The 52218-nt window shown below is 45.9% G+C and overlaps 3 protein-coding genes across 8 annotated transcripts; all 3 read right to left on the bottom strand.

Moving 5' to 3' along the window:
* Window positions 1–4220: 4220 nt before the first annotated feature.
* On the bottom strand, window positions 4221–14883 carry RPF2 (ribosome production factor 2 homolog). Its single transcript, XM_068160537.1, has 10 exons — window positions 14781–14883; window positions 14141–14273; window positions 12886–12923; window positions 12069–12108; window positions 11468–11549; window positions 11298–11374; window positions 9174–9273; window positions 6412–6514; window positions 4895–5039; window positions 4221–4608 (listed from the first exon to the last, which is right to left on the bottom strand). The coding sequence occupies exons 1-10, from the start codon at window positions 14801–14803 to the stop codon at window positions 4429–4431; spliced, it is 921 nt and encodes a 306-aa protein (XP_068016638.1). The 5' UTR covers window positions 14804–14883; the 3' UTR covers window positions 4221–4428.
* A 4-nt stretch (window positions 14884–14887) lies between these two features.
* On the bottom strand, window positions 14888–22923 carry GTF3C6 (general transcription factor IIIC subunit 6). 6 transcript variants are annotated; one of them, XM_068160542.1, is made up of 7 exons: window positions 22747–22923; window positions 20761–20841; window positions 19182–19245; window positions 18330–18374; window positions 18081–18194; window positions 16617–16759; window positions 14888–15015 (listed from the first exon to the last, which is right to left on the bottom strand). In XM_068160542.1, the coding sequence occupies exons 1-7, from the start codon at window positions 22825–22827 to the stop codon at window positions 14983–14985; spliced, it is 561 nt and encodes a 186-aa protein (XP_068016643.1). In that variant the 5' UTR covers window positions 22828–22923; the 3' UTR covers window positions 14888–14982. The 6 variants fall into 6 exon arrangements, with proteins under 6 accessions (XP_068016643.1, XP_068016644.1, XP_068016642.1 ...); XM_068160543.1 differs by lacking the exon at window positions 14888–15015 and adding an exon at window positions 15036–15071; XM_068160541.1 differs by lacking the exon at window positions 14888–15015 and adding an exon at window positions 15088–15915.
* Window positions 22924–33474: 10551 nt separating this feature from the next.
* AMD1 (adenosylmethionine decarboxylase 1) lies at window positions 33475–48647 on the bottom strand. Its single transcript, XM_068160536.1, has 9 exons — window positions 48067–48647; window positions 40428–40514; window positions 39301–39427; window positions 38815–38917; window positions 37976–38018; window positions 37738–37882; window positions 36677–36769; window positions 36443–36598; window positions 33475–35650 (listed from the first exon to the last, which is right to left on the bottom strand). Exons 1-9 carry the CDS (start codon window positions 48195–48197, stop codon window positions 35510–35512), a joined length of 1026 nt encoding a protein of 341 aa, XP_068016637.1. The 5' UTR covers window positions 48198–48647; the 3' UTR covers window positions 33475–35509.
* Between the last annotated feature and the right edge of the window lie 3571 nt (window positions 48648–52218).

Genomic DNA, 52218 nt, shown 5'->3' with positions numbered 1-52218 from the left:
CATTCCCAGCCTTTTTCTTCCTCCCCAGCACAGCACTGCACCACCCAGCTGTGCTGGGAGCCAGATCAGGGAACTGGCTCAGCCTCAAGATAAAAAGCTCCCAGTTTTCTTCCCCTACAGATGATCCTTGTGCTCCCTTCCAACCCTGACTGATACTATGATGATACTCTTTGCCTGTCAAAGCCAGTTCAACTCCCTGGCCTGGCTGCCTGTCCCACAAACTGCTGCACCTTCAGAACTCTGTAGGTCAGCACTGCTGCTGAGCTCCCCACACGGTGTTCTCTGGGAAGTGTTGAGTTTGTTTGGGGTTTTGTTAAGAAATGTCATTATGTGTGACCTGCTGCCTTTGAGAAACTGAAAAGCTAATGGCAGGAAGGGTGGGTATCCTTCTCTCTCTGGAAGGAAAGTGAGAAGGAAATAGTCAACAGTTACTAGCTCTCTGTATTCTGCTTAACCCTGCAGAGATGGGCATCTGGAACAGAAATCCCTTGTTCAGCAACCACAGAGCACACTTGAGCTGAACAGCTATTTGCCTACAATACCCTGGAAGCCCTTGGGTATCTTGGGAATGTTCAGAGAAGGAAAAGGAAAAAAAAGAAAAGGAAAAATGATAAAAAGGGGGAAAAAAAAGTCACCAACTCCTCTGTGCAAAGTCAGTCAACAGGAGCTGAAGTCTCTCACCTCTTATGAATTAGAAGCTTATTACTGCTCATTGGTGTGTCTCTAACACAGTTCTGCTTTAGCCTCCTTATCTCCCTGCCACCCTGCTTATCCTTGATAGCATCTGGAATAAGCAATGGGCAGACTTTCTGCCCCTGGCTGGGGGAATCCAGCAGCCAGTGCATCTGTGATGTCTTCCCTTTGAGCTCCTTTCTAACTCTCTCCAGCTGCAACCAAGCCAGTGGAGAAGGAGGAGGAAAAGCCTCACAGTCAAACCCAGAAAGCACTTAGTGAAAACAAATAAGGTTGCTAAGGAACCATAAAGATAAACTCAAACACACAGAATCCAGGAAACAGAAAGGAGTTCATTTGCTCTTTTCAAGCCCTGCTCTCAGTGCTCAGTCTGTCTCATTACACTAGCACAGAGCTGAGGCTCAGGACTCATCCCCAAAAATGTTGGAATCCCAAGAACCTAGCACAATGCCCCACCCACCAGTATCCACCTTTCCTCCTCCTTTTTAGGTTACACCACAGATAAAAAGAGCCAAGGAAGCTTACAGTGCAGGTAAATTCTGTGTCTATCCTTAGTTACCTACAAGTGACCCAGGTAACAGCAGCCCAGATGCCAGCAGCACAGCTGGGCAACATCAGCAAACAAACCAAGGGTCCACAGAAGGCACAACCTGTACCCTCCCAGCCTCTGCCATCCTGCCAGCTAGGCTGAGAACAGCACAGGCTTGGCTGCTGCTCTGCAACTCTGCCTCTGCTTTACCGCACAGGCACAGCCCTAGGAGCCCTGCTCTGCCCACGGGGATTTTCTAAGCTCAACCCATAAACAAAGCTATCTCCAGAGCACTGGGAGATAAGAAGATGAAAGCCAGAGGGAAGGGGTGAAACATGCCAGCAATGCTTTGCCCGTGCCACACAGCCCCTGGGGCCATGTTTGTGTTTTCAGAGCCTGGTGAACTCTGGAAGCAGGGAGCAAGCCAGGCGAGGCAAGCCCCTTTCATCAGCTGCCCTTGGAGCACTGCTTGTTCTGTTCCCCACGCACACAGCTACACTGCAGTGCCTCACAGCTTTCCTCACACTTTCAGAGACCCTGGGAAGCAAGAACGTGCAGCTAGGAAGGTAATATTTAGCTCTCCTATCTCTCATTCACCCTGAGCTGAACAAGACACTCAGAATGTAGCACCTGCCTGACACGCAGGGGTGCAGCTGTACATGCCATGGGTCTGAAATCACGTTACACACCAGCCTTCTGACTCCATGATTGCTCCACAGCAAGGCTGAAACCCCTCTGAAAGAAACAGTGAACTCAATTACTAATTTGGCTTCATCCTATCTCCCCATTTCTGCCATGAGTAACAGGAGAGCATTTCCACTTGCTGCCCAGTTTGCACCAAAAGGGCAGCACAAAGTACACAGCAGAAATGGAGCATGTTTTAACCCTTGATAACAACTTGAAAGGGATTAGCATGGAAAAGCACAGCCTAGGTATCCTTGCAGTATATTCAGGGTAGTGTCTCCTTGCCTCACGTGTGGCTGTGTGTCACCAGTATGAAACCTTGGAATAAAAGCATTCACACAAGCAGCCAGGGGAGCGGGACACCAGGCACTTCAGGTTCCACCTCTAGTCAGCAGAGACAAAAGACTCTGCAAAGGGTGAGCAGATGCACCTCCCCATAGCCCAGCCTCCTGTGCTCAAGGACTTGGCATCCTTCTGATGCCCTCTTGTCAGAAGGTGCAGCAGCCCTCACCTGTCTGAGCTTCCTCTTCATGCAAGGAGCAAAGCAGCAGCATTAAACAAAACCAGTGCCAGCTTGCAACTGCTTATTTCTGAGGCCTGCTGCTGAACAACTGCCTCACTTTTTACATCAAGACACAACAGAGTGGTAGGTGATCCACATTACTGCGATGAAATTCAGGTTTTAAACACCAAACACAGCACCCAAACTAGCTCCCAAATCAGGAAAACACAACTTGGGGGTCTTTCCTGGCTATGGGCACACTGCCACTTAGGAATTTTCATCCAAAAGAAGAGGAATTTGTACTTCAGAAAGATGAGGAGAAATGGAATAGGATGGGAAGGGGAATAGGATGGGAAGGGGAATAGGATGGGAAGGGGAATAGGATGGGAAGGGGAATAGGATGGGAAGGGGAATAGGATGGGAAGGGGAATAGGATGGGAAGGGGAATAGGATGGGAAGGGGAATAGGATGGGAATAGAATAAACCAGGTTGGAAAAGACCTGAGAGATCATCAAGTCCAACCTATCAGCCAACACCATCTAATCAACTAAACCATGGCACCAAGTGCCTCATCCAGTCTCTTCCTAAACACCTCCAGTGATGGTGACTCCACCACCTCCCTGGGCAGCACATTCCAAAGGCCAATCTCTCTTTCTGTGAAGTTCTTCCTAACATCCAGCCTAATTTGAAATAGCTTCCAGAATTATCAGTTACTCAGACATAGATAGGTTGGAGAAAAGCATTTAGAGAGCCATGTAATTTATTTTGTGTAATGATAAAGGAAAATAAAGGAATAAAAGAATGTAGGTAATACATTGAAGATAAAAGTTTGTGCCCTAAAAGGGATCTCAAACTTGTAAGGCCCTTTGTCACACTGCAAGTTTTAGCAAATGAGCAGAACAAGAACGTCTTGTGTGGTATCTGCACAGCCAGCTACAGCTCAGCTCTCACACAAGGAGAGCAATGCTGCTCAACAGCTTCCATCCAGCATGCAGAAGGCAAATGGAACTAAGAGGCTGCCCATTTATAACATGCCATGGAGAACAGGAAAGGTATTAAAAACATCATCAGGATGAGCAGGTTGGTGTGGATGGTAAAGTGTGCACACCTTTATCCTGCTTATGCTGAAGGACTAATAGCTCCCAAAGAGGCAAGCAGAAGGGAAAAAACCAAAGCTTTTTGATGTGTTCCAAAACATAGACCACCAGACCAAAGTCTCCTAAGCTCTTAATGGAACTCTCATCCCCTTTACCCCAGCCTTTCACCGAGTCTTCACTAACTCATGAGCACAAAGCTGGAGAAAAGCAGGACAAGACGACAAGACTTGTACCTTTCAGGGCTGCTTCACATCCATTCCTGGCACAACTCAAGCAGCAAAGACTGAAATTCAAACTGTAAAGGTTCCATTTATGCCTACAGCAAACATCAGGAACTTTGCTACCATGGTGATGAACACAGTAAAAGCACCTTCATCACTCCTGATTCTGCAAGTGAGAAGTTGGGCTTGGAGCAAGAGTTAAACACACAGCCTGGCATCAGAGACAGCTTGGGAGTTCACACTTCAGAAGATGGCTTGTAGAGCACTGCAGCTGTGCAAAACCTGAGAGACAGAAGCAATACATGAACAAAGTTGTGCTGCCTGTGTTAGGCATCTACACTACCCTGGTCCTGTGCTGAGCTTGGAAGAGGAGCTGATTGATCAGGGGCTCCCAAAATAACAGCCACAAAACTGTTCAGGGAACGAGGCACCTGCATGACTAGCCTGTGTTTGCTAAGAGCAGGAGAATAAGCACCCAGCTCTGGGAAACTAAGCAATTACACCACAGCTTTTATTTTTAAAAAATCCACTCTCCCCTTGAAGCTCAATACCCCTCCCTCTGCTCCCTGGGAAATGACAAACCAGGGAGAAGATCCTTTCAAAGTAAACAGACAGAGCTGCTTTCAGCTTGTGTCCAATGGTTATATCCCAAGACAGATGCTCAGTTAGAAGGTAGAAAGTTTCTGAAGCTGTCCCAGGCTATCAAGCTGATTTGGGCTTCTTGGGCCTGCTCCCACCATCTTCAGTCGACTTCTCTGCTGGCCTCTTTTTTAACCCTTTCATCTTCCGTGTCTGCAGCTTGCTCAGGTCTTGCTTCTGCATGTGGATTCGACCATAAGTTGTTCCAAACACATCATGGGAGATGTTCTTTTTCTTCTTAGGCTGTAAGGGAAGCACAACATCAGCTGCTTGTGAGCAGAGAGTGCCAGGAGCTCTGGCAAGAGCCAAGTGCATGCATTGGAGCTGAGAGACTTAAAATGTTCTGTGTGTTCTATAAGCTTCCCAGAGGAGACCTTGGATGCCAGCTCATCACCACAGAAGTGCTGTGGCCCCAGAAATCTCAGTAGGACTATATAAAAGCAAACTTTGGTTATATATATATATATAATAATGTCTATTTTTAGCTTTTGCTCTTCTTCACAGACAGCTGTGGGAGTAATACACAAACCTTCAGGGCTTTTGGTTGTTTTAAAGACAGCTTGTAAAGGTCATCTGAAGCTAGATGTGTCCTCCTCATAACCAGATCTAGGGAAGGTCCCATCTCTTCCAGTTCAATTCTTGGTATTTTACAGCCAGATTTCTTCAGAAGCACCCTAGAAGGGAAAAAGCAACCAAAAATCAACATTGTCCCCTGTGATTAAGAGGTTTTTTTTCCAGGCAGGCTCAATCTTGTCATTCACCAGACTATTATAAATATTGCTGCTGCTAATTCTGCTGTTGAGCAAGATCTCTGCCAGTGACAACATTGAGTCTGTCCCACCACAATCTGAGCACACCCAAAGCATAACCTGGCTAATGTAACTCATTTTTTTTTTACTGTTAAAACTCAGTCCCAGCACCCTGAAAGCCACATCACTCCTCAGGTTCAAAACAGTGCCTGGGTACTAATAGACATGAAAAATACCTCCTGCTGTTTACAGCAGAATAACCTGAGCACTAACCACCAAAGTCTGTCTGTTCTGAAGAGAGGGGTAAAAGGGATTTTGCCGTAAGACAAATCAGAACCATATGGAACACCAGCTGTAAATGCTCAAAGCAAGACCATGAGCTGTCAAGGTGACCATTAATGCAGCAATTAAAAATGTCTTGTCCTGACTTGTTTTGCCTTGTGCACTGCTGGCTGCAGCCTACCAGCTCTGACAAAACACCTGACTGAGCAGAAGCTCAGAAAACAGCCCCAGTCTGATCAGCCTACAGAATCGCACTGCAAGAGGTGCTGGATCCCGTTGAGAAGGGCAATGAGGCTTGAGAAGGGCCTGGAGCACATCTGAGTGTCTGAGGGAGCTGGGGTTGTTCAGTCTAGAGAAGAGGAGGTTGAGGGAAGACCTCATTGCTCTCTACAACTACCTGAAGAGAGATTGGAGGAGGGGTGCAGCCTCTCCTTGGTGGCAAGAGACAGGACTTAAGGAAATGGTTTCAAGCTGCCCCAGGGGAGGTTCAGGCTGGATATTAGGAAACATTTCTTCACAGAGAGAGTTCTCAAACATGGGAATGGTCTGCCCAGGGCAGTGGTAGAGTCCCTGGCTCTGGAGGTGTTCAAGCAGTGTGTGGACCTGGCTCTTAGGGACATGGTTTAGTGTTGACCCTTCAATGATGGGTCAAGGGTTGGACTGGATGAGCTTTGAGGACTCTTCCAACCAGATGTATTCTGTGATACTGTGAATCTAAGAACACCTTGAATTCTCCAAGTCAACTCACACTACCTTGTTAACCCAACCATAGGAGAGGATGGTTCTCCTTACTAGAAGGGGGAGCTCAGCAAGCAAGGAGCACGTTTAGGGCTTCCATGTTTTCCTTCTGCTGCCCAAGCCACTCTGTGTTACACTGCACACCTCGACACACCACACGTTTCACGTGCCACAAACTATTGCTCAGGCCACTTCAGTCACACAACTAGAGGCTAAATTTGGGGAGAAACTGACAACTGCAGCAAAAAGCAAAGCCATAGATAAAACACACACTCACTTATAGCTCCTCATGTAAATCTTCCCATCCACAGCTGTGAAGTGCAGAACGCACTCTAAGCCCGCCAGGCGAATGCTGGGCACGCTGGGGCCTCTGAAGAAATCTGAAAGGAGATTTAAAGAGAGCACAAGCCATGTCTCTTGGCTGAAAAATCAAACCAACAGATGATGAGAATGAATCATTTTAATTGGTAACTGACCCACATCACTTATGTGAACTCCTTGCCTACAGAATGGCTTAGGTTGGAAGAGACCTCAGAGCTCATCTGCTCCAACCTCCCTATCATGGGCAGGGATGCCTCTCAACTAGACTCAGCTGCTCCAGGCCTCATCCAGCCTGGCCTTGAACACTCCTAGGGAGGAGGCATCCACAACCTCCCTGGGCAGCCTATTCCAGGGACTCAGCACCCTTGCACTGAAGAACTTCCTGAGATCCACGACGAAACCTACTCTCCCTCAGCTTCAAACCATTCCCTTGGTCCTACTGCTAGACACCCTTATGAAAAGTCCCTCTGCAGCCTTCCTGTAGGTGTTGGAAGGCATCTAACCAGGCAAGGCTATGCATGGGGTGGCTCTAGAAAAGCCAAATCTGTATGGTTAATGAGAATGCCAAGAAATAACTGCTGCTGAGAACTGCAGCCCTGCCACAACACAGGAGAGAAACTGAACAGGTTAAGTACAAAACGAGCCACCTCTAGCAAGGTTCTTCTCTCAGGCTGTGAAAAACACACCATGCAGTTAAAGAGCCTGCAACAAGCATGCCCAACATATGCAGAGGGTGGAGAAAGAATGTGACCTTGACTAAAGGAACAAGGTGTGCTAATAAAACATGACAAGGCAATGCTGAAGCACAGAACTGCTAACAGATGCAAAACACATCAATCTTTTCCCTTCTGCCCCATTCTCAGACCCCTCAGCTTGTTGTCTTTTCCTTCACTGCCTTTTTCAAGAGTATGAGCACTTGAGTGACAGCCAAAACAAAGCCTTTCTGGCAGGTATCAGCTGGAGTCTAGCCAGGAAATTTCCTTGGTCAATGAAATGCTCTCTCTCTCTCTCTCTCCTCCTTTTGGGGGTTGAGCTTGTAGTTTAAGTTGGAAATAAAATATTTGGTTCACTTCTGGCATGTGTGCTCCCTTTGAGTGGCTCTGTGGGTACACAAGTCTACATTTACAGTGGTTTTATTGGCAACACCTCCCTTTCCCAGTTCCCTGTGGCATCATACAGCTTTTTACCCACAGGGGGATCTTGTCCAACAAATGCAGGTGGTCAGGAATTGCTGATTCCTGGCAAAGCTGAACAGCTACAGAAACCCTACACTTCAGCACAGCCAGAGAGCTGAAGGTTTTCAATACACTCTTAATTTACAAGTCTTGCTTTGGTTGGACTACAGCTTTGCTTTCTCCTTTCTTTCCACTCCTAGTTCTTTCTCCCCCTTGTCCTCAACATCTTTTTCAGAACTTCTAATTTGCTTTTTTCCTGAAGAGAGCTTTCCACTTCCAGATTAAACTCCTGAATCCATTTGGAACACGAGTCTCTACACTTCTTGTATTACCTCCTACCCAAAAGCTGGTAACGCTGTAGCTACGGTTAGCGTTTGCAGAGGTCGAACTCCATGCCAGGTACTTTCCACCCATCCCCTTTCTTGGCCAGAAGGAACCTACAAGTCTTTTCAGACATTCAAGAGCAGTCTGTGTGAGGAAGGCTGCATGAAGAACAAGCTGATGGTCAATCTAAAACTGCAGAGCTCTTCTGGAAACCAACAAATGAGAATATGTCTAAGCAAGTAACACAGTGCTTAGCCGCTTCGAGGGTGAGATGAGTGTGCAGTAAGTGAGCTAGCAAGCAGGCAGTGCTGGAAGAAATGAGGAATTTGACAAATAGGAGCATAACAGCTGCTAGAATTCTATAAACTGCATTCCAAGGACTTACAGCATCACTGAATTCCTGCACTACCACATCCACAGGCAACAAAACCCAAAGGAGAAAGAACAGGAGGGAGGTCTTTGCCTCCCAGGTCTCTAGAGAAAAATGTCTTTTTTTTCCCTGCTAAATAATTTCTTCCACTTCACAGTCTCACAGGCTAGAGGGTTTGGTTACCATGAAGACAGTAATTCCCCTTTGCTTTTCATTTTACAAAGAAACTGCTGTAAAATGATATTGCAAACACACACAAACCCTTCCGACAGCACAAACGCCACCGGGAGCGTAGCTGTCCACAGCATCACTGGCATCGCTTTGCTTTGGCAACAAGAACCTGCTGGTGACCTCATGTTCCCTCTGGGATCCCATCAGGACTGCTACAGTAACAAAATATTTGCTGTTGATGTCATAAAGGCATTTTTTGATCTATCTTAGTGGCAGCTTAAAAGCAGCATCTTCTGCAGGAAGAGAAAGAATCAGTTCTTCTCCTCTGGAGTAGGTCTAGCCCACTCTCCCTCAGCTTCAAACCATTCCCCCTTGTCCTGTTTGCTAGGCACTCTTATGGAAAGTCCCTCTGCAGCCTTCCTGTAGGATCCCTTTAAGGTCACCCTGGAGTCTTCTCTTCCCCAGGCTGAGCAACCTCAGCTCCCTCAGCCTACCTTTATGATGAGTAGCTGAGCAGCTAACTTTAATTGCATGTGACATGAAACTTACAAAGACCTGTTCTTGCTTTCTTCAGTGCTGAACAGAAGCAAACATCTCTTGACAAACCAGCATTGCCCAACAGATCAGCACTACCACAGACTTATGCACTCCTGCAGCTCAAATAAGCCAGATACTGACCAATCAGAAGGCTCTTCAGTCTTCTGTATTCTTCATTTACATCAAACGTGTCACCAGCAAATATCAGCATCGGTTTTGTCCCTTCAGGGCATTTACTGTTCTGCAGAATTGAAACACAACAAAACTCCAGATCATGTCAGGGAACGTGTTCTGGACTCAAGAGGTGGTTAAGCCATTCAACTGTGAATGGGAAGTTCTTGTGACCTGTGAGAAATATTCAGTTACAGAGTGGTTTGGCTTGGAAGGGACCCTCAAAGGTCATCCTGTCCATGCCCCCTGCAATCAGCAGGGACACCTCCAGCTACAGCAGGCTGCCCAGGGCCACATGGAGTCTAATCTTGAATGCCTCCACAGACAGGGCCTCAGCCACATCCCTGGGCAACCTGTTTTAGTGTTTCACCACCCTGTGGTGAAGAACTTCCTCCTGATGTCCAACCTAAATTTATCCTGCTTGTTTCAAACCTTTGCCCCTCATTCTATCATCACAGGCCCTTCTAAACAGTCCCCCCCTGCCTTCTTGTAGGTCCCCCTTCACATACTGAAATGTAGCTCTAAGGTCTTCCTGGAGCCTTCTTTTCTCCAGGCTGAACAGCCCCAGTTCTTCCAGCCTGGCTTCTTAGGAGAGGAGCAATACGGACTGAACAGACACTTTACTTTCCAGTCAACAATACTTTATGTGTAGGGAAGGACTCTGGGTCTGTAAGAGTAATTTGTGTTGTTCTTTGTGCTGGATTGAAAAAGAGCTTCTTTACTATAGAATGTGCATTGTCACCTTCCAGGGAAAATCAGTGAATTTGACTGCAGCTGCTAACAAGAAAACTAAAACTAGAGGCAGACAAGTCTGTTGTACTCCTGACACTGGAGAGCAGATCAAAAAGGCTAAAAGAACAGTTCAGACAAACCCCTAACTTGAAATCTGGCCAACAAATACATTCACTTAACTATAAACTCCCAGCTAGCAATAGTGTGATGAAGATACACCAGTCTCACATCAAAGGAGTCTTCTCCCTTTGTAAACCATCATTTCTTCACCATCCCTCTAGGCTGCCCTGCCAGTTTATACTTCAATGAGAGTAAGCACCATAACAATCCCTTGGGTTTTGCAGTGTATGAACAGCTTGATGCAGAAGTACACACATGAGAAATATGTTTTAGTCTGTCCAAAACCAGCCTGACCTGGCCATAAAAGTGAGTTTCCTCCATGTTTAAATAATTGAGTTCCCTGAAAACTGGTATTCATGAGCTACTGACAGCACTGGTTAGGCCACACCTTGAGTCCTGTATCCAGTTCTGGGCCCCTCAGTTTAGGAAAGATGTTGAGAAGCTGGAAGGTGTCCAGAGAAGGGCAACAAAGCTGGTGAGGGGTTTGGAGCACAGCCCTGTGAGGAGAGGCTGAGGGAGCTGGGGTTGCTTAGCCTGGAGAAGGGGAGGCTCAGGGGAGACCTTATTGCTGTCTACAACTACCTGAAGGGAGGTTGTAGCCAGGAGGGGGTTGGTCTCTTCTCCCAAGCAACCAGCACCACAACAAGAGGACACAGTCTCAAGCTGTACCAGGGGGGGTTTAGGCTGGATGTTAGGAAGAAGCTCCTCATAGAAAGAGAAACTGGCCATTGGAATGTGCTGCCCAGGGAGGTGACGGAGTCACCATCACTGGAGGTGTTTAGGAAGAGACTGGATGGGGTGCTTGGTGCCATGGGTTAGTTGATTAGATGGTGTTGGGTGATAGGTTGGACTCGATGATCATAAAGGTCTCTTCCAACCTGGTTAATTATATTCTATTCTAAAGCAAGTTTCAGAATCATCTCTTTAGTTATCATTTGAGAAGAAGAGATTCAGTTTCCAAAGCCTGTGCCAGTTTATTTAGGAACCTACCACAAGGAGGACCTGATGAAAAGAATTTTGTTAATGTAACTCTTTAGTTAGAAAAGAAATAAGAGGAATGAATCAAGCCTGAAGAAAGAATTTATAAAGGAAGTTGCAAGTTTGCTCAGAAGAACCAGAACAGACTGAAAAGCAGAGCATGAAACAACTCCTGTCCCTACTTCAAAGCACAGGAACAAACACAATGCAGCACAGAAAGCTACCAGCAGATGTCACTGAGAGACTGAGTGAGCCACTCCATACCTTGACATCCTTGAGGGACACGAACTTCTCGATGCCCAGCTCGATCATGTCCAGCACATGATAGTCAAACATGCGACCTGGGACAGTCAAAAAAGAGGAAATCCAGCTCTTTCAGCATGTGATGAAAACGAGAGCTTGCACCCAGACCAAACCCCAAGGAGGCACATTACCTATCACCAGGTTGTTAGGTCTCTTCTTGTTATGAGAGCCAAACAGAAACAAGGAGCAATCTGACTTCTTGGAAAAAAATTCCTACAGTTGAGGAAAAGAACAAAACTCCTGAGTTCCAGTTTGCAGTGCTTCAAGTGTTTGATGAAGTACAAGTCACAGGCATGCCAGTTTAGGAGATGCATTTAGAAGAGTTTTGAGCATGTTCAGGTCCACAGAAACTAGACCTGACAGCTGGATTCAAACAACAATTCCTTGCTGGTTTTATTTCCCACTGCAGTCTTAAAGATCAAGACAGGCAACATCAAGCCTAGGAACATCTGCAAATGTCTGTCACACTTGGGCACAAGAGTCCTGCTACAGAGCAATTTCATGTCCATTTAACACTCAGAGGCAGTGGTGACTACCACAGAGAAGATCTTTCCTCCAGGTGGAATAGATAGAGAACCTATTATGGTATTAGGCCCAGAGCCAACACTGACAGAAATTCTGAGGATGTCCACCTCCAAACCCTTTTTGTACACTGCAAATTACTCTCCAATAAAGTCCTTAGCAATGTTAAGGCTGTAAAATTTCAGAAGAGAAGGTGTGGCTTATACTTACCAATGATGTTTGATCCTCAAAAGGCCTGGTAATATTTTTCCTGAGGAAAGAGAAGAAAGAAAGATTTCTTTTTTTAAGTCAGTCAAACAGAGGCCCAGATAAGCCTCAGAGAAGACCTGGTAGTGTTAAGGGTTGAACCTGATCTTAAAAAAAGTTTCTTTCAACCAAAATGATTCTGTGCACTTTTATTTAGTTCTCTGATACCACTGAAGTTCTGCATTCTACTGGAAACTCCATCAGCAGAGGTCTTGCTTGAGATCAAACTATAAGCCATGTTTATACTGTTAGGAGTTCCTTAGTGCCCCTGTTGCTTCTTGTCTCCTAGGGCCTGAATTCCAGCCAGCCACTATTGACACCTCCTAAACACCTGCCTTTCCCTGTTCATCCCAACATCAAATGTAGCTCTTCCCATTAATGTCTCTGCACTACAACCAGAGACTGGGTTCCCACTGTGAGCAAGATGTATCTAGCATCATACTCTGTAACTCCAGTTTGTAACAATTCAGATACAAGAACTCCACCCTGCCCACCTGGCAGAGAACCTCACTAGCTGTTTGCCCAGGTCAGAGAAGCAAACTCCTCCAAGTTTGCTGAAACCTGCTCCTGAACATTTGGCACAGAACCAGGCCCAGCACCAACACGGATCACGTGTAGCTTGCTTCCAGTCTGCTGAAATTCATCATGAACCACAGCCACCTTCTGCAACCCTTTCCACTGTCCAAGCCCCTGCATCAGCCAGCATCTCCAGTCATGCTTTGACTTCTCCAAAAGTTGTTCCTGCCAGAAGACTTAAGGATGTCAAAGTGAGGCCACTTACTTTTTATACAGTATAGCAAAAGGCTTCTTCACAGCATACTGCAAAAGACAAAGTTAAACACACGTTATCTGTAACACCTCAAAGCACACAGCACTGCTTTTGCCAAAACCCTACACCATGAAACAGAGTAACTGCAACTCAGCCTAGAGGAGGGCAGCTCAAAAGGCCTGCTCACAATAATACCCTTTGAGTTGGCAGCAACCTTGGTTCCCAACTACTTGCAGAAGGATTTCCTTCTAGAAACTAATAAATAATAAAATAACTGACAAAGTCATTTGCTGATGATACCAAAGTGGGAAGAGTGGCTGACACACCCTCAGAGTGTGCTGCCAGTCAGTGAGACCAGGACAGGCTGCAGAACTGGGCAGAGGGAAACCTAATGAAATTCAACAGGGCCAAGTGTAGGGTCCTGCACCTGGGGGGGAATAACTCTATGCACCAGTACAGCTCTCTTTCCTTACAATTAGGAAATGTTGCACTGTAAAGGTTAAATTCTATTAAGATTGAGGTTAGGAAGATTTCCAGGGGTCTGTTATTACAGAGATCTTAAAAATCTGTGGTTATGACTGTGAAATAGTCTGAAGCTGTTCAGTTAACAGAAGGTATCTATACTTATCTATTTGCTTGTGGAAGAGCAGGGACAGCATGTGTAGATTGTGTTGGCCTTGTAATTGGTTTGGGCTAGTGGCTGTTTCGGTGTGCATGGAAAACACTGAAGGGTAGGAATTCCTTGTGGTTTAGTGGGCATGGTGGTGTTGGGGTGATGGTTGGATTTGATGATCTTGGGGTCTTTTCCAACCTTAATGAGTATGTGATGAAGATGAGGGGTTGACCTGCTGGAAAGCAGCTCTGTGGAGAACCAGGGAGCCCTTCATGAATACATTCTCCTCCATGGATACCAAGTTAACCACCAGCCACTAGTGTGCCCTTGTGGCCAAAGCAGCCAATGGCATCTTGGGGAGCACTAAGAGTGTGGGCAGCAAGTTGAGGGAGATTACTTTCTATAGACAAAATAATAATGAAGAGAATAAGCTAAAGACTTCTAGCAAGGAGGAAATAGGAAGAAAATAATTTCCATCAAGGGGTAGGTAATGACACCTTTAGAAGACCAGCCAAGCTGAAATTTGGGGTACAGAGAGGATGTTTTTGCAACAGACAACATGCAAAATGTAAGAAAAAGAGAATGGGAGATACCCTTAGTGTAGCACAAAAGGTTGCACCACTAAAGGCTGTACACATACATCCAAGAACTTACAATATCTTTTAGCACTTCAGTTACTGTAGAGTTTGCATTTCCTCCTTTTATCAGCATAGCATTTTTGGTATTTTCTTTAAGTTTGGGTTCTCTCTTCTCAAGAAACCTTTTTGCTCTCTTAGTTTTAGGCTTTCTGCAACAAGGAATTAACAGTTAAAAAAAAAAAAAAAAAAGCATTGGTAACAGCACCCAGGACTGCAGAAAAGGGTAAATGAAAAATGAAACAAGCTGTGTTCAAGTAACACATCTCAGATCCTCAAACTAATCCCAGCCTGCAGAATTACAATGAATGCTAAACACCATCTCCGGTGAATGTGATTAATTGCCACTCTTCCTCAGTGCCTCCCCAAGCTATCCAAAGTGACGTTACAGTCAGCTTCTTGCTACCAATCGAACAGCAGCAGCGCTCGGTTCTCCCCCTCCCCGGACGTTCTCCGTGGGCCTTTCCTCTCTGCCGGTCTCTCCAGACCAGAGCGGTGTCGCCCGGCTCCCCGCAGGGCACTTCCCAGAGCCCAGGGCCCGCGCAGCACATCCCACCCAGCGCAACCCCCACCCGCTGCCAGCCCCACACCCCGCGGGCTTGCAAGTCTCGCCGGCCGGCAAGGAACGACCGGCCTCCGCGCCGCCCTGCCCCACTCACACCACCCGGTCCAGCGCCTCCATCGCTGCCCGCCCGCTTCACGTGCGCGCCGCCCCCGGCAGCCACATCCGCGCCGTCACATCCGGTACGGCACATCCACCGCGCCGGGCGGCCCGCAACCGGCCATCTGCTGGGGGGTTCCTCCGCTGCCGAGGGCGCTCGTTTCGGTCTCTCAGCCCGGCGCTGCCCGCTCCTCTGCCGTCTAAACCTCCTTCTTCCCGTTCTGGCCGTGCTCCTGCGCCGTTAGTGAGAGCTGCCTGCGGCTCTCCCCTACTCGAACGAGGGTCGCCGCTAAGCCGCGGGCGCGAATGGATGAACAGCCCAGTGAGCACGGCGGGTACGCAGCTGTACGTGACTGCAGCGGTTGCTTATCGATCTGTCTGACCTTTCGCTTACCCTCCTTTGAGCTCTGCGTTGGGAACCACAGTAAAGTTTAACCCCAAATTTCCCTTACGGTTTGCTTATTTGGAAAGATCGATGTGGCTATTCCGGAGTGGGGAACGGACCCTATACACAATGGAAACCAAATTCCCGGGACACTTCCGCCTAAAATCCCTGAGGTGGCAGCACTCTGGCTCTCTGCACCAAGCAAACCGAATTCGAAAGCCGCTTTTAAGTTAAATCTAGGGGGAAGACTCCGTGGTCTCCCTGAAACCCAAAGCACAGACCCAACACAGGCTGAAGTCACAGAGAATATACCTCCTCTTCCTCACCACCTCCTTCCCCCAGCATTCAAGCTGCCTCTACCCAGAAAAAGTGAACAGTGGAATTGACAGTTTGAAGTTGTTGGGAGTTTGATGCCTTATCTTCACTGATCCTGTGCTGTGAACAACGCTGGTGGTGAACATCTCTAATCACGACTCATCAAAGTATTAACATAATTATGCTGGAACTAAGTAGGTGTTCCCAGCATTGTTGCAACTAAACCCATTTTGAGGGAGGCAGAGAAAGGTCAGAAGGAAGAAAAGGTATAAAAAATGCTCTGCTTTTAAAAACACACTCATGAATGCAACCCCCACTCAACGTTTATATGAAACACTCTGTGATGAGATAAATGATGCAACAGTATCAACCTACATACTAGCTAGGGGCCACATGGACCACTTTGGGAACCACTGAAGCTTGGGGACAGGATCTTAAATATAAAAACCCAGGAAAATGCCAGGGGAGACCAGAGCCAAGGAGTTACCAAGGAAGGGAAAAGAAGGAAGGAAAGAAGAGGGAAAAATGAAGAGACAAAAAGAGAAGTTATACAGTTACTCGAATTTTGTTCCTTCCATAACTGCAGTGCAAGAACAGGAGTAGTGTACAGCTGAATGGGACACAGGGGAAGCTGTGCTTAAAAAATTCAGGACTTTATTTTATACATTTTCCCCCTCCCCCTTCTTTTTACAAAACGTTCCAGAATGTACATCAGCATTTTTTCTAGAGTAGGGTTTGTTTTTCAAATGGTGTAACCATCTCCTCTCCTTGAGTTTTGAGGTAGAGACACAAACATTTCCAATCAGCACTTTAAGGAAACACTTAAGCCCTCCCTACTATAAGCCAAACATAAAAGCAATGCACAAGAACATAATGTCCATTATTTGAACTATTAACTCCTCAGAACAACTGGAAATCATGTCCTATAAAATCTGGCCCATTAACTCCATGAAAAGCATCCTCAGAAGGTCAGAGCTGACATCATGGAGGGGCACTGTCTAAGGCAACACTTGCAGAAGGAGAATCCTCTGCCCCAGAAGCAGGGCTGTCAGGCAGAGGAACAGAGGCATCAATTTCCAAGCTATGCTGCTTCCCCAGGTCACAATTCATGTCAGAATTTCCTCCACCACTCACCTCTCCTTCTGACTCTTCAGCCATTTTGTCTTGGGCCTGAGCTGACTCCTCAGAATCTTCCTTTTCACGCAAAAAGTTGCAAATCGTATTGAGCCGGCTGTGGGAAAAATTTCTGTCCTTGATCTGTAACCACTCCACTCCACCTGATGCAAAGAAGGAAAATCCATATTGGTGGCAACAGGAGTTAAGAGTTAACAGCAGCTTTTTCTCACTTTAAGTTCAGTGCTATCAAAACATGTCAACAAAAAAAATCACTCAGGACAGAAAGATGTCTGCCAACTAGCAGAAGTCAAGAGCAAGTGAAGATGGTAGTGATAGGACTAGGTAGAAGATGGTAGTGATAGGACTAGGGGGAATGGAATGAAGCTGGAGGTGGGGAGATTCAGGCTGGATGTGAGGAGGAAGTTCTTCCCCATGAGAGTGGTGAAACCCTGGAATGGGTTGTCCAGGGAGGTGGTCGAGGCCCCGTCCCTGGAGGTATTTAAGCCCAGGCTGGATGAGGCTCTGGCCAGGCTGATCTAGCGTGGGATGTCCCTGCCCATGGCAGGGGGGTTGGATCCATGTGGTCCCTTCCAACCCTGACTGATACTATGATACTATGATACTGTGGCAGAGCCTTTATGGACTGAAGACACAGCAATCCACATGAAAACTCTTGGCAGGATAGTAATGAGCTGCTGTCACTGCTGATAACCAAAAGAAAGGATTGCACATCTAGATGTCATCCTCCTCTTCCTTTCCACATACCCAATTACTACTGTCCATAGAAATACTAACACAGGACTAAACCACCTTTGGTCCGGTCTAATGCAGCCCTTAGGCTCTTAAAATATCTTAAATATAATTCAAAATGCTGAGAAAGTATTTTACAAATGCAACAAAGAGAATGTCTGTTCACCCAAAGCTGGCAATATGATAGGGAATGGCATCAGAGACAGTGTAAGAATTCTGTAAGTGGAATTAGTTTACAGTCAACCCTAAAGTCAACAAAAGCAATTCTGCTGCAGTGAATACAACATGAAACTACTGACTGAGAAGAATGTAGATTTCCAACCATTACAGAGACTCAAGAGTCACCAGAAAAACTGATTGAAGTTGAAAAATACACATATATTATATTAAAAAAAAAAAAAGATCAGTGAAGAACTACTACAGAGAACCTCTGATTTCAAATCTAGTGCCCAGACCTTTGGATGACATAAAAACACATCAGGGAACAGCAGCACCTTTGCTCTGCTCGCTCCTCTTCAGGAGTCTCCTATTAGCCACTTCTGGAGGCAGCACTTTTGAGAGGGAATCTCTCCCTTTGATTTTTGTGTGGTTTGGTTTGTATTTATATATACACATTTATTGCCTAAAGCTCCACTAACTTCCTGCATGCTCTTGAATCAAACACTTGGTCAAGGCTGACACTCCTGAACATCATCCCTCCACGTCCCCATGCATAAGAGCAGAGGCACTGACCAACATTCTCTTCTCCTTCCTTCTTTTCTGTCAGAAGTGTCCGTGTCATGCTTAACTTCTTCATTGTGTGGCACTTGTATTTCAGGTGTACTTTTTCGTTGCCTTCTGCATCTGCTATGAAAAGAGGAGAAAAAAAAACAATACCCAAACCCCAATGGTTATAGTGAATGCCACTATCAGCTGAAAACAACAGAAGTATTTTTAACCTCCCCAGGCTACCACAAGGAATAGACATCAAATCACAATTACCATGCTCTGTGTTCTCTTCAAAAACCACACAGGTTCCCAAGGTATCTATGGAAAACAAAGTGACAAAGTCTTAGGAGACTAATTTCTATCAGCTGCAGACACTGCACCCACTCACAGTCTCAAGCTGTGCCAGGGGAGGTTTAGGCTGGATGTTAGGAGGAAGCTCTTCACAGAAAGAGAGACTGGCCATTGGAATGTGCTGCCCAGGGAGGTGGTGCAGTCACCATCACTGGAGGTGTTTAGGAAGAGACTGGATGGGGCACTTGGTGTCATGGATTAGTTGATCAGATGGTGTTGGGTGATAGGTTGGACTCAATAATCTCAAAGGTCTCTTCCAACCTGGTTAATTCTGTTCTATTCACTGTCACAGCCCTGAGACTGCTCTGACTTCCAGTCCCTTGCAAAAGGGTAACCACTCATGAGCCAACAGGAGCACCACAGCCACTGAATGTCACTACAAGGGAGGATTCCAGGTAATTTTCTTCCAGACCAACGTTGTCACCATAAGGCAAATAGGAGAAGTCTGGATTGCATGTGTCAGTCCTGCTTATACAGCAGATAGCAAGCACTTACTTTAAGGTATTTTATGTCTCACATTTTTCCCTACAGAAATACTAACTGGTGCACCCTGGAGCCAGCTTCCAGGTGTAATTCCCAGTAAGGAATATGGATGCATGGCTGATTTAGCAGTGAACTCAGACTGTTGCTCTATACAGTCTTACACAAACAGCCCTCAGAACTTCAGCACCTCTCAGGATCATGTTCTCCATCCACAGCACAATTAACTGACATCGAGAAAGTTCTTTGGATAGCATGAAAAAGGAGAGATTGTATCCATATCACTTTTCCTACCTTCATATTCTCCTGCAAACACATATCTGTCCACTTGTAAAATGGGCCTCTCTGTCTCTATTCCCTATGAAAAGAGGGACAAAATGGCACAGGTGTCAGGTCCCTGTTAGCCCAGGCAAATTTCTTGCTGTGAGATTAAAGAAGACAGAAAAACAGGAACAAACAGAATCATCTGAGATCAGCAAGATTTAAGCTGTGGGATTCTCCTGCTGCTGCATAAGTTGACAACACCCACAGCATTAAGTCAATACACAGAACATTTCTTGGTTGAGTTTTTTTTACAACAGGAAATGAATTAAAAAATGAACACATCAATACTAGGTAACAACATTAAGGAGTTCAGTATTAAAACCTTTTATTTCTTTGACTAATTTGCATTCCTTTCTGGACTATGCAGAAATGCAGACTGGCTTCCCCTTATGTGACCAGCATCACAGAAAACTTGCTGAACAGACTAAAGCAAAGCAGAAAATCTTTTACAGGAGTTTTAACAGCAGTTGCCCATTATAAAAAATCTCAAGGAGTGTTTACTCTGTGGAGTGAGTGCAGGTAGTTTTGGATATGAGTAGGATAGAGATACTTTCTAATAACATTAGAAGACAATCTCAAAGCACAACATTTAAAATAATCCCATCCACGTAACTGAAGAATGCACAGCCACTCATCCACCTATAATGAACCAGCTAGGTAATACAGTTCAAGTGATTTGGGTCAGATCCAGAAAGCAAATCTGCTTATAAAAGCACATCCATCATCCAGTGATGATTTATGAATTGTGATTATATTTCTACCTTTGAGATTTTCAAAGCTGACTTTACCACTTCCCATATATTCTGATCAGTGGCACACTCTGAGAGAGTCTCTTCCATCTTTTCAGTCTATAATAAGGATCTACTTTCAGGAAGTGTTTGCAAATCAATAGTACTTGTACTATATATATATATATAGATAGATAGATATATATAATATATATACACAGCTTTCAGAGACCACGTAGGTTTTGAAGGGCAAATAATATTTGTCCCATACTAAGAATGTGATTAACCAGCTCAAAAAAGGAAGAAGACAGCTAAGCCAGAGTCTTACAATGAAAAAACACAACATCCAAAACTGTTTACCAAATGCCCAGTCCCACTTATCCTTTACAACACCTGAACTTGCCAGGCAGTATCTGTAAAATAAACCAAACCCCACTGTAAATGTGGTCTAGCTCAGAAAGACTGTGGGTTTGCCAGTCACCTGAAGTTCCCTGAAGAAGTGTGGTTCAGTGTTTTTTTTTTCAAATGGGTAAAATCCATAGTTTAAAGAACTTTGAGCTTGAAATCAAAGGGGATAATTGGTCTTGGTTTATCAATCCTCCAGAAAATCCCTCCTCCCATTTACACAATACTATATTCAAAGACCATATGCCATTCCTGAAACAGAGAAAGCCTGTGACATCCAGCCAAATATGACCAAGGCAGTGAACATAACTATTTGATCAAAGTGTTATTGCCTTTAAGGAATTTAGAAACAGCCTCATCCCCTTGCTCCCATCCATACTGACTTACCCCTTTCCTATTGTGCTGTAATCACTCACCAAAATCTTGCATTTGTTTTCACATTTTTCTAAGAAGTCTGAATCAATAATTCCTGAGAGTTCCACCATGACCAGTTGCTCCTACAAGGCAAGTGTATAATGTGCACAATGTAATTGATATAGCTGAACTGGGGGGGGGGGGGGAATATAATAGAAAAGCAATTCCATACAATTTGAAGTGAAGAAAATACAAAACCAAAACAAAACAGCCACCTTGGAAAACCTTTTGTTCAAGGACAATAAGAGTTTTCATGAATCCTCAACTATTAGGCTTCCATGAGTACAGGTAACAATAAAAGCATAATAGTTTGCATTTTCAGATGGTAGGAAGCAACTGAAACTAAGAGTGCTTTCTGACACCGTTGGCCAGAAAACCTGAAGCAGAATAGCCAAACCAATACAGCCTTCAGGAGTCATTTGCAGCCCACAAATCCAGTCATATCCTTGGCTGCACCGAGCAGATTGAGCGAGGTGATTCTCCCACTCTCTTGAGATCCTACATGCAGTATTGTGCTCAGCTACAGGGCCCTCAGCATAACACACAGAACTGCTTGAGCAAGTCCAGAGGAGTGCCCTGAAGATGGGCAGGAGCGCCCTGAAGATGAGCAGGAGCACCCTGAAGATGGGCAGGAGCGCCCTGAAGATGAGCAGGAGCGCCCTGAAGATGAGCAGGAGCGCCCTGAAGATGAGCAGGAGCGCCCTGAAGATGGGCAGGAGCGCCCTGAAGATGGGCAGGAGCGCCCTGAAGATGGGCAGGAGCGCCCTGAAGATGGGCAGGAGCGCCCTGAAGATGGGCAGGAGCGCCCTGAAGATGGGCAGGAGCGCCCTGAAGATGGGCAGGAGCGCCCTGAAGATGGGCAGGAGCGCCCTGAAGATGAGCAGGAGCGCCCTGAAGATGAGCAGGAGCGCCCTGAAGATGAGCAGGAGCGCCCTGAAGATGGGCAGGAGCGCCCTGAAGATGAGCAGGAGCACCCTGAAGATGGGCAGGAGCGCCCTGAAGATGAGCAGGAGCGCCTCCTCTACAAGGCCAGGCTGAAAAAGCTGGAGTTGTTGAGCCTGCAGAAGTCTCTGGGGAAAACCTTTTTGCACCCTTCCAGCACCTGAAAGAGGCTTTTACAGACATGAAGTGATAGGACATGGGGTAATGGTTTTAAACTGAAAAGAGGGTAGATTTAGAGTAGGTGTAAGGAAGAAGCTCTTCACTGTGAGGGTGGTGAGACACTGGCACAAGGTGCCCAGAGAGATGGATGTGCCATCCCTGGAAGTGCTTGGACAGTGCTTGGAGGAACCCGATGCAGGTGTCCTTGCCTCTAGCAGCAGGGTTGGAACTGCAAGATCTTTAAGGTCCCTTCCCACCCAGCCCACTCTCTGATTCCGTAACTCAGCGGCTGTGAGGGCAGGGAAATCCCGCAGGCCCAGGGAAGAGTGCTTGCTCTCTGCCCGACCCCAGCGGGGTGGAAGAATCACAATGGCTGGAACAAGTCCTTAAGACCATCAAGTCGGACCGTCAGCTACCCTAGCAGGGCCACGTTTCAAGCGAAACAGTTCAAAGGTTCCGCGGTGCCAGGCTGGCCGCCGCGCCCGGCTCTGCCCAGGCCTCCGGCCGGCCCCCAGCGCCCTCCCCGCCGCGGCGGCACGGCACGGCACGGCACGGGCAGCGGGGGTCGGCGGAGCTCGGAAGAGATCTTGCAGAGATACGGGGGGAGGAGAAACGCCAGCCCTCCCTTCACCGGGGTCCTGGCGCAGGTTCTCGGCCTCGGCGGCCCACAGGAAGGCAGAGACAAGGCCCTCAGCTGCCCGCGCTTGGCAGCCGCTTCCGGCCCGCTCCGCACGGGCGGGAGAAGAGGGGGGCCGGGCCGGGCCGGGCTTACAGGCGAGACACACCCCGAGGGGGACCGGCTCGGCCAGGCCGCGTCCCTTCCCCTCACGCTGCTGACAAAAAGGGGAACTCCAGGGTAGCGCGGCCCAGTGCCAGCATCGACCAACCTCCACTTCGTCTTCTTCCGTTCCATCTTCCTTCTCGCCCCCCTCGGTGGGCCGCGCTGCCGCCGCCGCCGCCGCCGCCATGTCGCCCCACTTCCCGCCCCCTCGCCTCAGCACGGACTACCTGTGCCCGCCGCCGCCATCTTAGGAGGCGACCGCTGCCTCCCCGCGGCGGCAGGAAACGGCGCCAAGGGCCGCCGCCAGCAGAGGGCGCGTGTGAGGCGCGGACCTGCGGCACCGTTAAGCGGTGGGACTTGGGCAGTGCCCAGGCAGCCCCGGGTGGGTGCCGGAGTCGGGAAGGAAGGCGAAGCCCGGGTAGGGAGCAGCACAAGGTGGCAGTGCGTGTCGAGGGTAAGCCCTGGCAGGGTTGTGGGAGCCGGAGGGAACGGCACTGGGGGAAGAGAGAAGCGTTTCAGAGAGAGGAAGCTCCCCGGCGCGCGTAGCGGCTCCGTTAGAAAACAGCTTCAAGGCCTTCGAGCGGGTTTCGTGTTCCTGCCCGCACGTTGTGAGCTGTGCCCTACCCCACTGCCCTCCCGCCGGCGCCGCCAGGGCCCGAGTTTCCCACACCACCTGCGGGAGGCTTCCCCAGCGCTTAGCCAGGGGGAGGTCAGAGTTGCTCCTCCCTCCCTCCTTTGCCGGGTTCACCAAGGCGCATCATCCCTCCAGATACGAGCATTTAGCCAGGGAGAGGTCAGAGTTGCTCCTCCCTCTGCTAGGTTCACCAAGGCGCATCATCCCTCCAGACACCAGCGCTTAGCCAGGGGGAGGTCAGAGTTGCTCCTCCCTCTGCCAGGTTCACCAAGGCGCATCATCCCTCCAGACACCAGCGCTTAGCCAGGGAGAGGTCAGAGTTGCTCCTCCCTCCCTCCTTTGCCGGGTTCACCAAGGCGCATCATCCCTCCAGACACCAGCGCTTAGCCAGGGGAGGTCAGAGTTGCTCCTCCCTCCTTTGCCAGGTTCACCAAGGCGCATCATCCCTCCAGACACCAGCGCTTAGCCAGGGGGAGGTGAGAGTTGCTCCTCCCTCCTTTGCCAGGTTCACCAAGGCGCATCATCCCTCCCCGACAGTACCCTGGTTTCCCAGTTGCTCCCAGTGTCCTGTCTCTGCACCTGTGCCACCCAGCTCCCTCCTGGCGTGCTAGCCTGATGTGCACCACTGCGGATTAAGTCTTGCCGGAGCCGCCTGGGGTGAAAGGAAGGGAAACGTTTTGCTTTGTGCAAGGCTAAGCTGTATTTGCTGTTTTCATGTCCTTTGCCTGGTGCGTTCTGGTTGCCTTGTCAGATTCGAACACACTCCTGTCTGATTTCCGTTTGACAAGGATTGCGGAGGTAACATGTTAATTTATCTCTTTTTAAGGGCAGGACCTTGCACTCCGTGAGACTTCTCAGTTTCACACTCGTGTTTGCAATACCATTCTCCCTCGTTTTCCTTCCGATATGCTTCAGACTTTGTACCACAACATTCTTCCTGCTCGTCGTGTCCGAGTCATTAATTAAAACGTTAAATTAAAACTGATCCCAAGGGAACTGTGGAAGTTCTTCCAACCTCTACTTAACCCCTGTAAAATAAACATAAATGTCAGCATATCACCATATCGGGTGTTTATTAGTGTCCAGATTTATGTGACCTAATGCATTGTCCTTTTCCTAGTAAAAAAAATCACTGAACTTGAACTTCAGGAGGACTTTTCCCTGGGAGCCCCTGCATTAGGCTTCAGCTCATTTTCTGTTAAGCTTCATGGTTTTAATTATTCTTTTCTTGGAGCTTTGTTTAGAACATCATGCTCTGCTGTGGCAAGAGCAGCCTATACACTTGGATCGGTCCTAAGGACAGACAAAGATGCTTGGAGCACATCAACCTTTTCATTAGGCAAACTGCAAAGGCTTGAATTTAGACCTTAGTTGGGGGAGGTGATAGCTGTGAAACAGATGTTTGGTGTTAATTATCAGACATGTAGAAATAATGGTTTTGTTATTTGCTGGGAGTGGGCTGCTTTACTTAAGGGCTTTAGAAGAGAACAAAAATCAGTTTTTGTGTATCTGATTTTTATGTTCTGCCACTAGAAGGAGATAGATAACGAAAATTTTGCTTAGATAGCGTGTTCAACTTTCCTGATAGAGGTTGGCAATGAGCTTTGAACTTTAAAAGCTGTGTGTGAATGTTGGTAACTTCAGTTCATCTTATAAGGTTATGAATACATGTGTCTTCAACCAGTCTTTCAATAGTTCTTGCCTCCTGGTGTCTATTTATTAAATCCCTGCATTGGGCAACTACATTTTTGCACCAGGTCTTCCTTTCTTTGGATACTTTTTGTCTTCTTGTAAAAAATTCCTGCCTGCAAAAGCAGAGCAAACTCTCTATTCTGAATGTACATTTTAAATTGTCAGACCTGACAGTGCCTATGTTACATTCACATCTTCATTCACTTTCTATAGATGGGAGGAGGTTAAGTGACTGCCCTAGCACTACAGAAAACCCTTACAAGAACATAAATGTGTGCCAGATCAGCCTGTGTAAATCACAGACTGGCATGGACTGCTGATGAAGGGACCAGGACATTTGTTTGCTTTTATATGAGGCCAAGTGTCATTTAGTAGCTGGGGTCACCTCAGTCTCCTGGGTTATCCTGAATCAGGGTGTGCAGGTGGATGGTGGGAAAGTGTTGGAGCACTAGTGCCAAGTGTATTTTGAGACTACCTCATCCTCAGGCTAAATATGCCACAGGCATTACTGCTTTGCCTTGGTCTTGCATTTCCTGGCAAGAGTATTTCTACAACTTACCTCTTGAAAGAGACTCCCTTCAGTCTGCCAGGGAGATTGAGCTACTTGATGAGATAAATATAGAAATGTGTGTTTTGAGGAGCCAGGTTTTGCATGTCTGAGGCCTCAGCTTACAATCCTGTCGGTGCTTGAACAGATATGTGTGCGTGCACGCTGCCAGGGGCAAATACCTAGGTGGCACTTAGGTTAGTTTGAGTTCAATGACAACCAAACGGTAGTTTTAAAAGAAGTGGCAGGGTTTGAGATCTACATCCGTGATTGGTATGCACTCATTTCAGTGGGCTCACTTGCCATGTAGACATGCTAATGCATCTGCAATTTTGGGCCCTGTAGTCTTCAGATTTTAGTTGTGGAAGTTCCTAGATTAAAGGCTTGGACTAGCTTAGCAAACTGAGCAAAGAAACATTATTGCAGTTCAGGTACATTACAGGAAATTGGAGAAAGTTCACTGAAACACATAATGAATAAACACTGTCTTTCTACTTTGTCTCATTCTTTCCATTTTCTTTTGATTTTTATCTTCAAGCTTGGAATTCCTTCTCAATCCTTTTGCAGAAGGTAATTGCCCTTTCCCATTTCCTCCTGAACATTTACTCTCCGTGTGAGGCCCTGGTACTCTGCTAACTGAAAGGTTAAATCTTTTGTGAAAACACAGGGCAAGGCATTGGGTTTTAGATTTGTCTGTTGAGACTGTGAGTGCCTCAGCTTGAAAACTTTAAGTATTATATAGTGAAACCCCACAGAATTTAGTATGTAAAAGGCGATTGTGTGTGCATGTGGACACACCAGACATGGCCTGGATAGCTGTGCTGTTTGCTGAATTGACTGCCTCAGGAGAAGGCTGTTGTAGTTTCTGGGCTGATTTAAATTGGAAGCATAACTAAAATTGGTGATGTGACAAAAGGTGATTGAAAGAAGCTCTTCAGTGAAATGTTACCATGGGAAATGGCTAAATGCAACCAATAGTGTTGCAAGGTGCACAGAGATGCAGAAGCAAGCTTGAATGAAAGCTTGTGTATCTCAGGCTCCCAACTTGTGTTTCTGAACAGATATTATTAAATTGTTCCCCCTGCAGACCCTTTGGGTTGTTTTTTTTCAGACCCATCATGCTCTGTACCTCAGCAGCTGAGGTAGTGGATTTTGCTGTGCAGTTCTTTGTCTTACTGGACTCGATGGCTTTGAGCTGAAGTTGGTGTGCTCAGCTGGAAAGGGGTCTCTTCTGGGCCCAGCTCTTTTGTGCTACCTCATGAAGAGGCTCGCTTTGTTTTCCCGTCGTTTGCTCAGGGATAAAGAGCGTAGCTGTTAAATGTAACAAACGCTGCCTCTTGCACGCAGCAGGCTGAAAGCTTCAACTCCTCCTTCCTTCCAGCGAGGAGCTGCCTCCTGCCAGTATTATGTCCTGGAGCACACGAGGGGAAGAGCAGTGGGAGCATCCTCAGGGAACTCGGTGCGGGACAGTGGTGTGGCAGAGCTGAGAACTGCTTCAGTGGCCCGCACCGAGCAACTGGGATCCCCCCTGGTAAAACTCAGCAGGTGACAATCTCCTGAAGCAGACAGTAACAAATAGGCAGTAAACTGTGTTGCTTGTTACCCAGCCAAATGAGAAGATGTCTATCTATAGAATTCATCTGCTAATTTATGAGATGTTCATGTTTGGAATCTTCTGCATGAGCCCGTGTGATTTGGCATTAGTTGTTTGAGATACCAAGAGGTAAATTCTTACTCCTGCTGGGCTGAAAGCTGTTGAATGCCCTTGACTTCAAAGGTCACTGGGAATACCCATTACTTTCCAGGGCCAAGCTCTAACTCAGTTTCATCTAGCCTGTCTGTAGTTGTTTAAAGCAAACTGATACAAAAGGCACTTGGGTTTGGTTTTTCCCCCCCTTCCAGTTATGTGAAACCAGGAGGTTATTTGTGTTTCATATTTATTTACTGATTTTGATCAATGCTCCCAGGGCTTACTTTAATAAAGTGAAATATTTTGAATTGTGTTTTCTTTTCCTTGTGCATGAACACCACTTTGCTTGTTATTGAAGTGCTGTTGAAAGCAGGTTTTTTCACACACCTCAAGAACTGCTATGTACAGGAAATAAAACATCCTTATTACTCAACCTGCATGAGAATTCAGGCTTCTACTGAAGTGTAACTTTGCAGCAATTTGGAATTCCAGGTACTTCAGTGCCTTGTTTGTAGGTATTACATACACCCAGTATAAAATGTAGAATCATATTGCTGAGTCCCAAGGGTAAATGCCCTAGGAATTTGTTTTCCTTTAGGTTCTACTAGTACAAGGTGTTAGAATGTTGCTTTTTCAATGTTAGTTCATACTGTGTGGGTGAAATCATCAACACATTGTGTTACCTTCAAAGAACTAACAAAAATGAGGTAGGGAGTAGTGAAGGGTAGTTGAACAAACAGCTTTGTTTCCAGTATGGTTTGTATTATGCGATTAAAGTCCAATTCTTTAGAGAACCAATTCTTTAAAGCAGCTTTTGTTCCAGCACAGAAGGCCCAGGGTCATTGGGGGGTGTATCTGCATGGATGGCTGCAGATGGTGACAGGTTAACACTACCTGTACCCTGAAGCAGCCAGCTGGGAGCCAGCTCCCACTTAGCAGCTGTGTCGCTGAGGCTGTGCTAGCAAGGCTGGCTGCAAGGTGGGAGCTATGAGCCTGGCTCAGATCTGTGCTCCTGTGGCCACATGACTTCTGGAAAGAAGCTGGCCTTATGTCCAGCTGGCTCAGAGCCTGAAGGGCAAAAGACTGTAAGCTAGTCAGAAATGTAGGTCAGGAGATGAAGTTTGAGAGAATTTACCTAAATTTTTATAACTGCTGTCATGAGATTTTTGCCCTTAAAATAAATACATGCTGAAAATTGCCTTATTTAGTTTACAGTCAGCTCAGGGTATTTCCAGTATCTAAGAATGGAGACCTTTGAGTTCTAACCCATAACAGATTCTTGGCTTAAAGAGTAATTTTGGTTTGTTTTTTTTTTTGTTTCTCCCTAGAAAAGCAGATGAACAATCTTTTAGAAAACCCAAAGGTCTCTCAGCCTTAGGGCCTGAAATCCTTACCCTCACTTATTACTCACATCTGCAAGGAAGCATAGCTGCTTTCCCCCAGCAAGCCATCGAGAGGGGGAAGACAGGAGTGTCAGCTCCATTTCCAAATGGGACCTAGGCAGCTCTGGAGGGAATTACCAGCTGCCTGCAATGCCTCAGTGGTACTCACTTGCTGTTGGTTCTAGTTGGGGGTTTTTTGTGGGTTTTTTTCATTCTGCAGAGATCTGCTCTGGGAAGTTTCTATCCTGTGGGTCTCAGAGCAGTGGATGCATTTGAGCCACTCACTACAAGTCAATAATGAAAATATACTTTCTCAAACTAAAGTATTCAGTATCACTAAGGTTGGAAGAGAAATGGAGAATATTGAATTCTTGGCCTTGATAGCTCTCTCTTTATTTGCTCTCCTGGAGATTCTGAAGGGATGTTGTTTACACTTAGGATCATCTTTTACAGTTGGCAGCAATGCATGTTATACCCTCCACACAATTAACTGGGGGCTTGCTTCTTTCCCTCCTTGCAGGCATGTATTTGTACTAGATCCCCAGGAAGGCTCCTAGTAACCTATTTTATAACTAGTTTAATAACTTTTTATTGCAGTTCTTGCATTCTAAGCAGTTTGTACTGAATAAAATAGTATTCACTGAGTGCTGACTGATGCTGAAGTACATTCATCTGAACATGTGGTACATGAGTTTAAGAAGTTTGCTGTTAAGCACTGCTTTGCCTGACAGGGCCTTCACTCTGTGAGCAACAGAATTAAAGGAGATGAGACAAGAGGCCTATATACTGTCACAGCTGTATTTTGATCTGGTATCACTGCTTAAACACATACTGCTTAAAAACTCCTTGAAGTACTGAACATGGCACTCCAAATGTCAGTCTTGAACATCTTAGCTGTAATGTCCACCATTATTATCTATCATGGGCTCAGGATTTCCCCTGCAAAGAGATTTCTGTTGTAATAAAGAGAGGTTTGTGTTAGCATTTAGGTACACATGTTCTTTAAAACCAAAACCAAACAACAAAACCACCCAACCAAAACCACCACACAAACCACCAGGTGCCAGTTTTAAGATGCCAAAATAGTTTTGAAGAAGACATGTTTTAAAAGACATGGTAAAGCCCAAGAGGTCCTGTCTTTAAGGAATGGTTAGGTAATGTAGTACACTTGTACGGTGCATGGAAGTATGCCCAGTCACTTAGAAGCAGAAAAGTTTATACCATTGAATAAGGTAGAGCATCACCTTAAGACTTACTCTCCCTTATATTTAGTGTATTAACACACAAAGTGATGTGTCACTGGCACCAGCTCAGCTTCAAGCTCCTCCAGCCATCACTGCTCTGGAAACCAGAAAAAGCAAGGCAAAGCATTGCTAATACCCTTCTGTCATCTTTATTTTGGGAGCAATCCAGAGGGAGAGTGCGCTGCTACCAGTCCAGACTGACCAACAATCTTCTGAATTTCCCAAGGATTTGTATCCAATACTACATAAAAGTGTTGAGAGGCTTCTCTAACAAAGGAATCAAGCAGAGACCCACCTTGCCCAGAGCTCCCACTCTTTTTGCATTGCACCCAACTCCATAGTTCACAACAAGCTTGTAAGAGGCACATTCTGAGCCCCTGTGACTGGCTGTGTTACTTTGTTCCTATGCCTTTATTCCTATCCTAGTTGTTCTGATATGCACAGAGTCACACCAAGCAGCACCCTTCACTCACACCTTCCTGATTTCTGAACAGATTCAGGTGTGTGTTTATGTTAGACTTTGAGAACTCTTGACCTGGAGAGGCAGGGGTTGTAATTATACATGGGTTAGCCAGAACAACAACATGCTTTGCTTAAAAATACTACTTCATTATATGCTAGAGAAACATGCTAGTATGTTTGTGTTGTATGTGTGCTTTCCTGCCTTTGCTTGACTGAGACTTCTAGGATCAGGAACCAAATGTGATCTATAAGTCAGTTTTCACACCAACATCCTAGAGTTGAGCTGTTACTATAAGAAACTGAGAAGTGCTCAATGTGTTGGCAGTTGTCCAAGTCGAGTCAGTAACTAGGATTAACAATTCTTTTGAACAGGGTTGGGGCAGTTTTATGAAGGGTGCATTAAAATGTGAGTTCTGTGTGCCTCCGCTGCCTTTTTCCCCTTAAAAAAGCACAGAGCTTTTCCCTGATCCATCAAACCTCCTGTTTGATGTAGTAACATGAGGAAGAGAAAATAACTAAGTTGTTAACTTTGTGTCTGCTGAGCCCTTCTGGGTGGTCTGCATAGTTCAGATGTTTCAGGGATGAAGTGTTTAAGAGATTACAATGTTAAGAAAGCAGGTAATCAGGAAACATATCTCCCTGTTATGTAGCAGCACAATAAATGGAGAGGTTGAAAGGCACAAACAGAAATTGTTCAGCTTTTTCATGTCAGGGTGCTTAAGAGAAAGCTGCAGAGAAACTTTTGTAACCAAGCTTAAACCTAGAATATTAAAGGCTATTAATTTAGTTGATTAGCTGCCTAAAGACAGTGAAAGCACAGCTGAACAAATACTAACATTAAGCTCAGTCAGAAAAGAGCAGACAATTACAACAATGGCTTTTTGTTTGTTTTATACCTGTCAGCTTCATGTGTGCTGCCCTTCAGCTGTAGGTAGTGTAGCTTCAGCAGATACACCCTGAAGCCTTTGGAGCTTTGTCTTGTGCTAATATGTGCCAGCTGTCATTACAGAGAATATATTTAACCTAGTGTGCTGTAATAGAAATGTGCAATTTTCTCTCTCTCTCTCCCCCCAGATTCCATTTCCCAAGTCTATATTTAAATCAGGAATTCCATCAATGCTTCATTTTCTGTCAGGTTTTCACTTTAGGTAAGATTTGATAATTAGGAGCTATGAAATGTTAGATCTTCAAATACACCCCACCACCACCCCCCAATTTCTGCACCATCTGAAGGTGTCTGTGAAATGCATGTCTGTAAGAATCCTTAGAACTGGCAAATGTGAGCTGAGAGAGATGGTGTGGAGAGTATCCCATCTATAGTTTAGCTAGTAATGGGATTTTAGGCAATACACAGCATATGAACAACACAAATCTTAACATCCAATCAAATTAGCATACAATAAGTATTCCATATGATACAGCCTTGGAGGATCTTAACTGCATTGGGAATGCTTCAATAGCCTAGTAAAAACACAGCCTTCCCTCCCCTCTAATGCAGCAGCACTACCTTTGCTTTAGAACAGCATCAAATGATGCATTCAGCCCCATAACCACCACAACATTCAGCTGTGTGCTCGGCTTTCTGTAGCTTTGTTGGTGCAGCATTTTAAACAGTAAAACAAGTACCAAGTCCTTATTTTGTCCATGAAGTAAGACAACTTCAGAGGCTGGAAATTAGACTGGTAGAGTCAGTTTTCCTTGCTGTGGTTACTCTGCAGGGGCACACACTGAGCTCCCTGCAGCTATAAAGCAGTGCTCCTACAGTGGTCCATTCACACAAGAATTTCCTTTTGATTGTGAAATAAGAACACAATCCCCTTTTAACTGCATAGAAAAGCCTCTTATCAGGGAGATAAAACATGCAATTGCTTAACTGTGCACTCTGTCACTAACTCACTGTAGGCAATATGCAGCCTACACCATAGAGCACACCACCAATGTGGAAAGATGCAGGACAAAAAACACACAAGCATAACTCAACCTGAAGTTAAAACATGTAATTGAAAGTCAAATGGAACAAAATTGTCAGGAAATGCCTGTCTCAGCAGCTTTCTAATGACAGTTCTCTCCCAAATGCTTGTCTGTAGGTACATTCAGAGCATGGCTCTGAAAGCGTTTGAAACTGGAGTATTTTAGTGTGCATTTAAGAACATGCAGATGATTCTCTGCATTCATTTGCATTTGAATCCTCTTTAACTCCATGTAGCACTCAGCAATTCCCTCAGCCCTTCATGAACTTTTCTACTTAATTGTCATTACTGTGGTGGCATGGAAGCTTAACAGGCCAGCACAATGACCCTGCTCTTTCTAGGCTTTGGTCACAGGCTGTGTTTCAGCATTCTAACAGGCTTCAGTTTATACATGAAGTACTTCCACAGTTTTGGCTGTACAGCTTGGGATAACTACATTTCTGGAGCACATCCTAAGTATTGGTTCCAAGCATTGTGCCTTTAGCTACTGGTGGCAATTGCTTTTAGGACTGTCACCGGGAAAGCCACAGTTTACACTGCACCAGTTGGGAAGCTTCAGCATTTCTCTGCCAAACACCCATTCCTACCCCACCAAAACAGTAGCCAGACTAATAGCCAGTACCTGCTCTGAGTCACCCTCCACTCAGATCTAAGTACCAGAGCAGATTCATTGTTTGGTGTTATGCAGGTATGGTTATGCTGCAGCTGTTCCTGCAGGACTGATCACATGGCATCATGGACATTTCAGTTATGATTGTTGCAGCAGCTTAGGACTGACATTCCTAGCCCCCAGCTTCTGGTCTGGTTTACTGTTGAGGCTGCAAACTTCATCTGTAACTCCCAAAGTCAGTCTAAGCTGAAGTAGCACAAATGTATGCCAGAGGTTGTTATTTAAGACTGGCAGAAGCAGAAGTTAATTCAGAAATACACTGAATGCTGAAGAAAAAAAGCAGACTAGATGAAACCAGTAAAGATCTAATCTTTGTGCATTAGTTTAGACAAACATTTTTAGCCTCAAAAGCAACATTTTTATCTTCCTTGGACATGCTATCTCATTTTAAACTACCAACACGTTAAGAGTTGAGATGCATCCCTTAAGGGTAAAGTGGATTGAAAGTCATTTAGGCCAAGACACGAATCTCCTTCAGAATGAACCCATTTGGTACCAAAAAGCACAAGAGATGAAGGGTAGAATTGCTGGAGCATCACTACAAACAATTTAAGCGAACTTTTATTGAAGCATTAAGTTGTGGTACAGATAATTTTAAATGATCAAAGTCTAACACCACAGAAATGATAAACACCATACTCCCCCCATCCTGGTCACCCTAAGATAGTCCAATAATCCATTCAACAGCTTTCATTTTCATAGCTGAGGCTTATGCTTCTCTTTGTAACAATGTGTATTTCAGTATTACTTGAAGAGGGATCTTCAGTCTACTTAAAGGACCTCAAGCCAACAAATGTCAGGTCAGCTGGGACAATGTTTAAGGAGGAAAAAAAACCCCACCAAATAAAAAACAACCCACTGAAATCTTGGTCCTCAACATCAACACCAAAAAGCCTTAGTGCCATTTACAGCATGTCATTGATAGCATTGGTAAAAGAACATTATCAATATGCTTAAAAAAAAGAAAAGTTCCAACCACTTGATTTCTAACCAAGCAGACTTAAGTTTGTAAGCACTGAAAAAGTGCTTCATTTATAAATATAGAAGGAACAAAAACCCCACTGTGTCAAACCAGAAAGTCAAAACACTGCAAGGACAAGAAGGGGGGGAAAAAAAACCCAATCATCTCAATTTTGTAGTTACCATGCTGGTCTCACAGATGTTACAATCCCAGTATTTGCAAACAGAGCTGAAAGTGTGCCAGAATTTTAAAGCCTGCCTTTTAGTCAATACCCATTAAAGTGACTTTGAATTACACATTCATGCTCTATGAATAGCATTCTACTTCACTGCTGTCCAGGTGCCCCAGACAGTTCTTGTTCTATGCCTTCACTTAATGCCCTCAAGTCACAGTAAGAGGAACCACCTTAATTCAGAGGAAAAAACAGATGAAGTCACAACACTCAAATACAACATAAGTCACATGCACAACAATGTCACAGGACTGTCACAAGAGAGAGGCATTAGCTTTGCTTGGAACAACAAAATGAGGTGACACTGGACCAGTTGAGAAGCACTCTTTACAGTTAGAAGTGGTAGGTCACAGGTTTCACTAAGAATAACCCAAACCAATCAGTCAACACACCCAGAGTGGCAAATTCCACTCCTTCACCAGATCTACCTGCTAGTGCCCATCAGCACCAGCTTCTTAGTCTGACATAATTGGTGACTAGGGAAAGAAAATGCCTGGTGCCAATATGAACTTGCACTTCGCAAAGCTGTCAGACCACAGTGCCAAAGCACTCGCATCCTGACTCAGCTCTCCTCCCACTGAGTCTTGGACCTTCTTCAAATTCTGTCATTGTGTAACCAACAGTGTGACAGCTTGGGGATGAGGACAGATAAATGAGCATTAGGATGAAATTTAACCTGCATTAGTATCGATACTCGGGTTTCTGAGGGTGAGAGAGCAATGCATTAGCCTAGGGCCATAGTATAGCTGAGCAAATTCCTAGAAGCTTTATTAGAGCATGGAAAAAAAATCAAGTCTGATTTAAAAACAAATCCACCACCTGTAGTAGCAAAACAACTGGTAACTGTTTTAAGAATTTTCTCCAAACATTAAAGTGGTCATTAGGAATCAGTTTTGTTAGAAATCATAGAAGTTTGTCAAAAGCTGGTTTGGACTGAAATCACAACATACATGAAAAGGAAAAGTGACAACACAGAACTGCCCTTGGTGAGTAGGTCGAGGCTAAGCCTAATGAGGACGAAAGCCTTGTCTGTGGGGAATTTTTGGTGATACCTGGAGAAAAACTATACTGTGTGTAGTTCTACCTGCATCCTTTTTACACATGTTGTAAAGTCTCATACAGTAAGATTTTTCTACATGCACTTCAATTTCACAGCAAGAGTGGCATAGAGTACCTAAACACAGAAGAGAGCATTCATGCAAGATATCTAACTCCTTGATATAATAATGCATACAATTCAAAATGGTTATACTATGATTACACCTAGGGCTTTCCACAACTACGAGGTGGTGGGAGTGGAAAGCGTGGCCCCCTGAATCATTAACTAGAAAGCAACCACCACCTTCTCTATGGGATTTCTTTTTGCGCTTCTTCTTCATTCCTAATCAACTGTGCTGCAGCTGGCGATGTTTAGTGAAACTGGTAAAAACAAAGTTGTAATCACTGAACTGGGCAATCTGGTGATCGAGACGTTTGAACCCTTCGATCTTCTGGGCAGAGGAGAACACTGTACGACATTTAGAGCTCTAGGAAACAGAGAAAGGGAAAGCTCCGGTTAGGAAAGTCAGCGTTGGGAAGCAGTATGCGCCGTACGCGCGCTTCCGGTGATGCTGTCTGAACAACAGGCTTCAAACCCCTGCCCAGCAGCACTGCAGGAAGGGTCATTCCCAGGCAGCAATGCAGCTCCCTATGGACACTTCTCAATAAACCATTATGGGGGCTGAAACACCTCAGGGAGGTGGGGCTGTTCAGCCTGGAGAACAAAAGGCTCCAAGGAGACCTTACAGCAGCCTTCCAGTATTTAAAGGGGCCTGTAAGGAAGATAGGGACAAGCTTTTCAGTAGGGCCTGTTGCAGGAGGACAAGGGGAGATGGTTTTCAAGCAAAGGATGGTAGATTTAGACTTAGAGGGAAGACATTTTTTACAATTAGAGAAGTGAAACACTAGTACATAGGGCCTAGAGAGGTGGTAGATGCTCCAACCCCTGGGAACACTCCAGGTGAGGATGGACAGGGCTCTGAACAACATGATCTAGCTAAAGATGTCCCTGCTTACCACAGGGGTGGACTAGACCTTTAAAGGTCCCATCCAACTCAAAGCATTTTCTTACTCTGAGAAAACCAAGATTGGGCTGCATTAGCTTAGTATTTACATTTTCTGGAGATCAAATTTAGTACATGTCAATACTAAACAATATTGTTAACTTTCCATCTAAATACAGAGGCAAGCTGGGCACTAATAACACTCCAGTAAAAAAAATCTCTGGCCTTAATTTGTGTAGATGCATTTCAGGAGCTGACAAGCTCAAGAAAACTCACCTGATTAACAAAGAGGGTTGTCACAAATTTTCCTGGCTTGAAGACCTCCACAACTTTTCTAATCAGGTCATCGTAAGAGGTCTGACTTATGTTTGTTTCAAAACTAACATAAGAAAACTCTGGTTCTGGAGTGATGTGAATAGTCCAGTAAGTTCCCTGCAAATAAGAATAGTATTACCACCACCAAATAGTCAGTATCTGCTTGAACAGCTTGTCACTAAGTGCAATACTTACATCCGATTTCATCCCATTCATTGAATACCCACAAGGATTGAACATTGTAGCATCAATAACAGAACCTGGTATCAGGTCACGAATTCCACTCATCTGAAACACAAGTTAAAACCACACCACTCAGCTTGTCATACATGCCTAACTAAAAGGCAGAATGAACACAGATTTAGGGGACAGGACACTAGAACTCTCCCAATAACAAGTCACTTGATGATCTGTTCCACTACAGACAAACTTGCTTTGCATCCTGTCGCTTACCAAGCTAGTGACTGAGTGCCAAGCTGCAGGCAAGTTACCAGACACAGAAACAAGCTGCAGAGCTCCATGACAAGAGAACAGCCTAGAATTCTAGAACATAATTGCTTCTGCCACCAAACATTAAATGGAGCTCCTGTTCAACCAGTACCCACAATGTGAAGGCTGTTTACATTATACATGCTCACTCTAGAATGAGGTGTAGTTCCAACCACTTGGATTTCCCACACAGTACTTGAGCTACAGCCAAATCTCAGCAGCAAGTACAGTAGGAGAATCAAAGCCCAAGATGGAACAACAGCGGTCAAAGTGGTTGTCAGACAGACCTTGAGTTACAGGACTTGCCCACTTGAAGAGAAAACGGAGACAAACCCACCAAGTTATGCTTTGACCTTAAATCTGCTCCCTGTCCCCAACTACTCAAGTGGCTCCATGATTTAACATCAGTTTTGATACCAAATTACCCCTTGGCATTCCTTATCTTCAGTTTAAGTCTCACTCCTCAATCTAAATCCATCAAAGCTGCTCCATTGTGGTTTTAATCCCATTCATTTTTCAGAGGGTAAGCTTCCAATCAACCCAAAGCACTGCAAACTGCTCCTTTTAATAAACCAGGGGCATTCAAAGTGTGAAGTTATATTCCCTAAAACATTCTAGACTTAAATCCATTTTACCCACAAATCATAAGCCTGACATCCTAGGAGATCTTTCCTACCACAAAATAAATCTTGTGTTCAGTATTAAGTGAAACATTTTGTTGCCCAGTTTTCACCACTCCCCAAAAGGCTGCTCTCAAGCAAACTCACACGAGTGACATCATTTGCAGTAACACCATCTTTCATGTAGAACTGGTCCATCACTACTGGGTCAAGCTCACTCATCAGAATTTCCAGTGTCTGATCAGGCTGATTGGATATCCGACTCTCTGGGAAATCCAGGGTGTACAGGTACCTACAGAAAACACAGATCATGTATGTAATAAATGTTAGCACCACCAAGTTCCACTGTAAGCCCAGAAGAAGTGCCAAGCCTTCACATACATACCAGCAATCAGAGTTCATACGCCCCATGCAATAAGCTGCTCCATCTAGACAAGAGAAGAAGTCTCCAGTTAATGCAGCACAGCTGATCCTTTAGGTAAAGGACTGGCTACACTTCCCATTTAAAGATACAAGAAATCATTCAGAGAACACTAAGGTTTACTGTACAGTTAGCACCTATGTCAAAACCAAGGCATTTACCATCAGAAAAACCACCTCATGCTCTGGACACTGCAGTTTAGAGCCTGCTAACAGGCCATGCAGATGACAGCTTTAACTGTGTGCAGACCAACTCAAGTACTCTTCAGCATCTATTGAATCGATTTGATTAGCATTTAGTCTCAGGTAACTCTCACAAGTACTACATTTCCACATCTGTTCAAAAAAAACAACTTTTCAGCTAGTAGTTGAAGTTCAAGATTATTCTTGTAGCTTTTGCTTTTATTAAATGTTTAGCCTCAGGCTTTAGTGCAGTGACTTTAAGACTAGATTCTTCCTTCAACGCTTCAGTTACCCTCAATCACAACCCTAACGTTAAATGAGGCTTCTACAGTTAGTGAGAGCTGAATTCTACAGACTGATTTACTATGTCTGAAGTTGACTTCAGTTAAGACAGGGTGGTAAGTGTCAAGATTAGCATGACTGAAACTTTTATCTTGGCAAATCAGTGAAAAAATGAAGTATTTATAGCTTTTGTTTTGGCTTTTTCTGCAGACTTGTGCCACCTGCAGAACAGAACTGCTGAATGAAGGGGCTGCCAGCCTGCACACACTGTTCCATTTGTCACTTCCCATCTGCTCTCCCCATAAGCTCTCTAACTTTACTGGAGTTTTATGAACTTACTTGGGAAAATTTCATTAAGAAACTCAACTTCTTCCTGGAAATTCCTATGTGGGTACTCCTGGTGGGAAGGCTTCATGAAATTCTTACGTGAATAAAAGAAGCTCTGGAAAAAAATAAAGGTGCATCTTAGATATTGATTAGGTCTGTCGACCTTCAATCTAAGCAGCCAGAAAAATCAAGTGCCAAGCTTTTACAGGACTTATTTTCTTTCTCAAAGAGCTGCTACCTGTATTCCCACTAGAGAGGCATATGGTCATTCCTAGCTTCATTTGTAAGCGACTCAACATAACAGCTTTTAGGATGTAGCAAATAGAAGGCTAAATCCTACAGCAGAGCAAGCAACCTCAGAAGACAATCTTCCCATTATGGGAAGCATGCAGAAATGCCTATGGAAGTTTTGGCATATTGAATAAAATCAGTGAATCTGCACTAGCAGTAAAAAGCTTGTTTGTACATTGCAAGTGTGCAGCATTTCTGACACCTTACCTGAATTGAGTCAAACCCACTGTACTCCCTAGCAAGCTCCAACAGGGGAACCAGTGCTTGCAGTAAGAGGGTGGTACCACACGTCTTCAAAATGAAACGTCTCTTGGAGACAAACATGCTACTCTCACTGAAAAAAAAGTTACACTGTGTTTAGTGCTTTAGATAAAGCAAGTCAGGAGAGAATGGTTGCATCTTGGCTCTTAGCCCAACCTAATATATTACTGTCAGTGGACATTAGGGTACATCAACATGCCTGGCAAATGGCTCAAACCAATGAATTCAGCTAGCTTCCAGAACACTTCAGCACATGGGACAAGGAGCTTCTCATCAAGTAACTGAACAATGGCAATAGAAGTCTAGCTTCACTAATTCAGTTTGGAATGCTAAGAATTCCAAGTCAAGGTTCCATTTCATCCAGGACACATTGTAACTGGTCAGATTTATTTCAGAAATCTGTTTTAAATGTCAGGCTCAGGGAAACAAGACTTCAGCACAGTTTGAGTGGCTTGCTCTTAGCCCAGCCTTTCCCTCAAGGCAGTCTCTCAGTACCAAAGCTTCAGTTTTTTCAATCTGATGTAAACCAGAGTGTCAGTCTGTAAAGTTCACGTAGAATAATTATGGAAGTGTTTTGCAGGATGAAAAACAAATGGCAGATGTAGTGTCCTTATAACTCACTGCTGCACAACAGAAAAGCATCCAAAGTCTCAGGCAAACTGCATTTCCACAGATGTCTCTGTAGCTCAGCTTCAAGAGCTGCAGCACTTGATTGCACTACCTGGAGTTAAAGGCAATCTACTGATAGTTTTTGCTGACATAAAAGTGACATGCACTGTTCTGCTGCAGTAATCCTAAACCTCTTAACTGGGGAGACTCATTGACCCCTGGACAAAATTCAGTGACCAGGTGCAGAAACACCATAGCTCTGTCCTTAATCCTTTTGGTTGAAAAAGAAACACTGGTAACTATAAAGACACTTCTGCCACTGGAGAAGCATGACAGTACTGTGATCAGCAGGTCCCTGCAAGTTAGTCATGAACAGCAGGATCTTAACCCAGCCAAGAGGATGCCACATGACAGCTTGAACCTTTTTAGCTCTTGGTAACTGAAAGAATAAGCTAGTGGCTTACCTGAGTACATAAGCTTCCTGCTTGTCAGTTTTTGTCACACTTATGATCAAACAATGCACATTCTCCAGAAGTTTGTCCCACTCAATCCTGGGAAGAAATCATAGAAAAGCACAAACAGGTTAAACAGAAGCCTTCTAGAACCCTGGGCAAAGAGTATAGCCCAACCAAGACTGGCTTGTCTCAAGTCTCTGCACCCAAGAGCATGAAAGGTGAAGACTTTTAACATAGAATTCACTCAGTTCATGCACTCATTGATGTAACTGGACACATCACATCAAAGTGAACCCCAGTGAGTGAACCTTGATGAAATTTCCTTAGGCTATAAACATGATAGCACAGACCATTCAAATCTGCATGTCAAATTGAAAACACACCAGCTTGTTTTTAATGCTCAGGTATGGCTTTGTTACTCTCCCCTCTAACCCTTTAATTCCTTCTGTAAACTGAACTAGGTAGTGTGTTGATTCATTCAAATAATTGACTGCAGCACCACTAGTGACAATTTCATCTGCTGCTAAGAGAAACACCCAGTGTCTAACAGCCTTTATGAAAGCTGAGACAGTTCCCTTATCCTACCTGATGCTCAGCCTCACTAACCCCATTTGCACATTACTACAAATCTGATCTCTACTTGTCTAAGTATTAATAGGTATGTGTCTATCTTAGGCCTTTCAAGAGCACACATCTCAGCCTTCACAAGCTTCTTACCTGCTCAGACAGTCCAAAACCTGAGCATTATATAGACAAGCAAGTTTTAAGTAACACTGCAGTGCAGTTGCATTCCAGGAAAATGGCTTAAAAGTCTCAATCACTTCATAACAGAGGAATATGTAACAGTTTTGGTGGTAAGGTCACACAACAATGATTACCAACACCACAATATTGCACAAGTCCCTAGATATGTTTGTCAGCACTATAGTTGGCATTCAGTTACTAGGGATGAAATCTACAGCAGCACAAGACCTTTGTGAATTACAGCTGTGATCAATTCTTTTCCACTACAGAAGCCAGAGCTAAGCATATGCTAAATGGTCACCTGTTCAGCTTTTACAAGAAAGAGTAAGTTAAGTTCATCATTTGATCTGATTACAGTAAAAGCTTATAACTTGAGAAACATGCAGAGCATCATGCTTGAGCCAGAAGCCTTAAAAGGCAACAAAGGTTTGCAGCATCCAGAGTGAGACTTGGCTACGTAAGGGAGGAGTTTTGCAGAGATACTGGTCTGTACCTATGTGCTTTTAGAAGTGAAGCACGGGAAACTACAGGCAGGCCACTAAACATGCTGGATTTGACCTCACTATAGGCCATTTAAACAAGACAATCTTAGTATTTGACATTTTCCATTGTTTTAACAGAGCTAAGGCAGACCATTTAGGACTACTCTGTACCAGGTAGACCAAATTCACTGGCAGTCTACCTTTCCTTTCTCTTTAATCTGTTTATTTGTTACTAGAGACAAGCAATGTCCAGTGCCACTTAAAGACAAAACCCCCACATTAAAAGTAGATTTCCATGGTTCTCTCCATGCATTTCAGCAAATCCAGTCTGATTTTTATCAAGTACAAATCCTCAAAGTCCATAGCTAACATACTTGAGAACATTGTTCCATAACTGAGTGAACTTTTCCCTGGGAAGCAAAATCTCAAACTGAATAAAGGGAACCACAGAAACTTACTCTAAATGCTACCATGGACTTCTAGTCTTCAAAATCCCCCTTTCAATAGGGATTATGTGGATTGCATCATGATTTCCTAAGTTACTCCCCACAGCCAGACATCAGGACAACCCCAAACACTTTGGAAATGCCTTTCCTGTGCTCCAGCCAATCATATATGGCAATAATCAGCAGCTACATTCTGTAGCAGACCTACATTCATTTGAACTCCAAACTCAAAGCACATTTGAGACCAACTCCTTGCTGTTATGTAGACTTGTTACCAACTTCATTCCAAAGCTGTAAGATCCCATCTCTGACATGTCAGATAAACTGCCACCCACTGAAAGGCAGTTTCTCCAGTAAGGTTACACATGCTGCTCAGAACACCAAAGAAAAATGGAATATATCTACTTAAGTATGGAAAAACGTCCATTCTTGAATGGTAGAAAGCTACTTCTTCTATACTTGACTAGCAGAATGTGCCAAGAGAATAGTCAAGTTTTGCAATCTACTATAGCTGTGTTGCAATGGTTGGTGCCTTATCAGCACAGACTTGTTACCAGCGTGCAAATCGCTTCCATTCAAACTGCCACCCAGGTATGTCAGCATGGAAAAGCTACCAGAACTCAGCAGCAGAATTCATTTTTAGGAAGCAAGCTTTAAGGGTGTAATGAAATGACCCATCAGTCTCTCTCAAGCCAGTTCCAAACCACCATGTTTGCTCCTTTATTTCACATTCCTCAGAAACGAAGAATGAATGAACTATGAATCAAGTTTTCCTTGCCAGATAAAGCCATACTCATGAATGCAAGTTACTGGCCTGTTCTGAGCCTTTCCTTTCAAGGATAAAACAGATTCTAGACAGGAGTCAAGTATGAGACAGCAAGAACAACACTGCTGGTTTGGGCCAAGTGGGAATGTGGTAACAGCAATGTAAGAAGGAAGAACTACATCAAGAACTTGTTCCTACCACCAATTAATATACTCTACAAACATACCAGCCCACCACTCCAGTAAAAGGACCTTGCTGATGCAGCCCAGGTAGCACTGAGAGCACTGCTTTGCAGGGCAGGAATACTTAGGAAACAAATCCTATGACACTCTTGAAGGGAGCTTAAGCTGTATCCATACTCCTGTACAGCTTCTCATGAAAACAGAGAAGCTGACAAGTCTGTAGTACTCAAAGTAAGCATTTTCATCTTGTTTTAAAATCAGCACTCAACTGTTACCTCCTAAGTGTTTTTAGGAGCCAAGAGAAATAACTGTAGCCTGCTAATGAGGTAACTGATAAATAAGCAAATTCCTACCAATGCCATGATCCAGAACAGTCAAACTCAATGCCTTGTCTAAAGTGCCTGTGGAGATGAGATGTTGCTGAGGTGTGTGGAAGCTGGCTCAAAATAGCAATGTCAGCAGCATTGCAAGACTGAGTTTCAAGCATCCTGAAACTGGTAAAACACAAACTATCACAGTACACAAAAATCACAAGCTTTCTAAAGCTAGGGCATTTCTCTGCAAACAGCTGCATATGAATCCATTTCCTTCTAGAACTGAGCTCTAGTTTATAATGCACTGTTTAAGAGATTATATTGACCTATGTTCACACTCAGTTTAGACAAAGCACTGGCAACTTGATAGTTTTACTTGGGCACTATCTTGGAGTGCACAAAACCCACACACCCTCTGTGCTCTGAGCAGATACACTCCTAGGAAGACTGTCTGCATCTCCCTTATCTTCAACTTAGACTCTCCGGGCACATGCACTTAATCTTGAATGAAAGACAGGCACCCGAACAGGAAACGGCATCCACGTCAGAAGTGATTCCAAGCAGCACTCCTCACAGTATTTCTTACCTAGAACACCCTGAGCCAGCTACTACAGAATTATTCCCAAAGGTGAAATCGTATTTCAAATACAATGAGTTACAAGCACACATACCTTACAGGTAATTTTGAGCTTGCTTGCTGAAGTCTAGCCTATGAATATTCATCCTGATGAGGGGCAGGCTGAATTCTTAAAGCTCTCCAAATGACCTTTCATTTCCATGTAAAAAAGCTCCGTAAGTACAGAGTAACAGGAGTCCTTATTCTGGCACAACCCTGCCTGTCCTTTCTTCCAAGTCTCCACACAGAGTAGCCCTACACTGTTTTGTTCTGAAGCACCGCAGGAGGAAAGAATAGAATGGGGCTGAGCCCAGCCTCCTTGTGCCTTCACTGCCTGAGAACACAAGCAGATTGCTCTGCCGTTGGTCCCGAGGACTGGGGCAAAGGGTAGAGGTACTGCAGCAGTGAGTCGACTCAGGCCATAGGGTGCAGCACAAAGCAAGTATTTACAGGACTCCCAGCAGATGCTTAACTGTATTGGTGCTTACAAGCTCTTATGTAGCACAGCACAAGAATCTCCTATCCCTGTCATTCCATATTTCTCATTACCTTCCCTCCGCCTCCAATCCCTTGTGTGATCATAATGCAGACAGTTCCATTTCAGCATAGTCCAGGGTTGAATGCTTGAGATATGGATTCCTAATATTTGCATCACCATCCTGTAATTTCCAAGTTCTATACATTGAAAACCACAAGCCTCGAGATGAGAAATTCAGAGCTGCACATCATCTGAAGGAATAAACAGATTGCTGCGGGGAGAGTGAATGCACTGCTCACTCACTGCAATTCCAGTGCCCACAGTACATTCATCATTTTCAGCAAATGCCTTTTTACACCTAGCTTAAAGCTGACTGTATTAAAACAGTAAGTAAGGATTTCTCCAAAATAGTTCCCACCTATCCAAGCTCTCCTCTGGGAAGCAGGCTTGCCTGTAGGAGGAATAGATGGGAAAATGCAACTGCATCAGTTCTTGAACCTTCTTCCTTTTCACACTGGTGACAGCCAGTGAAGACCTGAAAATATTTAATCCCTAGCAAGCACATGCAACACGGAAATATTTCCCTCTGAACACCAGCTTAGTCATTCAGCAGATGAATGGCTCACGTTTCACTACTAAGCAGGTAGTACAATACAAAAGGCAAGCTCAACTGGTCTGCAACTTGATTCTAATTTAGCTATTGTTCTACAGTTTCAGCTTTGATTTCAAGTTCTGTTGAACAGAAACTAGCTTATTCAATTACCTTTAAATTAGCACAGTGGGATACATTGTATCCAGACTTTTTAAGAGCTGTAATACATTTAATAGCAACAATTTTCTGCAAGCCAATATGCTTTTAAAACTTAATTTCAGGCTAGCAAGAATATCACTAATAATTACTCCTGGACACAGGTTAACCACAATTTTCAGACATGTCACAGCTTCCTACCAGAAGGTACACAGCTTCAATTAACAATTTGCATTAAGAGCTAGTTAACAGGAAGGCCTTTAAAGCTTGCTCACAATTCTGAAATTGTATTAAAGACCACACACTCAACAGACTATCTCCTGTTAGAATCTCACACTCATATCTAAACCACATCACAGCACCTGCCTTGCAACTACATTAAATGATCTTGAGCAGTTCTAAAAATGAAGGCTGCAGTTTTGCACACATGAGCTTGAGCTGCCAGAACAGCAGAGAGCACGACTGTGTGAGCAAGGAAAGCGTTTGCAGAATGCTGTCTCCACACTACACCTGTGTACTCCAACACCAGCCTATTAATGCAAAGTCAAGATTGCTTCTGGAATCTTTCACATGTGAAGTCAAACACAACAGGAATCCTCAAGTACCTACATTTAACTCTGATCATCTGCACCTATTTCAGCTAGGCTTTGCACCAGTCTTCCAGCACTGCCTGGACACTAACTATACAAATTGTTGCCTTGTGCTATCTGCTACACTACATCTCGAGGATCTATGTAACCAGATCTGATGATTTCCATGTTAAGTACAGGCTTCAAAGAGGTGTAAATAGCTCTGACCTGTAGGTGTAAGAGTTGGCCACTGTAACTTTCTGACGTGAAGCTAAATATGCTTCTGCAGAGCTTCTGACAGGTGAAATGAAGTTTCCACTATCCACGAGCTAGCGGTGTCTCTACACACATGCACATTTGGACTACTTGTTATTTCAGGAACAGCAGCACCTGCCCACTGGCAATCCAAACCTTTGGACAGGCAACCCTACTGATACATGTGCATAAGAAATCTGCTGAGAAATACCAAGGGAGAAGACAAATAGTGTGTGCTAAGTATGCCTCTGAATGGAGATGTTACCATCATTAACATATTCCAAGCATGCAGTAGGTACATCATGAGAAGCTCCCCGATATCCACTGGGTAAGAGTGATACACAAGCTGATCAGGATACACTGAAAGCACCTAGATGCTCCAGGCACCATCAGAACCTGGGAAGTTGAACAGTTCACCATACTGATAGTGAGCTATGGGCCTAAGTATAACCTTCAGATTTGCTCTGTGTGAGTCTGCTTTTTTCATCTACATCACCTGATATGGCTACATACCAACCCTGCACAGAGTTCTGGGTCCATTCCAGGGCACATCAGCAGATTTCTGCTCTGTACTTCAAGCTCACAGCTTTCAGGACGCTTCTGACAATGTAACCTGCAGACCTACAGCTGGAGTCCCTATTACAGCAAGTCAGAGGTGTAGGTATTGCAGTCTTTCAGCCTGCCTGCCTGCGAAATACCGCGCCGGCAATCTCCAGCGATGAGCTGCGTGCCGGCAGGTGGCCACCAGCTCCCGCACTAACAAAGGCCAGGCCCCGGCCGGACACACCTCAGCCGTGGGAGGCAGAGCTGTCCCCTCCCAGCGAAACACGTGTGCGGCAGGAGCCGTACGGGCCCCAGGCCTTTCTCCCCCCGCTCTGGGTGGCAGGGGCAGGAGCGCCAGCACATTCTTCACATGCCCATTGGGTGACAGACGCGGGCCCACCCCCCGGCGGCAACCAGCTCCCATTGGCCTCAACTTGTCAATGGGGGGGAAAAAAGGAGGCAGCGCGGTCTGGGAGCCGAGCCAAGAGCCTCACGTGTAAACCGTGGCTCCAGCCACACTTCTCAGGGAGGTGGGGGGGGACATGCCCGGTGCCTGCCACGCCATAGAGAGGCACGGAAGGGTGCCCGCGTACCGCCCGCTGGATGAACCTGCCCAGCAGCAGCACACTGCCGGAGGTCACTACGAAACCGGCCATGTGGGGGAACCATCAATACTTGTCGCGACAGCAAGAGGAATCTCTCCCTTCCCGCTTCCATGAACTGGGAGCGAGATTCCTATCCCTCTGTTCCCGCAGCACAGCACTGCCGGTACCGACGGGCACGGATTTTCAGTCTTTCCCTCCGGAAGCTGGCGGGGACAAGAGCCCCACCGTAAAAGGACTTCCATGGCTCTGCCTGCGAGCGGGGCCAGCAGCTACCGGGAGCCGCCGACGTGCGCGGGGGCTTGGCGCAGAGGGGTGGGGGCCGCTGCCACGGCCCCGGCAGCCAGCAGCACTGCGACACTCCGCCATCCACCCCTCCCCGCAGGCGCTCCCGGCCGGCGCGGCACACGCCCGGCTCTCCCCTCCCCGCCGCCACATGTTGCCAGCAGGGACCGCACGGGGCTGCACGAGGTGGCGGAACGGAATGGCTTCCGCGCCGCACCGTCCCCGGCACTGCCACCTTCCCCCCCGGCCGAAACGAGGGGAGGTTCCCTGCCTCCGCGGGCCGGCGCCACGGCCTTGAGGATGGGGCGGGGGGGTCTCTAGAGGGCAACGGAAGGTCAAGCCCCGCTCTCCCGCGGCATTCGGCAGAGGCCGGGGCTGTCACCGAGGGCGGGGGACGGAACCCGCGCGCGGCCGTTGACGCTAACGGCTCCCCGGGGGCACCCCGGAACCAGCCTGCCGCCAGTCCACGCACGGCCATTAGCCCCGCGGGCTCCCTCCCGGCCCCGCACCGCCGCCACCACACCCGGGCCCCCGCGTGCGCCAGCCATTCACCGGCTCCTCCCGCCCCCCGGCCGTTACGAGCAGCCCTCCCACCCCCGAACCCGGCCGTTAACGGACCTGGGTATGGTGCGAAGATCGCCGGACCCCTTGCTCTGGTGCGGCTCCTGCTGCGCGGGCTGCTGCCGGGCGAACCACACCTCCAACAGCTTCTCGGTCCCTTCGAAGAAGTGTGCACCGTTCTCCTTCATGGTGAGACAACTCGGCAACCAACAACCACAGAAATTAACGACAACCAAACTACCGCCCCCGGCCGCTACCGTTTGCTGCTGCACGGGCCGCGCTGCCGCCGCCGGGTCCCAGTTCGTCCTGGGCGGGTTTCACCTTCCAAGGAATTTTTTTAATATTAATTTAGGAAAACAAACAAACAAACAAAAAAAAAGGAATAGTAAGAAAAAGGATTTTTTCTTTTTTTTTTTTTTTTTTTTTTTTTTGTTTTTAAACCAGCGAAAACCACCCGGAGTGCGCAGCGGCGAGTGCGGCGTGAGCGTGTGTGTGAGAGGGTTACAGTCCGAGCGGGGGTGCGGGCGGGCAGGCGATGCGGTTCGGTTCCTTGTAGTCCGTGTGTTCCCCTGTTACAGAGAAGAGCGTTGAGCGAGCGCTAGCTAATGTCGCCGGCCATACTGTGTAAGCGAGGGGCTAGTGCGCACGCAGCCTCTTTATACCTCACAGGTAACCGCATCACGTAGGATCGCGCCCGCTATTGGACTGCTGCCGCTCAGGCCCGTCCTCGTTCCCCATAGGACAACGCTGACGCCTGTCAAGAAATATGCCGGTTCCTGTGGCCCAGCCCACTGCAGCCCGCCCGTCCGCCTGCAGGGAGCGGGAGCGGGAGCAGGCAGCGCGGGCGGTGGCGGGGACGGGGCTGGGGACAGGGATGGGGCAGCGTCAGGGGCTGTGCCTGGTGCCGCGGTGGGTCGGCCGCACAGAGGTCGGGGGGTTTGAGGGGAAGCGCGACCTGTGGTCGGCGGAAAGTGATCCGAGTCTGGGGGGCGCAGCGAGGGGGAGCGGGGCGGAACATGGCCGAGAGACGGCGGGGAGCGAACCCCCGAACAACAACTACGTGCGTAGCGAGGGGCGAGCCCGGGAAGAAAGCGTCTGCCCAGGCCCAGGCTGTTGCGCTGCCCCTGCGTCGAAGGCTTCTCCCTCTCCGCGCTTGCTTTAGCGTGACTGCAGCTCGTAAGCAGGCGGCTTCACGGAGCGGCGCTCCCTGCCATCCCGGGAGCTGCGTGTGTGAGCAGGAGGCAAAGTTAGTTCATGTCGGGAGGGCTGTACAGCTCACCGTTCCCCACGCCGCAGAAAGCGGCTGCAGCCCCGTCTGTCAGTATCTGACTACCTGCAATTGACTTGTTTATATGCATGTTGGAAGCGTTCGGAATTAAACAGTTTCGTGGTGTAAAAACATTTGTCATCAATCCTAGAGTCTTACCTTCTAGTCCAGTATTGCCCAAGGGACGGAACCCTCATAGCCTAAGGGAACACTCGTACTGAACAAATGAAGAACGGCAAACACTGCCCCAGTGAGCTTCCAGCGTAAACCATGGGACAAGCAGCAGCAGATGGCTGAGGACAGATGAATGAGTCCTTACTAGGAGACAGTGAGATAGTATCATACAATATAATAGGCAGTGGGCTCTGTCCACCATGGGAGCAGTGACTCAGGCAGCCAGTGACTCATTCCCAAGGCAGCTGGATGTGAATCACTCCCGAGGTGGCTGGTCGCCACCGTGCCACCCTTCTTACAGCCCTGGAGCTGCCAGAGAGACTTGTTCTCCAGTGCTGGGCTTTCCCTGGGTTTCAGTAACTTCGTGTAAGTTGTTACTACCATAAATAGAAGGTCTTTCTCAAGCACTTATTTCTGTCTGCCTGTTGTTTCCTTCTTTGCTGGCACAAGCACTTTGGCCATGTAGTGGGCTGCATCAGCTTTAATGCAAACTACTTGGTTTCAAACTATGCTTAATACATTTTAATTGTGTATCAGCTTTAACTTGCATTTCCCGAGCCAGTTCACGACTCAGCTACATAAATGCTTGTGTTGGTGTAAATAAGAGGTTGTGCTTGGACATGTACAAGAAATTATGGATGGGGAGCGTAGGACCACTTATTTCATAGATTCATAGAGTCCTAAAATGGGTTGGGTTGGAAGGGACCTTTAAAAGTTATCCCCCTGCAGTGAGTGGGAACACCTTTGACTAGATCAGGTTGATCAGAATCCTGACCTGGAATGTTCACAGGGATAGGGCATCTACCACCTCTCTGGACAACCAACCGGGGCCAATATTTCACCACCCTCATGAAAATTCTTCCCTATATCTAGTGTACACCTACCCTCTCTTAGTTAAAAAACATCACCCCCTTGTCCTGTCAGAACAGGCCCTGCTAAAAAGACTGTCCCCATCTTTCTTACAGGCTCCCTTTAAGACTGCAATAAGATTTCTCTGGAGCCTTCTCTTTTCTAGGCTGAATGACCCCAACTCAGCCTGTCTTTTTGTGACCCTCCTCTGGACCTGTTCCATCACATGCATACCTTCCTTCTGCTGAGCACTCCAGAGTTGGACAGGGTACTCCAATTGGGGTTTGAGGAGAGCAGAATAGATGGGCAGAATCAACTCCCTGACTCTGCTTTTGATGCAGCCCAGGATACAGTTTGCCTTCTGGGCTATGTTTTAGTATTGATGATGGATTATAGCAGCTTAAAGTGCTTGTGAAACTACAGCTGACAGTTTATGGAGTCTCTCCAGCCATATTCTCTGTTTATTTTTAACACCAGTCTGCCCATCCTTGGTTCTGAATCCACAATACTAGTGCCTAGTCCTGTCTTCTTTTGGTGAATGTTAGTCTCTGGCTTTCACTCGGGTACTTGAGCCTACTGTTTGCAAGTGATCTGTGTGACACTGCTGCAGTCAAATGTGTCTTCTTCTTGTCTTGGATCCTATCTCGTGCTGAGTCTCTGACTTCCTGGTCTTTGACTGTAGTGTGGTCTCACAGCATGGCTTGGACCACATGAATGCAAACCAGCAGTTCCTGGTCTGACCATGCTCATCTGCCCCCTTTAACTAGTACTTTCTCTGACTTTTCCAGTTCAGAACTTCAGTGTCTTCTCACCTGTTACCAGACACCAGCCTGGGTGGCCAAACCCAGTAGCTGTGACCACTGTCCCTTGGTTTTAAGGCACACCCCTCGCCCATAAGAATGTGTCTAAGATGCTTCAGAGGAGGACAGTGCTCAGAAAAAATGAAGTAAATTCTTTATTTCCAGGGAGCTTCTCAGTGTGAAGGATAACCTACAAAACAGCATGAAGTACTTGTTTGAAAGTTGCCAGGGGACAGTGCAGCTCAGCATCACCAGCTGACATGTGGAGGGAAATTATCTCAATGCTGAGTAAGATGGAAGAGGGGAAGATTTTAAAAAGAAAGACAGGTGTCTAGTGTGATAGAAAAGTAGCAGGGTGATGTAGTGTATTTGAAGCCAGGTAGTATGGCTATGAACACCTAAAAAGAGATTTACATTAACCCAGAAGGCTGCAGACCTCCCTTCATGAGAGGCTGGATTGCTGACAGATACACAGAAAACAGGTGGAGGAGGGAAAGGAGGAAAACACTGAAAGCTCTTTTTTGAACTTGACTGACAACCAGACATGAACAAAGTATTGTCTGAGAGACAGGCTGAGGTTTCAGGAAGGACAGAAGGAGATTGTTGTGGGTTGGAGGGAGGTTCTGTGAGTCATGGTTGGAGAGATGGCCTCTGAATTCATGTTTACAACTGAGATTACCCAGAGATAAAGGGCAGAGCAGGAGCTGAAGGACTAGCAGGTTTGAAAACAGCCATTTGAAGGGTTGCCTAGGTTTAACTAGAGCAGTTTTAAAATTCATGTAATAATAGAAATCAGACATTTGAATCTGGAGGCAGGAATGCTTGGGAAGACAGGAATGCTCACACATCATCATACCATTGCAAGACACAGGACCAAAAGTTGTTCATGGTTGCTTTGTAGTAATCTGCTGGCACAACAGGCCATGACCAGCCAGGTACATTACCCTGTGTGCAGGAGGAGAGTAAAGAACTGTTGTAGCTGTATCAGTGGTTTGATGTTAGCTGTGTAACCAAGCCCAACAGCCAGAGTACTTCAGAGTTCCTGCATTCCATAAACAGAGCTTCAAGGCAGTTGGAAAGAGGATGCAAGCCTGTATGGTGCTGAAGCTGCTCCCTGTT

The sequence above is a fragment of the Melanerpes formicivorus genome, unplaced genomic scaffold (assembly GCF_026170545.1).
Source record: "Melanerpes formicivorus ecotype bairdi unplaced genomic scaffold, bMelFor1.0.p_v2 SCAF_50, whole genome shotgun sequence".
Classification (NCBI taxonomy): domain Eukaryota; kingdom Metazoa; phylum Chordata; class Aves; order Piciformes; family Picidae; genus Melanerpes; species Melanerpes formicivorus.
The sequence above is the reverse complement of the archived record's forward strand: the minus strand, read 5'-3'. Positions and strand labels throughout refer to the sequence as shown.

What these genes read in the sequence shown, in the direction of transcription:
- AMD1 (XM_068160536.1), bottom strand. Translation starts at nt 48,197, where the DNA reads ATGAAGGAGAACGGTGCACACTTCTTCGAAGGGACCGAGAAGCTGTTG. An exon ending in GATCTTCGCACCATACCCAG is followed by an intron (nt 40,515 to 48,066) that starts GTCCGTTAACGG and finishes ATTTCTTCCCAG; the next exon opens with GATTGAGTGGGACAAACTTC. An exon ending in CAACCCTCTTTGTTAATCAG is followed by an intron (nt 35,651 to 36,442) that starts GTGAGTTTTCTT and finishes TCTGTTTCCTAG; the next exon opens with AGCTCTAAATGTCGTACAGT.
- RPF2 (XM_068160537.1), bottom strand. Translation starts at nt 14,803, where the DNA reads ATGGAGGCGCTGGACCGGGTGGT. An exon ending in CTGAAGTGCTAAAAGATATT is followed by an intron (nt 12,924 to 14,140) that starts GTAAGTTCTTGG and finishes TGTCTTTTGCAG; the next exon opens with TATGCTGTGAAGAAGCCTTT. An exon ending in ACCTAACAACCTGGTGATAG is followed by an intron (nt 11,375 to 11,467) that starts GTAATGTGCCTC and finishes TGACTGTCCCAG; the next exon opens with GTCGCATGTTTGACTATCAT.
- GTF3C6 (XM_068160538.1), bottom strand. Translation starts at nt 22,827, where the DNA reads ATGGCGGCGGCGGCGGCGGCGGCAGCGCGGCCCACCGAGGGGGGCGAG. An exon ending in GTTTGCAGGAGAATATGAAG is followed by an intron (nt 18,375 to 19,181) that starts GTAGGAAAAGTG and finishes TGTTTTCCATAG; the next exon opens with ATACCTTGGGAACCTGTGTG. An exon ending in TGAAGAGAACACAGAGCATG is followed by an intron (nt 18,195 to 18,329) that starts GTAATTGTGATT and finishes CTCTTTTCATAG; the next exon opens with CAGATGCAGAAGGCAACGAA.